The sequence below is a fragment of the Amyelois transitella genome, chromosome 27, assembly GCF_032362555.1.
Source record: "Amyelois transitella isolate CPQ chromosome 27, ilAmyTran1.1, whole genome shotgun sequence".
Classification (NCBI taxonomy): domain Eukaryota; kingdom Metazoa; phylum Arthropoda; class Insecta; order Lepidoptera; family Pyralidae; genus Amyelois; species Amyelois transitella.
In genome coordinates this window covers 3,219,720-3,280,667 of record NC_083530.1, presented here as the reverse complement: position 1 = coordinate 3,280,667, position 60,948 = coordinate 3,219,720, and the positions used below count along the sequence as shown (strand labels likewise).

The 60,948-nt window shown below is 35.5% G+C and overlaps 1 protein-coding gene and 1 long non-coding RNA gene across 2 annotated transcripts; both read right to left on the bottom strand.

The window, feature by feature from the left end:
* Positions 1-271: 271 nt before the first annotated feature.
* Positions 272-9,612, bottom strand: LOC106140621 (uncharacterized). Its single transcript, XM_013342234.1, has 7 exons — positions 9,556-9,612; positions 4,195-4,257; positions 3,769-3,891; positions 2,848-2,925; positions 1,644-1,730; positions 1,225-1,308; positions 272-324 (listed from the first exon to the last, which is right to left on the bottom strand). Exons 1-6 carry the CDS (start codon positions 9,609-9,611, stop codon positions 1,278-1,280), a joined length of 438 nt encoding a protein of 145 aa, XP_013197688.1. The 5' UTR covers position 9,612; the 3' UTR covers positions 272-324; positions 1,225-1,277.
* A 48,253-nt stretch (positions 9,613-57,865) lies between these two features.
* Positions 57,866-59,565, bottom strand: LOC106140629 (uncharacterized). The gene is made up of 5 exons (XR_001228794.1): positions 59,520-59,565; positions 58,808-58,872; positions 58,597-58,642; positions 58,253-58,339; positions 57,866-57,932 (listed from the first exon to the last, which is right to left on the bottom strand). It is a non-coding gene; the product is annotated as an uncharacterized LOC106140629 (long non-coding RNA).
* Between the last annotated feature and the right edge of the window lie 1,383 nt (positions 59,566-60,948).

Sequence of the window (60,948 nt, the reverse complement as noted above, 5' to 3'; positions counted from 1 at the left end):
GAGGTTTTTAGCACAACGGGTGAGAGAACCGCTGATTTATGTTGCCTACCCAAAAGAAATATTGTTTGGAAAAACGGGAACATAGAGTTAGTATTGTTTTCTACTGTTTGTCTGTGAAAAATCCAATCCTAAAAAAAAAATTAATAGATTCTTGTTAATTAAGAGTAAAATGTAAAGATTTTGATAAAAATAAAAATAAGAGAAAAAAGAAAACAATTTTTTTTTTATTATATTTTATTTCAAGTATCTACATAGTTTGTTTCATGTGATACTAATACATATTTCAACAAAGTGACCAGGCATTATAAGCACAATAAAATTAATCTGAAACAAAAAAAAAACAATTTATAATACTATTATATGATGTTTGTTCGTAAACTCTACTTGCATATAAAAGAAAATGCAAGAAAATTAAAAAATTATCAGACAATCATGGGATTTTAAAGAATATGTAAAATGACGGACTAATCGTGATCGGGATTTCTTCCAGTCAATTATTATCTATAAGTATTTATTATACATGATATCTGATGTATCACGTTGTATATTGAAAGGGGGTACTCAGTGTCTGATTTCATTACTAATAATTAAAAAATAGGGGTTAATACTTTATTGTATTTGTTTTAAGACCATTCTGAGATTTATTTTAATTTATTGATTATTATTTTGGTTTTATATTATAAAAAGTAAAGCGTGTTCGCGATTTACTATATCCATAAATACGAAACTCGCATTACCATTCACCCCGTATAGTATCGTTGAGTTAGTATCTCGTAACACGAGTCTAGAAGTCTTACTTCGAGGTAACTCTGTATAACTTATCTCGCATCGTCAAATGGTCCCTGCTACCATTTCCACGCGTAAGAGTTGTAACCACCTAATCCAATGCAACACCTTTTAGAAAAAACCTTAAGAATCGTTATTCTTACCATATTACTATAAATATAAATAAATAAATAAATATATACGGGACAAATTACACAGATTGAGTTAGCCTCGAAGTAAGTTCGAAACTTGTGTTACGAGATACTAACTCAACGATACTATATTTATAATAAATACTTATATAGATAAACATCCAAGACCCAGGACAATCAAAGAAAGTTCGTTTCTCATCATGCCCTGGCCGAGATTCGAACCCGGGACCTCCGATGTCACAGACAAGCGCACTACCGCTGCGCCACAGAGGCCGTCAATATATGTATATAATAAATGTTCACTTACAATTAGGTTTATTATTCGACACAGTTGTGAAATGTACTTAACGAAGATGAGACTCATAAGGGACTGAATGGAGCTCTTCTTACTCTGAAACAAGAATAAAAATCACCTTTTCTAATAGTAAATATTGAAAGTTTACAAAGTCAACGTGCTATAGTAGATATATATTGGAGGCGGTTCCCTTTGTACGAAATGTATTAATTTATTATATCGGTAAAGGATTTATTGAAAAATTACAATACTATTGAAGCGGAAGGAGTATGCAGAGATCGTGGAAAGTGGAAAGATGTAGTCTCTGCCTACCCCCCGGTTACCCTACGATTTTATGTATATAATATGTACAATGCTTTTCTAGTTTCAAGATTCTTTCGCAAAGAAGATATTTTCAAAGAAACTTAGTTATAAGAATTTTCTTCAAATACCTGAAGTAAGGCGTGTTATATTTAATTTTATCCACTCTCCAAGCGAGGAATTTCTTTTGTCGTATAACTTTGACAGGGGTGCGCGGACTAAAACAAAATAAAATCACAACTTACACCACAGAATTACTAATAGCACTACATATAGAATGGGCTGACTTTCGACCTTTTCACCTAAGAGTATATCCACGAAGTTTGACCAAGGCATAGTCTTGTCTATTCTCTTTATATCTCTTTGATAAAACTTAATGATTGAATGAGTAGGATGATAAGATAGCTACAGCTACTGTATGCCTTGTCAACGTTCGTGATAAGATGTTCATACTTCTCTTAAATCTCTGTTTGATATTACGAGAATAAACAAGCGTACACAAAATTAATTGTACCTACTCGATAGAACTAGAACAGCTAATATTAAGATGGCAGATACATCAGCACCAGAGCTTGAAAGACCACCTCCCAAATTATTTTCAAGAAAATGGCAATCAGATTAATATTTAATTTTTACAATTTTGTTATTCGTTGTGTTAAATACTAGCTAGGTACCAAAGCAAAGTCCACAAAATGCTTAAATATGATTCAACAAAAAGTGACAAAAGCTGAATTTCGATAAAACGCCACCTAGTGTTAGAAATTATGACAAAAATAATCAAACAATTAATTGAATTAATAGTCACCCTGTATTTATAAAATTTACCAAAACTTTTTCTACCATTTGACCAATAATTTTGTGTATAGAAAAGAAGTTGACTAACTAACTTACCTCATCCAAACATAAACGGCATGAACATTGCCTGGCTGAAACGTTTCGTTGCTTTTCTTTTGAACGGAGCTTTAATCTTTTTAATACCGGCAATGCCGTTTTGGAATTTTTCCAAATAAAAACTAAAAATGGCGGTCACAAAGTTACGTTAGCAAACGTGAAACGGAATGAAAAATGTCTTCTGGAAAATTATCAGCTATTTTGTTTCTACTTTTGTGAGATAACGTATTGTATAAGAATATAAGTAACATAGTGAAATGTATATTATACATAATAGTGTAGTGAACATTACATTAGTAGTATTTCACAATAGTGAAATGTGTTTCATTTTGTAAAGGATAAAGCCGTTGCATTCTAGATTTCCAGTTAACTGGTATTATCAGTATGTTGTCAATATTTCTGTGCAGATACGAATAACGTTAAAAAGACAAAGTAACAACTTACGCGGGGCTGACATATTTTTTATCAACTTTTGACGGCTTATATCGATTGTATGCCAATGCTGGGAATGCCTTTTTCTTTCTGAAATGTAATCAAATATTTAAACAAAAATGCAGGTGTATCTGTTACCGAAAAATGTATTAAATATAACGAACAAGAATTTATTAGTAGATTGACGCTTTAAACTTAGCGGAGTTATGAATTTGAACACGAAAAGTAATTTATTCGACGTCAACCAATGTAGTGATACCAAAAGATGTGACAATTTTTAGGGGACTTTCAAATATCCCAATGCGTTAGTTGCTGGTATGGTCGTGAACTAAAAATACAATGTGTGCAAGCTGCTTCTTAACCCATTAACATTGTAGAAGTCAATCAAAGAAACTTAAAAAAAGGAAAAGGGCACTAAAGATGTTTTGTAGAGAGCAAAGATATGGTCCACTGTTAGAAATAGTAAATGCTGGAAAGTGCACTGCTCCTATGATTCGGCAAGGATAACCGAAAAATGATGATGGATGATATGGAAATGTTGGGACATTCTACTCAGGTATAAAAGCTAGCTTAATTTATTTCATTTGCCCTAATATGTGATCTCTTCTCATTCATTCATTCATATAATCACGTCTATGGTTCTTGCAAGGTAGACAGAGCCAGCAGCCTTGAAGTTCAGCTGTTAGGCTTAGTGATAGAATTGAGATTCAAAAAGTGACAGGTTGCTAGCCCATCGCCTAAAAGAATCCCAAGCTTATAAGCCTACCCTACCTTAGTTAGCCCCTTATTACGGGGAAAATCGACGCGAATCAATGAAATTTGATGTTTTTATCCACTAAATTTATCTTAAATACCTACTGATTAGCATATCTGCGAAAACTTTTAAAAGTTCCTTCGAATTATTCTTCAGGTGTAGGTATATGAGGATCTTACTTTTGCGGATAATGTATAGTAACTCCTCTTGGCGTGACTTTCTGCTTGCAAGGTCCATCGTTACCACACGGACACCCCCTCAACGGTTTCAGTGCTGTGTTATAAGCCGGAATAGGTGCAAACCTGAGAAATAAATTGATTACTTATGAGAATGTAATGATCATCGGATTTAATACGTTAATACCTTAAGCCTTTTTTTATCCAGGGCTTTGCTTCAAAAGTAATTTCTAGAAGATTCACGGATAACTTAAACATTATAACTAGCAGCAGCAATTTCTATCAGGGGTTTAAAAAGGATTGCACCATTCTCATCGGTTTTATTCTAATAACGTTCTGTATTGAAAAGAAGCGTGTGTCTTACTATGGACTTAGTTCTTATGCATATTGTGCTGAAGAAGGTCTATCAAAAAATTTAAGCATACTAACTCTTTCTTCCTAAACACATTCCATTTTGACTTCTCTGTAGTTATATATCTCAAATTTGATAAACTGAAACAAAAAAATTGATCGCTGTTAAAATGTCACGTTTTAGTCTTTCCAAGACTGGACAAGACCCGCAGGGGATATAGACGTGACTAAATGAATGTATGCAAAAAAAAAAGTCATTAATAAATCTTGGCAGTATTCTGATTTAGGCAGGTATCCCTTTTGAAAATTTAAGGTCAAGTAAAGACGCGACTTTTTTATCCATAAAAGCGACTCGCGTCTAACCTCCTTACCAAAGGAAGGCTAAAATTTAATGGATTTGACCACAATCTAAATGTAAATAGATAATCAGAGGGCAGATCTACCCGCGCCCCGCAACTGATCTAGTCGCAAACTGTGTCACTCATCATTAAAAATTTATAAATAATACTTTAAAGTCGAAATATTAGTCCAAAACAACATAATGAGTTTTGTTAGATATTGATCCTATAAAATATACATTAAGCAAGATAAAGTGATTGTGATTTGTGTGGTAATCAACAAAAGAAATCAACAAACGAAATCATCTTGGATAACAGTGAGTCAGAAATATCACTATAATATCTAGCAAGTCGAAATATTAGTCCAAAACAACATAATGAGTTTTGTTAGATATTGATCCTATAAAATATACATAAAGCAAGATAAAGTGATTGTGATTTGTGTGGTAATCAACAAAAGAAATCAACAAACGAAATCATCTTGGATAAACAGTGAGTCAGAAATATCACTATAATATCTAACTTACCCTCACGATACGCATAAACACTGACATCTTTATCAAAGGACACAATAACAATTACTACACATATTTCGTCAGAAATGACCAGATAGTTGTAGCTCAGTTGGTAACGCGGCCGATCTGTAACACAGAGGGTCCTGGTTCAAATCACGCCGAGGGCAAATCGAGTTTTGTTCTACACATTTTATCAATCACAATGAATTTTTTTCAAAATGTTACGATGAGACGTCCACGTTCTCAATCAACTTCGGAAATAAATACAGAAGACAGTAGTTCGTCAAATAATACGCTAGATGGCACTGCTAGTAGCTTACCAAATACTTCCGTTGAAGAAAACAACGAGATTTGTGAATTAATAATTAAAATTGACAAACTAACAGCAGAGTTAGAAACAACTAATAAAATAGTAAGCAATTTATCACAAGAAAATAATACACTTAAAACACAAGTACAGGAACTAAAACAACAACTTCAAAGTACAATTGACAGCAACAGCAAATCTAATAGTAATAAAATTGACGAGTCAAGTTCAACGAAAACAAAAAAGAAAGATAGTAAAGTTAAAAGAAATAATAACACAGTACATTCATCGCTCAATGAACCGAATACTTCACAAACAAAAGCACATCTGTCAAGCAAACCAAAGACAAAAGACACACGCAGAAAAAAAATGTGCCTTATTAGTGGTAACAAAACATATAAAATGTTGAATTATATGCAACATTTTTTCTCTAATGAATATGAGACATTACACTATTTAAAACCAAAATGCGACATTATAGCGATGTTAGACGGTATTGACGATAAATTAAAAAACTATACAATGGATGACTTTTGTGTAATATTCGTTGGACCAAATGACTTTCTACTTACGAAGAACTACTTTGATCTGGTTGAACGAATTAGAGGAATACTGCAGACACAAAATCACACAAACATAATCATATGCCTCCCAACATTTAAGTGTAATACTCATTCAGATATGTTTAACTGGAGGATTGAAAATTTTAATAATCTGTTGTACATGGATGTCAAAACTTTTGAATATGCATATATACTTGACTCTAATCTACCATTAACTTATGATTTCGACATGTTCGACAGCAAACATGGTATTCTAAATAATTGGGGCATGAAGAATATATTTATGTTTCTGAATGATACTTTATCTGAAATAACACAAACGAATGCATCAAACATACAAGAAAGTGGAAACTCTTCTACATCAACGCAGTTTTTTCGATTATAAGCATGCTAGTGACATTAAAAACCAAAACATAAACATATTACATCAGAATATTGCAGGATTAATCAGCAAGTCAAATCAACTTACAATACACTTAGATAATTTAATGCAAACTGAAAATACTCCAATAGACGTGATTTGTATAACGGAACACTTCATCCTGTCCGGAGAGGAAGATCTTCTTGATCTCCCAAACTACCGATTGGCGGCTTATTTCTCCAGGAAAAGCAACAAAAGAGGCGGAGCGTGTATATTGACAAGAATTGGTATCCCTTTTCGTGAATTAGGGGATATACCTAAACACTCTGTTCCAGGAGTAATAGAATGCTGTGGAATTGAACTAGTTTCTCGTGAATGTGTTGTTATATGTGTATACAGGTCCTCAGTTTCAAAAAACTATTCTCTATTTTATGAAAAACTGGAACTAATATTGATTTCTGTTTGTAAAAAAGCTTCTAAAAACATTATCTTGTGTGGTGATTTTAATATAGATATTCTTAAAAAAACTAGTTTAGCAATTGAATTTGAGAATTTTTTATTAAGTTTCAATTTAAAACTACAACTCAGACAAGTAACTAGAACTGTTAGCAAAACCTGCATTGACAACTTCGCTCATAATTTTAAACGTGGTTGTAAATCAAAAGTTATTGAACTTGCTCTTTCTGACCACACAGCTCAAATTATAACACTTCCAATAAAAAATAAACAATTTGTAGACTCTTGGAAAACTAAACAACGTGTTTTATCAATTGAAAATATGACGAAGTTTAAATTACATTTGCAAAGTTTATCCTTTTCTGAAATATATAATACTGAAGATCCAAATAGAGCATATAATTATTTTTTTGAATATTTTTCCCTTTTATACGATTTATGTTTCCCATACAAAATTATAAGAAATAAATCTAATAAAAAAATAAACTGGATATCTAAGGGAATAAAGCTGTGTAGCAAAAAAACAACGTACACTCTTGTGGAAAAGTCGCCATTCACCAACTAAACGCAACAAGAACCACTTTAAAGAGTACAGTAAAAAATATAAGCAAATAATAAAACTAACCCAAAGAGCACAGAATGCTCATTATATTAAATCATCTGAAAATAAAATGAAAGCTACATGGCAAGTTATAAATGGATCTAAAAAAACATCTAGAGACCATATTTCCAAAATATTAGATAATAGTAATGAAATAACTGATCCAAAAGAAATAGCGGAAACTTTCAATAACTACTTCACTGATATTGTAAAGACACATCCAAAGACGAACACCTTAGCTAATATTAACTTCAATCCAAACACCCTCTTCATGCCACCAGTATTGACGCAAGATGTCATTACTATAATTAAATCTTTAAAAAATACTAATAGTGTTGGCCATGATGGAATATCTACAAAAGTAGTTAAATATGTAGCAGATGTACTAGCTCCACATTTCGCTCATATTATGAACCTTAGCATATCTAGTGGTGTATACCCTGATCAATTAAAAATAAACATAATTAAACCTTTATTTAAAAAAGGAAACAAAGAAGACGTCTCATGTTTTAGACCTTTAGCTTTACCCTCTGTTTTTAGCAAGATAATTGAGAAATATCTACATGAACATATATATAACTTCCTGGAAAAGTATAAAATTTTATGTGAAGAGCAGAAAGGATTTAGAAAAAATAAAAACATAAACATGGCAATATATGATTTTCTCAATAAAATACTAAATAGTATAAATGACAGAGCACCTATCTCGACCCTATTTACTGACATGACAAAAGCGTTTGATCATGTAAATCATGAAAAGCTTCTTAATAAACTTGACGCATATGGCATAAGAGGAAATGTTTTAAATTTATTAAAATCATATCTTACTAACAGAATACAATTTACAGAAATAACAAACATAGACCCTAAAACTAATAATGAATTAAAATATCGATCTACAAATAGAGTAGTTAAACATGGCGTGCCTCAGGGAAGTGTGCTGGGTCCATTACTGTTTATCATATATATAAACGACCTCCCAAAAGTGACCAAACAATCTATGATTTTATTTGCAGATGATAGCACAATAGTAATAAAACCTGACATTCTAAGTAATTATGAAAATGAAATAAATTTGACATTAAAAAATATAATTAATTGGTTTGAGAATAATAATCTAACAATAAATTTGACAAAAACAAATATAATGCATTTTTATAATAAAAAGTTACCAAATATAGATATTCACTATCAAGATAGTGATATAGATACTGTAGACCAAACCAAATTTTTAGGATTACAAATTGACAACAAACTCTTATGGAAACCTCATTCAGAAGAGTTATGCAAGAAATTAAACAAATCTGCTTTTTCTTTATACAATTTACGTAAAATTGTAAATTGCAACACAGTAATGACGGCCTATCACGGTATTGTAGCGCCTATATTACGTTACGGTATAATATTCTGGGGAAATACTACTGAAAGAGAGGTCATATTTAAGGCTCAAAAAAAATGCGTACGTGCCATATGTGGACTTAAAACTAGAGAAAGCTGTGTTGAACACTTTAAAACCTTAAAAATACTTACATTACCTTCTATATATATCTATGAAATGGCCATTTTTGTAAAAAGTAACCCAAAATTGTTTCCGAGGTTGTCAGATACAAGCAGGCGGAATAGATTGCGAAAACAATATTTCTACAATGTTTTGACAATTAAATGTAATTTAGCACAGGTTCGCAAAAGTGTAGTTGGAATAGCTGCTAAAATCTATAATAAATTGCCAAATTATTATAAAATGTTAGATTTAAAAATGTTTAAACAAAAATTGTATACATTCCTTGCTGACAAATGTTACTATTGTATTAATGACTTTTTAAATGATACATTTTAATAGAATTGACATGTGTAAAAATATATTTTAGTTTGACTTTTTTAAAATTTTGATTAATGTAATGAATTATTATATTATATTTGTATGCTGTATTGCAACGGCAAAACATGGTGTTTCAAATTTTATTTAACATCAATTTTATGTACCCATGTTTTACAAATAAACGATTTCTTTTCTTTTTTCTTTTCTTTTCTAATCCACCTAACAAGAAATCAGGTGTGTTCTGGCGAAAGGTCACGTCAACAGTATTTTTAACCGACGAGCTTGCATGAAGAAAGGGGATGAAGTGAAAGAAGTATGCAGCGTTCTTGGCAAATGGTACGACGTGGCCTGGAGACCTATTTTCCGAAGTGAAGGTTCACCTTGGCTTGATTTATGAATGTATGTATGTAACGTCAATAAGTGATACCTTGTATCCGATTTTGAAAAATAATCTTTTCTATTCTATTCTAACAAAATACCTGCTGTTACTAGTTGCTTCGTCAATTTTTCGATCTTTACTATTTACGACTCCCATTTTCCACTGGTATTCGATTCTCTGAAGATAATAATAATTTAGATCAGATAATCATCTGATCTGAACGTATTTTGAAATGTTACATTTTTATGAAATTTCTCCGTGAAATATTTGACTATTTCATTGCGGTGGTATTTATTTTATGGATTTAATCTAAACAATCATTTTTTTTTAGTTTTTTGATCCTCATGATAGATTTGACGGTCAGTCACAGTGACACGGGCTTTTTATTTTTTATCTTAAATGAAAACTCAAGAGGATTTACACGTTTTATGGACAAAGCGCTTTCAGTCTTGTAGTTACAAAAATGCAGACATATGTGTGTTATAACACACTACATTCAGTGCCGTGTGGTTCCCGACACCAATAGAAGAAGAATGAATAGATATAATATATATGATAGAATCATTGATCCAATAAGCTGAATGTGGCCTGTTGGTCTTTTCGAGACTGTTGGCTCTATCTACCCCGCGAGGGAGAGACTTATATTTATGTATATGTGTATTGAGGTAGTGACTGGTTACTAGCCTATCGCTCTTTTTTTATCAGTACCAGACAAGCATTTGTGCCAAATTATAGCTTTATTTGCTTAGCGGCTTTGTCAAGAGTCAAATAAACCTAAAAAAGTAAAAGTATAATACACTCAACTTACTTATAAAACTTTTACTTACAATAATCCTACTCATAACTATTACCCAGTGCTTGCATGGGAATTCCCATGGACAAATTATGCTTCTAATTATTTTAACAAAAGCGAAAACTTTAGCTTCCGTGGGATTTGCGACAAACTTATATTCTCTGTAGGTGGTGGCGTTTAATTCGTTGCTTTTTTGGCGCTTTTTTGTTTTTTTTTAAATGCCATCTGGTCGTTAAAATATAAATTCGTCGCTTTTTGTAGATGGCGCTTAATTCACTTTGCGAAGCTGCGGGTAAACGCAAGTTACTTATAATATTTTCGTTGTATTGTTTTGTAAATAGTTTTCAACATACATACATATGGTCACGTCTATATCCCTTGCGAGGTAGACAGAGCCAATAGTCTTGAAAAGTTTTTCAATAATAAAATTATTTAAATTTCAGTCTGCTCCATACACACGTCAGCTATTAATCATACTTACGAGTTAAACAATTTAACCCGAAACTTGCTGACTTTGTCGAACTTTCCATTCGTGCTTCAGTTAAAGTTTCGTTTACTTCAGAATCACTCTTTGCGTGAACGAACTTTTCAAGACTATTTGACATTAAAGACATTTCTGTAGAAATTCGTCAATTTCATTATTCATTTGGAGTTTAGTTCCTTCCGGCTTGAGTATCGGTTTTACATTTTTACCTTTCTGGAGAGGAGCCTGGAATGGGCCTTTGACCGTGATTCTTAATCGTTAAGTCGAGATTTTACATGAACCAACTGTTATTTCACTTCCGCAAATTTGGAAGACAATCTTTTTGACGGCTTCTTTGGTGCAGCGGTAGTGCGCTTGTCTGTGACACCGGAGGTCCCGGGTTCGAATCCTGACCAGGGCATGATTAGAAACGAACTTTTTTATTTTGACCTGGGTCTTGGATGTTGAAGGCTCTGTGTAATTAGTCAAAAAAAAATAACCTTTTCAGTTTGGCAAATGGTTGCATTAAATTGTCTGAATGTGTTGACTTTATTACTATTATACTTATATTACGCGCGCGATTCGTAATGTCAATCGGATTTCCGAAAATATTGACCTGTTTGCATGTTCTCTGAGCGAATTCATAGCAACAGCGTTATATATTGTATGCTACAATATTAATAATAATTGAAATGTATTGCTTCTCTATCGCATTGGTGCAAACTGTAAAGATAGATTTAAGCTTCTGAAATAAATAAATAAATATGTATTAACCTCTGTCACCATGACCACATCGGTTAGCAATCAAATTAAATGAACATAACAGCAGTAAGATTTTAACTTGTGCTTCACGCTTTTGTAGTACCTACCTGAACCTTTGTATTAGATATTTTTGTCATTTTTATACATATAATCTACTAGCTGTGCTTTCGCGACTTCGTCCGCGTGGAATAGTTATTTTGGGCATCATTGAAGCCCTTTTTTTTCTCATTTTCCATTACTTCTTCGCTCCTAAGAGTTGCAGCTTGATGATCAGAGATCGGAATAGGTAGATTGATTTTATGTACTTCCATCATGAATTACCATAGAAAGCATAACATGGATAAGCTTCTTTTCCGGGATTCCATTTCAGTACTTACACTTACAGTAAACTACATTGTCCGCGGGTAACATAGGACTACAATTTACGTGAACGAAGTCTGGGGAAAACAGCTACCACTAATATATTCTTCATCCCACTTGTAAAAATTCCGGAAAAATCTTAAGAATTTACAAATCCCGCAATCCCGGACGGAGGCATGTCCATATTAATATATACGTTTCAGTTCATTGACCCCAATTCAAACTACCTATTCCGATCTTTAGTGATGATATATATTGCCTGAAGCCTGCCTCGATAAATGGTCTATTCAACGCAAAAATATTTTTTCAATTCGAACCAGTAGTTCCTGAGATTAGCGGGTTCAAATACACCAACAAACAAACTCTTCAGCTTTATAACATTAGTATAGATAACATAACATACATATACTCACGTCTTTAACGTTTGCCGAATAGACAGTGACAACAGTCTTGCAAGACTAAAATGCCACGTTCAGCCGTATGGCTCAATGCTGACTCAAAATAACCGATATAATATACGGAGCAACTTTCCGTTGCCTGACTGGCAACTTTTGATCGCCCCTCCTTAATGTCCCCAATATTTTACGCTCAGCAATATCAACGATTGACAATTTCATGTAGGCGCTATTGATTCCTCAATGTCGTGTATGATTGATTACTTACCTTCTTGGCACCTGCGGCTTGTGCGTAGCGTCTAAGTTATAAGCGGCAGCGGTTAATACAGTAACGTTATCAGTATAAACTCGCAAACTACTGAAGCGATTTTCATTAAATTTGCACAGAGATATACTAATAGAAAAGCCTTTCTGTGGTGTTTACAGGCTTTTTTTAAGGATATCTACACGGAAACCAAGCCTTACGCAAAAGCTAGTACACACGTACATATTATCACGTCTATATCTCTACGTGGTCCTGTTTGTTTGTTTGTTTGTAAACTCTTTATTGCACAAAAAAAAATAATTTATAACAAATTATAAAATTGTTATTGGGTTTAGAAGAATATGTAGGTACAATGTTCGTTCAGCTATTCGGCTTGAAATAGAAAAACAAGTACACGTAAAAAAGTAATTGGTCTTAGGTTAATGTGCATAGCTGTGCACGATGATTTCCTTCATTGATTATCGATGATCTTCCAATGAAGGAAATCATCGTGAGGAAACCTGCAAATTTTAGACAACGAATTGATAACTATAAACCTTTCTGGCTTTAGGATATTTCTTTTATGCCTTATCCCGAAACCGTCTTAGTTTGTCAAAGAACAAATTGATCAGAAGGTACAATGCGTACAACACAGAATTCAACATCTTTAAACTGTACCTATTCTATCTTTTTAAAGCGAACTCCGGGCCCCGAAGCTTTGCCATGAAGTGTGTAATTGGCATATGCTAGATTGTATTGTGCCGTGTGGTTTCCGGAACCATTAGAAAAGAAAGAATAGGACCACTCCATCTCCTTCCCATGGATGTCGTAAAAAGCGACTAAGGTATAGGCTTATAAACTTGGAATACTTCTTTTAGGCGACAGACAGGCAACCTGTCACTATCTGAATCTCAATTCTATTATTATGCCAAACAGCTTAACGTGGTCTTTTTAAGACTGTTGGCTCTGTCTACCCCGCAAGGGATGTGGACATGATTATATGTATGTATGTAGAGTGTATTGGAGGGTGTATTGTGCTCATAATCAAGATAAATAAAACAAAAGTGAAAAAAAACTATCGCTGTCCCGTTTCACGTCATAGTAAAGAGCGAAACAGCGATAGTTATTCGCGCGATATAAACGGCGTCGCGCGTGTGTCTCCATGCTACGAGGGTAAGAGGAAGAAGAAGATGACTGTAGACTGCTACAAATAATGTTTCCTTTCTATACTAACGCTAATTTGGTGCCAATACTTATAATATGGAGTATGCCTACTCTCATTTGGACGCGACGTGATCCATCAAACGCACGTTAAATTTTCTACAAACATTTTCCGGTATACACTTGCCTTCGTAGATTAAAAAAAGTCATTATTATGATCGACAATCTAATAATAAAATAATGATTTTAAGCCACAGTTTCATGGAATAGTGTTTTGAAGAGGTGCATGTATATTATGTATCTTGTATGTATTTAAACATTTATTTTTGTAATACATATATATATTTTTCAGTACCTATGCATGTGCACTTTATCGCACCACCAACTTAAAGTTTTTTCTGTTTGGTCAGCTGGTTGACTGGTAGAGAATGCCAAACGGCATTAAGTCCGCCTTTGTACATTTTTGTTTTTGTGCAATAAAGTTTTAAATAAATAATCCGCCATCTTGTCCAGAAATTCCCGGCACCCTCCATAGTGCTTCGGGGCCCGAGGTCCGCCTTCCGACTTTTCTCTCTCCACTTGCTCCAGTATCCGGCGCGTCTTTTGATTTCAGTTCATCGACTCGCATATCATCTTTTGCGACGTCCAGCCATGATCTCTTCGGCTTGCCCGTTCTACCTCGGCCCGGCAGTAGCGGCATGGACAGACATCTGTACGTACCAGCGTAGGCGCCTCTCCTGCATTTTGTCTGCTATGTATCAGAGCCATGAAGGCTGCTGCGGATATGATCGGTAAGAAAATGCTGCAGTGCAGTTTGTTACCGCTTCTTCTGCACTGACGCCTTGGAAGCGGCAGTAAACTTAGTTTTAAGTAATTTATTTGACGTCAACCAATGTTGTTAAACCATACGTTTTGACAATTATTAAGCGATATGAAGTATCCTATAATAATGAATAAAAATTTTGAATTTGAATTTTGAATTTGTTCCTGGAACTGGAACTGGAACGCGGAACTGATTTTATAACTGTGAGTTCGATTATTGACAAAATCGAGGAAGAGATGAAAGCTCTCTCTCTCAATTCAAAGCTTTTTATAAGTAGACAGCTAAATAAACTTGTTTATAAAAAAAAGTGTGCTACAGAATCGTACTTTAAAATTCAGGTATTGATATCCATCGAAATGATTGATATCCATATTAATTTGGGTTATTAATTTGCGTAACTATGTAATTTGGCAATTTCTTGGCAGTGAGTAACAATGATAGCGTCTACCCCGCAAGGTATAAAGACGTGTTAATATGTTCTTTTTCCTTCAGCTAATCCTGGCACATTCCATCTTTGAAGAGGAACCCGGGGTGCGCCTTTGACCATGACCCTGGATTGTGAAGGTTACATTCAGCCTCAATAGCATGACACGCGCGACGCCATTTTTATCGCCCAAAAACTATCGCTGTTTCGCTTTTTATTACGTCGTGAAACGGGAGCACCGTGTGGTTCCCGGCACCAATACAAAAAAGAATAGGACCACTCCATCTCTTTCCCATGAATGTCGTAAAAGGCGACTGAGGGATAGGCTTACAAGCTTGGTATTCTTTTTTTACGCGATGGGCGAGCAACTTATCACCATTTGAATCACAATTCTATCATTAAGCCAAATAGCTGAACGTGGCCATTCAGTCTTTTCAAAACTGTTGGCTCTGTCTACCCCGCAAGGGATATAGACGTGACCATATGTATGTGAAACGGGACGGCGATAGTTTTTCGCGGTGTCGCGCCGTGCCGTTACCTCTGTATTCGAACAAGGGACCTCCGGTGTCACAGGCAAGGGTACCACCGCTACGCCACAGAGGCCGTCATATGTAATGAAATATAGAATTCTTTTCTGCTTATTCCCTTCTTATTTTACCGATCTAAGTATTTCGAAGTCGGTTTAAAATCTTAAAAGCTAGATGCTTCAAACAGCTCTATCGTACAAGTGACTTTAAGTGACGTCGCTTTGTGGCTATTGTCTTTTGTCTTGTGAATAAAAGAAAGGTATCTTTTCAAAGTCTAGAATAGACTTTGAAATAAAAATACTTTATTCCTTACGAGGTAGACAGAGCCAACAGTCACGCAATGTCTGAAAGGTCGCTGTATATGATGGAATTGAGATTAAATTAGTGAGAGGTTGCTAATTAGCTTATTCCTTGATTGGCTTTTACAATCTGCACGGAAAGAGAAACAGCTAGCACAGACTTTGTTTTTTTTTTCGCTACCAGACCATTCTCTACATTACACTTGGTTTTTTTTATCATGAGTAATTAAGTTAGTTTGAAGCAAAGTTTGAAAATTGTTTGAAATTACAACTTGTGATTTCTCATATTTGTTATCGACCTAAACCTTCCACAATCATACAATATGTACAGTGGGCCACATAGAGAAGCATACCCCTTATCACATGTCAATGATACAAAGATGATTAACTTTTCTAAGTAGCCCACAAATATAGTATTGCTTTGTTAAATTGAAACGTTCTACCCTAATTAAAGAGGCGTTAATACCAAAAAGTATCAATTTACATACCTGTGGATATAATTAATTAATAATTGCAAGTTGAACCAAAATGTAATATAAACTTAAATTGAGTGATCAATCCGTCTATTACACCATTGCATAATTTAAGTATATTTATTTATCAAATTTTTAATCAATATGAAATTAGGATTTAGGGCTAACCTAACCTAACTCTTAGAGTAGCAGAGACAGTACTTAGTATTCGAATGTATGTCCTTAGTCTCCTAGGATTTTTCCTTTTTTTCTCCCTCTCTAGAACCTGGGGGCGATTTGTGACCGTTATCCTGGATTGGGTAAGTCAGGTTTTAACACAAAGCGAATGCAGTCTGACCTCCGAAACCAAAGGGGATGTTACTCATTTGTATTAATTTTTCAACGTCTTGGATGTAAAGGTTTCCTAATGTAAATTTAAGAAGAATATGACTTGTTTGGTAGTTTTCCTGAAAGCTTTTTTGTTTTACTACTTTTAATGGTTTTTCTGACGTCCACCGAGCACAGCTCTGTAACCTAGGTACTATTAGCATAATGTGCTGAAGAAATACAAAAATCGTGAAAAGATTAAACCAGTTTAAAAATAAAATAAAATTACTAAGAAAATCACAAAGAAAACTAAGTATAAAAACATTTCTTCGTTCAACCATCTAAATTGTCTTCTCTCATTAAAAATTCCCGAAGAGTTCGAGTTTTGGACTTTTTCCAAGTGACCAGGGATTGTTATGATAGTAGACTTGGAAGTTAAGTGATTGGTTAAGTTGGACTTCAAAGTAAATCGTGGGATGCTTTTAGAATAAAAGATGCTTAGGAAAATATTTTTTTAGGGAAAATGAACCGACCAATGGTAATTGATTTAAATACATATATACATATGTATAGTCACTTCTATATCCCTTGCGGAGTAGGCAGAGCCAAGAATCTTGAAAAGACTAAAAAGCTACGTTCAGCTCTATGCCGTTATGATGGAATTGTGGTTGAAATAGTGACAGGTTGCTAGCCCGTTGCCTAAAAGTAGAATCCCAAGTGTATCAATCTATGTTTTAGTCGCCTTTTACGACATCCGTAAGGAAGATATGGAATGGTCTTATTCTTTTTTATGTTGATGCCGGGAACTACACTGCACTGATTTTATTTGTGTATATAATCAAAAAAGATGGCAGTAACTAGGTCATACTGAAACTAATTAATTAAACAATTTAATTTCGTCAAATAAAACCGTACAGCCTCTGCAAATCAACAAAGGCACGTTGAAATTATTTAATTTATTCATCAGCGGGTATTAATAAACGTCGCTTCACCGGTCGCATTAATATTGTGAGGTTTACGGCGGCCATTTTAAGCAGTCTGCGCCTTGATATTTTTTACCTATCCGATTTAATATCTATTGAAAAATAAGCGAATAAATATATGTAACGAACTTATATATTTTATAGTAAAAACATAACAGAGCTGGCAACTCCACTTAAGTAGTAATGCATAGAGAGAAACTCAAAATGGCGGAGGAAATACAAGTGACAGTTAAATGGCAGTAATGCCAACAACAAAATATACTAAAAGTGTGACCACTAATTATTTATTGTTTATTATACTGCATCCTCAATGCTTTTTATGTGCGCTGCCTTTTTTAATTAAGGATTTTGCTTTATATTTTGGTTGACTAGAAGAAATCCCATTGGGGATAAGTCCGCTATTGTACATATTATTATTATTATAGGCTTATAAACTTGGTATTCTTCTTTTAGCTAGCAAGCTAGCAACATGTCACTATTTGAATATCAATTCTATCATTAAGCCAAACAGTTGAACATGTCCTATCAGTCTTTTCAAGACTGTCGTCCCTGTCTTGCCCCGCAAGGGATATAGACGTAATTATACCTCTGTATGTATTTTGCCTCACGAAATTCGCCATTAACGACAAAACAGTCTACAAAAACCACTCTACCCATATCGCTAACAGTATCATGCATGTGTCGCTTCCTTGTTTATTAAATGTCCAAAAACGGGTATAAACTCGTAAAATAAACACAAAAATCCCTTTGCCTGTGCCGCGATGACATATCTGACATCTTTCACCGCTCGTCCAATGCCGATTCGCTATTTTTTACGCTGGCAACTCCGATTATGACGCCGCGACACATACGTCAAAAAGGGTTTATTGTTGCCGTGTGGTTCTTGGCACTTTAGAATAGGAATACTCGGTCTCTTTCTCATTCCTAAATACCTTAAGATTGAGTTTCTTTTCTCATTTCTTACTTTTAAGATAAACTTAAAATTGTGAAGGGTTTTTTTTTAAATTTTTAATTTATGTAATAAATAATAATCTATACATATAATAAATCTGTAGAAAGGTCAATTCTGTACATTGAAAATATTGAAAAAATAAATAGCAGGGGGTGTTACTGGATCGATACCAAATACAAAAATGTGATTTAAAAAATTTTTGTCTGTCTGTCTGTATGTTCAGGCATCACGTGAAAACTAACGGTTCGATTTTGATGAAACTTGGTATAATTATACCTTATTATCCTGGGCGTAAAATAGGATACTTTTTATCCCGAAAAAATACGAAGAAAATAAAATCTTAATTTTTCAGTTTATCCATAGACGTTGTTCTGTAGAACCGCGAACACACATTGCGTTACCCGCAGTGGATTTAGCGCCGTAACCTGTAGCGCCTAAAGTCGGCTTTGGCTTGAACCGTTTGCTGCACAAGCGGGCCGCTACTAATTACTATGAAAAAAATACTACATAGCTACATTAATTCCCATCAAGCTGAAAATGAGTATAATTATTTAAAACACAATCAAAAGCATTATTTCAAAATTACCCATGATTCCGGTTTAAGGAAAAAAAAATACTCACGGTCAAAGGTAAAAAATGGGTGTATCGCAATTTTCTTTAAAACGGTAAGTTTTTCAAATCGGAAAATTACCTCAGACATAAATTGTAGATCATAAAGTTATCTATAAAAAAGGTATCAATATTTTTTTTCAACAAAGCTACCGTTTCTGTGATATAACGATGCAAAAAGTTGCAAGCGTCATAATATGCATCCGTTTCCTTGCCACCTCTGAGGTAGTGTACTATTAGCGCGTTTTTTTTTTACATTTGTATTATTAAACTTGAAAAAGTCTGAAATAGGTTAGAATAAACACGTGTTTTCACTACGCAGTGGCACTCAAGACTAACTTTCGCATTTATAATTAAAAAAAAAATAGAATAACCCTAAGTGAAGAAAATCATCTTAGGACAATAATAGAGATTACAATTATCAAATTCAATGCAATAATCAAATTAAAACTAAAACTACTTATAAAAAGAAAGAAAAAAGATGACGACAAACTAAAATTTAATTTATAAATTGTACAGTCCTTGCATAGCATCAACATGCCGGAATGTGCCCAGAAGGCTGGCATCATTGCCAAATTCGAATGGCAATGCTGATTCTCTGAGCCAGATAATTTCCAGCCCTCCGGTCAAGAGATACCTCAATTAGCTTTTTCGACAATTGTCGGAAAAGCTGATGGGCAGATAGGCCCCCCGGTCCCAGAGTTTCTACCCCAAAAGGTTCAAAAGTATAGATATTACCGATAACTACATATTTGCGCCTTTTGAGGTTTTTGACCTCATTTGAAGCAGAACGGCCTTAGATTTAGTAACCTGAAGATGAGACGGCGCAAGTGTGTCGACACAAGTAGCATCCCACACCAAAGGCCGCCCCAATCTCCAGGGTACCAAAGTCATAACATCCGGTCTCTTGGCATCATCCCGAGCCAGACCGTTTGGTTCTAGAACGGCTGGAACATGGATGGTGGCAAGAGCACGGAGGATTATATCATTTAGGGCGGCATGGCGCCCTAAACCGCCGGCACTCCTAGGGCATGAGAGGCCGTGGTGTCCATAGCCGACAACGGTATCCCCGCAAGGACAACTATTATTATAGACTAACGGTATTTCATGTGTTGAGCATTCTGAGATAAAGCAGGTATACGACCCTAGCCACGTACACAATTAAACAGAGAGACAGATGTTGTCTCAAGGTTTCACTACAGTATAAATGAAGGGACTGGGTTTCATTATACTTATGTATATTTTATATTTTGAATTCAAGTTCAAATTACCGACAGAACAATATTTTTACTTATATTACTGCTACATAGAGTATATACGAGACGTGCTTATGCATATTAAGACGCTTGCAACTTTTTGCATCGTAATCATCATCATCTTCATTTTCATCTCAGAAACGGTAGCTTTATTGAAAAAAAATATTGATTCCTTTTTATAGATATCTTTATGATCTATGTCTGAGGTAATTTTCCTATAAAACTTACCGTTTTGAAGAAAATCGTGAAAATCCCATTTTCTTACCTTTGACCTTGGGTAATTTTTTTCCTTAAACCGGAATCATGGGGAATTTTGAAATAATGCTTTTGATTGTGTTTTAAACAATTATACTCATTTTCAGCTTGATGGGAATTAATGTAGCTTCATTCCTATTTTTTGGTATAAATTGACCGGACTGAAAATAAAATGGAGAAATAAACCATCTACGCGAAGACCGACATCCGCGCGGACGGAGTCGCGGGGGAAAGCTAGTAAAAAATAAAAATCCAAGATCCTGGCCAATCAGAGAGAGTTCGTTTCTCGTGTTGCCCTGGCCGGAATTCGAACCCGGGAACTACTATGACTCAAACAAGCGCCAGGTTAAATTTTACGGCTAAAAACGAGAATTCCAAGTATAAAAGCCTTTCTCTTGATGATTTTAACAAATGTCGCTACACGGAAATTAAAACATCATACACCTTTATCTTCGCCTTTAAAACAAGAGTTTAAGCTTGATAATTATACTCGTATTAATACTAACCTTCACTCGCATCTTGGCCCGCGCAAATTAAGCGCTACCTACACGTCCGAATTAAGCGCCACCTACGAAAGGAATCACAGTTTTAACCGACAAAAATGAAAAGGGATGAAAGGGATGAAAAGTATCTTTGTCCTTCTCCAAACTCTTAATTATATACATAAGTACATACTCGTAAAATCACGCCTTTTTCCCGGAGGGGTAGGCAGAGACTTAATTTTATTTACACAAAAGTTCAAGAAAAATGGTTCAGTAGATAACACGTGAAGAGACAAGAAACAAACATACATACATACATAAAATCACGCCTCTTTCCCGGAGGGGTAGGCAGAGACTACATCTTTCCACTTGCCACGATCTCTGCATACTTCCTTCGCTTCATCCACATACATAACTCTCTTCATGCAAGCTCGGCGGTTTCGGGTACTCTTGACCTGACCCAAGAGACAAAAAACAAACAAATAAACTTACTTTCGCATTTATAATGTTACTATTTAATTTTTAAAGAAATATTATAAAGTCCTCTAAAATCTTGTAGATTGCTTCATACCGCCTCAGAGAGCGTAGGATTCAAAGTTCAAAGTTGAAAGGAACATTTTAACTTTGAAGATATTTTGCAATGTTATATCAAATTAAAACATATTTTTACGAATCTAAGCATCTTCTTTTTGATAAGTTTTTTGTTAAATCAACTTGGAAACATAACCCTCCGCTGTCACCTTCGGGTAAGCCCGAAGGGTCGTGCCATTATTAAGTCACCTACTTACTTTGTCACAAATCATATACATATATATAAAGTAAATACTTTAATAATAAATATTCCTTACGAGGTAGACAGAGCCTTGAAAAAAATTAAATGCCACGTTCAGCTGTACGGCTTAATGAAATGAATTGAGATTCTTTAGTGACAGGTTATCAGCCCATCGCTTGAAAGAATTGTAAGTTAATTAGTTATAGTTATATATAGTATATAGTTTTTGAAGTGAACTGAGACTATTAAAATTCATATTAAAATCACGTCTTTGTCCTTCACGGGATAGACAGAGAGCCAAACGACGCATGACTGAACGCCACGTTTATTTGTATGGTTTAATGATAGAATTGAGATTCAGATAGTCACAGGTTGGTAGCCCATCGCCTAAACTAATCTTACGTATTATTATAGCTCTTCTCTTGATTGGCTTTTATAAATGTATTTACAATCTTAAACATTATACTTTCAACTTCTAAGAAGAGATATTTTCTTATACTAGTCTGATGAAAAAACATAATATACACTGGCTGATTCTATTCCTGCACTATTTGACGGCTTTGCTTAAATAATTTGGCCAAAAATGGAATGAATGATAATGAAATGTGAAAAATTAATCAAATGAAAAAAAGCAATTAAAAATGAATCAAAACTATAGGTACTTCAATTTTGTAATCATGTCAATTTACATATTTACAAAGAAATTCCATTTTATATTACAGTATGTACTGAAAATAAATTTTGAAAGGTTTAATACAAAATGGATTTAAAATGCAAGTTCTAAAACGTAAATTTTGTCTGAATTTTGTTCAATTCCTCTTTCGCTACTTTCTCAATTCGTCTCAATTTTAATTTTTCTTTCGGAGATTGGTATTAATTTCTTTGTAAAAATAATGCTCATCGTAATAAAAGATACTGGTCCCGAAATTATGTCATACTTATAACGAAGACAGTCCACCTTTAATATTAAAAAGAGATAGAATAATAAAATGTAGAATATTTAGTAAAATTAAATTAAACCCTACGGTTGCAAGTCATCTTTCCAAGACTGTTGACTCTGTCTACCTCGCAAGGGATATAGACTTATATTATATATATAAATATATATTGGTATGTTTATACGTGTATATGTTTAAAGATGTGCAAGAACTTGTGCGATTAAAGAAGAAAGCATGGCTGGATTTGTTAGCAGCAAAAGCTAACTTAAGAATGCAAGAGGTTATAGATGAGGATGTGAATGAAGCACGTAAGGAATATAAAAAAATGAAAGATTTGGTTAAGAAAGCTGTGATTAGAAAGAAAGAAGAGTATAAAGAGGATTTTGATAAAAGGCTATCAGAAGACTTTCAGTCAAATCTGAAAGTATTCTGGAAATCCGTAAGGTCAGCCCGAGGAAAAACTATAACCAGAGAGCTGACTAGGATCAGATGCCAGGATGGTAGCGTTGTGAAAGGAGAAGAATGTGTGCTAAAGATATGGAAGGACTATTTTGAGAGTTTAGGAGGATTCGAGTGCTTGTGTCAGGATAAACGGAGCGCACACTGAGTGGTTTAAGATTGAGAAAGGTGTTAGGCAGGGATGTGTTGCGTCACCGTGGCTGTTCAACCTATTTATGGATAGTTGTTTGACAGATTTGAAAGAGTCTGAAAGTGGATTAAGGATGAATGAATTACTCGTCAAATGTCTGCTCTATGCCGACGATCAGGTTATACTGGCGTCATCAGCGGAGGAGTTACAGGAGATGGTAAACTGTATGCATGAAGCTTTAAAAGAGAAAGGAATGAAAGTGAACGTAAGTAAAACTAAAACACTGGTTTTTGAAATGGAGAAAGAAATGACAGCATGTAATATTTTGATTGGAGGAGAAAAAGTTGAGCAAGTGAAAGAGTTTGTATATCTAGGATCAAAGTTTACATCAGATGGCAAGTGTGATAGTGATATTGAAAGGAGAGTGAACGCGGGGAACATGGTGAATGGAGCTTTGCATGCCTTTATGAGCAGTCAGAAACTATCCAAAAAGGCTCGACTGGCTGTGCACAGGGGCGTGTTGGTCCCGACATTAATGTACGGAAGTGAAAGTTGGGTATGGCAAAAGAAGCACGAAAGCAGAATAAATGCAGTGGAAATGAGAGCGTTAAGGAGTATGTTGGGTGTGAAATTGAGTGACCGGATAAGGAACAGCGTGATAAGGGAATGTTGTGATGTGAAAGAAGATGTAGTTACAGGAATAGAAAAGGGTATGTTGAGATGGTTCGGTCATGTGGAGAGGATGAATGAAAACAGGTTGACTAAGCAGATATACAAGGAGAGTGTGGAGGGAAAGGTCGGGGTGGGAAGACCTAGACGAACATATCTTGATCAAATTAAGGACGTCCTGGTGAAGGGTCAGGTCAAAAGTGCCCGAAACCGCCGAGCTTGCATGAAGAGAGTTATGAATGTGGATGAAGCAAAGGAAGTATGCAGGGATCGTGGCAAGTGGAAAGAGGTAGTCTCTGCCTACCCCTCCGGGAAAGAGGCGTGAGTTTATGTATGGTATGTTTATGTAGTTTATTACTGTCATTTATTTAATTGTTCCATGTTTAATTATGTAAGTATTAGCATGTATGTTTTGTTAAATATGTTCAACGTTATTTATGCACACGCCTTACCGCTCCAAAATTAATCTCTCCTCTCATGGGTCTACTGGAAGAGATTTCTTTTGAAATAAGTAGCACCTTTGTACTAGAATTACTGTAATAAATGCTTCTGTATATAATTTTGTGTACATAAATAAATAAATAAACATGATTATAACTGTGTGTATGTATTGTAGTATGAAAATTGGATTGTCGTTGGAAGTATGTCGACACGCCAAGATATGGAATGTGGTGAATGAAAACCGTAGTGAGAACGGACCGAGCCGTGAATTTCCATGTGTCGTGAAACTTTTTGACGCGAATCCCAACTACTCCGTTAAATTAGCGGCTTTTCCAACTTCGCCGGGCACCGACACGTCAGTGACGGTTACTTTGCGATAGTTATTTCGGTTTTTCGCTTTGATGTAAACATAGGTGTGGCATTTGTATAAAAGTTATATTTATTTCGCATTTAGTTTTTATTACGACAAAGAAATTTGACTGACTGATGCTTGAAATGTTAGAGTAAGTACTTTGACTCAACCTAAAGTATCCATACATACATTCATGAATACATAAAATCACACTTATTTACTAGAGACTACATATTTTGATTGACCACGATCTCTGTATACTTCTTTCGCTGCATCCATATCTAAAGTAATATTATAAATGCGAAAATTAGTTTGTTTGTTCTAATAAAATATCTTTCGTAATCTTCTTTTAGGCGATGGGCTAGCAACCTGTCACTATTTGAATCTCAATCATTAAGTAAACACCCGAACGTGGCCTTTCAGTCTTTTGAAGACTGTTGGCTCTGTTTACCCAGCAAGGGATATATACGTGATTATAATTACCCCCGTATGTATTTCGTTGTACATAAACTTGCGTTATTGCAATTCCTGTGAACTTCCTAAGTAACATTAAGTCCACATGGAGCAACTATACAATTATATCTCTTTGGACGTCCGCAGCGGTTTTGTTGCTTAAGCTAACTTATGGCTTCGTGTTCTTTGGTTTGTTAAGTCAGTTTGGTGTGTTATTCACCTATTAATAACACACTTAATAGGTGAATAACACACCAAACTGTATTTAAACATATTTTTGTATATTTTATGTGCCGTGTGGTAGGTAAAAAGACTAGGACCACTCTATCTCTTTCCCACGGATGTCTTTAAAAGGCAACTGAATAATACATATGCTTGTAAACTTGGGATACTTGTTTTAGGTGATGAGCTAGCTACTTGGCACTATTTAAATCTCAATTCTATCGTTAAGCCAAGTAACAGTACGTGACCTATCAGTGTTATTATATAAATGAATGAATGTAAATGAAACTAATCAGTTAATGAATGACTGACGGACAACACACAGCCGAAACCACGGAGTGGAGAAAGTTGAAATTTAGTATGAAGGTTCCTCAGGGAGTTTTCTTATTGTTATTTTATAAAGAGTCAGTCAGTCAGGTACATGACCACGAAAGGTTTGTTTGTTTGTACCGGAATGCTTTACCGATCTTATTCTGCTTGAAACCACACATCTTATTAATAACCTCTATTTGCACGATGGGTTTGGGGGTGGGTAAGCCGTCTGTGTGATTTAAAGTAGCGAAATCTTCCATTTTAGGCAGATATTCAGAGAATCCCCGACTAGCGCTCAGTGGGCAATCGTTTACGCGAAGTTGAAAATCACTTAAACTTTCCACATTTGAACCACATAAAGGACTAGAAAGAAAATGGGCTGTCTACAGCTTGCGGAAACATACATACATATAGTCACGTCTTTATTGCTTGCGAGGTAGATATACCGAACAGTCTAGACTGAAAGGTCACGTTCAGCGGTATGCCTTTTCGATGGAATTGAGATTCAAATTGTGACAGGTTGCTAGCCCATCGTCTACAAGAGGAATCCCATGTTTATACGTGTAAGCCTATTTCTAGTGTCCGACCGAAGGTCTATTTTTGGCCGAAGCCGAAGCCGAAGCCGATTAATCGGCTATCGCCACAACCTTCGGCCGAAGCCGAAGCCGAAGCCGAAGGTTTATATTCTCTCAGCACTCAGTAATTAATTTTGTTCAATATTGTCTACAAGCTACAATTAATATTAAAATCATTTCAAAACCTCAATATTGAAGGTTTATATATTGACTGTCTCATATACAAGTTGATGATATATCATAGAGGTGGTTGGTTTAGAGATAAACTAGCTGTTGCCCGCGACTTCGTCCGCGTAAATTTCGAGTTGAATTTTAATCATACAGTCAGATACAGACAGACAAAAAATGTAAAAAAAAAATTCTCTATCCGTTTCAGTCAAAATATTAAATGTACAGAAAAAATATTTTTACCGTTTTATTATTATATGTAGTATTTTGATTTTCAGTTTTTTTACATAAAATACTCAAACAATACAAAAAAAATATATTTTTAATAATAAAAAATATCTTGTAATTGTTGGGATTCGAACTTGGACCGCCAACTTCACAGTCTCACGGGCTAACAACTGGACCATCGAAGCCGTTGCGTTGGTGTCGAAATTAAAGTAGACTACATATTTATGGTCACGTCTTTATCCCTTGCGGGGTAGACAGAGCCAACAGACTTGAAAAGACTGAATGGCCACGTTCAGCTATTTGACTTAATGATAGAATTGAGATTCAAAAAGTGATAGGTTGCTCGCCCATCGCCTAAAAAAGAATCCCAAGTTTGTAAGCCCATCCCTTAGTCGCCTTTCACTTATATTTATATGATATAGGTATAATGCCGTCGTATAATGATAAATGACTTTGAATTTTTAATTTCGTAACTTATTTGCAGGCATACTGATGCCTTGAGTTCATTCAAATGTCGATAACTTTTTTTTTGTGAACCGATTTTGATGAAACAAACTTTAAATGTTATTCTGAGTTAAAACAAAGCAATTGGTGAAAGTTTGAAGTAAATCGGTTTAGTACTTTCGGAGATAATCGTGATCATACATACAGACAGACAGACAAGAAATTAAAAAAAAATATTTTTGCTTTCTATTATTCATTCTAAGTGTCCCTCTATCCATTTCAGTCGAAAATACTAAATGTACAGACAAAATATTTTTACTGTTTTATTATATGTATAGACAAGTTTGTGATTTACCTACTGGTAAAAAATAATGATTTGATTTCTTACAAAAACACTCGTTTAAATACACGTACGGACTTGTTTTGATGCATGCAATCAGCAATGTGATATTTTGACAGTGACTCCCCGCCGCCTCATGACTTTCGCAACAGTTCGTTCAATCTCGACGGTCGCTCGGACCTTCGGCGAAACCTTCGGCTTCGGCCGGATTTTGGGCCGAAGCCGAATGTTTCGCCGAAGGTGGATTTTTTGGCCGAAGGTGGCCGAAGCCGAAGCCGAAGCCGAAGCTTCGGTCGGACACTACCTATTTCTTAGTCGCCTCTTGGAATGATATAGCGTAGTTCTATTCTAAACTGTCGTTTTTTTTCTCCTTGCTTCGACATTTCTTTCGGTAAACAGAATGTATAATTAATCGTTATTTAACCAGTTTCCATAGGAGACTATTAACATCTATCTCTCTAAGTATACCCTATGGCACATAAGGAGCCTATACGCTAATTTAGAAATCCAGTACCCAAAGGTTTACTCTGAGTCAGTCACCCAGTCCAAGACCTCTTTTATATCTTCTTCTTCCTGGCGTTAGTTCATGTTATTAGGACTCACCTATCTGGCGATGACCCCATTGTTTACCGTACTCTGAATCTTTAAATATATCTATCGGTACATAAATTAAACTAATCCCCAAACTCTTCAGCCAAACTAAATTCGGTAGCTGACGGGGTCGTCGAGTGAAATTTATTTGGTACGAACTTTCTGTAGGGTTAATGGCTAAGGCAGAGTTGGATATCGGCCAGGAATCTATAGTAATAGATTACTGCAATTTACTGCCCGTAGCTCGGTATTCATTGCCGTGAAAATTTCGGAATAAAAGTACTCTCTCTCTCTCTCTTCCTGCGTGTTTTCAGTTGCACCGTCCAGAGAAAAATTTCGGGACCCTGGGTCCGCCTTCCAACTTTTCTCTCTCCACTTGGTCCGATTTTTGGCGTCCTCAGCTCTCAGTCCATTGACTTGCATATCATCTATTGTGACATACAGCCTGGATCTCTTTGGCCTGCCCCTTCTACCTGGTCCCGTTGATATGATTCGGAATAAAAGTACATATGTATGTATTAAATGTGATACCCCTCTTTTCCGGAGCAGTAGGTTACACAGACTACATATTTTCACTGACCTACCACGATTTAACATAAACGATCATATTTATTAGGTTCATCTATGTTCAATACGAGTATTTCTTCATGCAAGCTCGTTGGTTTAAGGTAATTTTGACCTGAATATTTTTAAAGAACGTCCCCGATAGGATCAAGATAAGTCTTCTTCCAAAAACACTTAATTGTACTTAAAATACATTTTGCATCGATTTCAACTCGCTGAATGAGGAGATTTACACCGAAAAACTGTGTGGTATTTAATTTAAAAGAGAAAGACTTTGCTTATTCACCAAATAAGTATTAAACCCTCAGCACTAATCCTTTAAAGTCTTATTCACTTGACACTTTGATTAGAATTAGATTACTTTAGCAGATTACTTTGGTATATACCTTGTGGTATAAAGGCACAGAGGTGACATTATTGTCGCGTAGAGTGCGAAGTTCCGTCAACAAAATACTCTGTCTAACTGTTTGACTGGCGATTTCAATGCATAGCCTAAACCGCTGGGTCTAGACATTTTATATTCGGCATAAAGGTTCCATTATGTAGTCTAGGAGTTTATATTAGTCAAAAAGAAAGTCAAAACATTCCATTTTAATGGAGAGTTTTCATTTGCCACATCGCTGCAATTTACTTAATTCTCATTCTTCTATCACTCACTTCGTGCATAACTCAACGGTTATTGGGCGAAGCCCTAGACACAAGTCTAATTGGGCTTTGAAACCGAAACTTTCTTTTTGCGATTACTAAGTAAGGTGCAAAATCTCTTATAAATCCCAAAATAATAATATTATAGATGTGAAAGTTTGTCTGTCTGTTTCGCTTTTACAGGTAAACTGTTGGACCGATTCGAATTAAATTTGGTCTGCATATTGTTAAAGATCCGCGATCATAACATAAGAAAATTAATCCACTAAATATTATAATGGGGGGTGAAAGTTTGTATGAAATTAATCATAAACGCTACTCGAAGCCAAGTCGGGTCAATAGTACAAACATACACACTATGACACCTTTCTCTCACTATGGTAGGCAGAGAATATGGATTTCTACTTGCTACGATGCTTACAGACTTCTTCTCTCGCTTCCTCAACACTCACAACAAGATCACTTGGTTGTACAAGTTTTTTCCGCAGTATTTATCGTGTTACATTATAGAAATGATAACATAATTTGGTTGGTTAAGCATTTATTTATTACGTACATAGTCTGCTTTGTGCCGTGTGGTTCCCGGCACTAATACAAAAACGAATAGGACCACTCCATCTCTTTCCCGTGGATATCGTAAAAGGCGACTAAGGGATAAGGCTTACAGACTTGAAATTCTTTTTTTAGGCGATGGGCTAGCAACCTGTCACTATTTGAATCTCAATTCTATCATCAAGCCAAATAGCTGAACGTGGCCTATCAGTCTTTTCAAGACTGTTGGCTCTGTCTACCCCGCAAGGGATATAGACGTGATTATATGTATGTATGTATGTATACTCTGCTTACGTTTCACACAAACTTGACAATGTTGTACCTCTTCACGTGTCAAACTTAGCAGTGCGCACTTTTTGGAGCAATACACGTCCGATACTTACTCTATGTGTCTAGGTAACTTAATTACTGAGGCGTCAAAGACCTTAAACATTGATATTAGGATAAGTTGGTTTACAAAGGACAGTAGCAGGCTTATCCCATTATTTAACTTGCAATATGTAACCCTTTCCATATATTTAGGCTTTGTTTGTCAATTTAGATAATTTAAGTAGGAGTCTTCTATTTATTCTTATAAATACACATATAATCATGTCTCTTGAGGGGTAGACAGAGCCAACAATCTTGAAAGGACTGATAAGCGACGTTCAGCTGTTTGCTTTAATTGAAGAATTGGGATTCTAATAGTGACAGGTTGTTACCCCATCGTTTATGAGAAGAATCTCAACATTATAATTCTATTCCTTAGTCGCCTTGAACGACATCAATAGGTAAGAGATAGTCCTATTCTTTATTAGTACCGGTAATAAATCTATTCTATTAGCCTTTCCTTTGACTGGCTTTTACATTTATTTGCATGGGAATATAAGCAGCCGGCATAATTAATTTTTCTTTGTTACCAGTCCAGTATGGAAGCTTTCACTAGATGATGGTGGTTATATCTTTAACTAGCTTTCGCCCGCGACTCTTCCCGTCTGTTCTTTTCCTCACTCCACACTCTCTCTCTCTCTCTCTCTTTCTCAGCTCTGCGTGTTCCCGGTCACACCCTCCACAGAAGTGTTTCGGGGCCCGGGGTCCGCCTTTCGACTGATCTCTCTCCACTTGGTCCGGATTTTGGCGTCCTCAGACTTCAGTTCCGCACTCCACATTACATGTATGCAAAATATCATCGAGATCGGTTTAAAGGTTTTAACGTACCGTGCTGTGCCGTGTGGTTCCCGGCACCAATACAAGGAAGAATGGGACCACTCCATCTCTTTCCCATGGATGTCGTAAAAGACGACTAAGGGGTAGGCTTACAAACTTGGGATTCTTTTTTAGGCGATGGGCTGGCAACCTGTCACTATTTGAATCTCAATTCTATCATTAAGCCAAAAAGCTGAACGTGGCCATTCAGTCTTTTCAAGACTGTTGGCTCTGTCTACCCCGCAAGGGACATAGACGTGATCATATTTATGTATGTATGTATGTTTTAACGTAAAATAAGGACACACAAACACACTTTCACATTTATATAAGTATGGATCGTGCCACTATGACCAATTTTACTCGCCCAATCTAAACCACGTCGAAGAGGCTAATTTCCTCTTCATCATATATTCTAACTGAACTTTTTTAATTATGTAAGTCTGTTTGAATTATTTCACTTTGACGATGTAAATATTCACTTTAATCTGTTAAAATTGTAAAGTTACTTTTGTTTCAAAATACTTCGTAATTTGAGTTTAGAAGCAGAGTAAAACAAATAAATCAACACCCATCCTTTTGCATGTGGGTGTCAGATTAGCAGATACCTCTGACAGGGGTTTAATTCAAATTAAAGCGGTACTCTTTAATTAGATACTTCAGGTATGTGATACTTAGTCAGAGATACTATATTTTTGAAAAAAGTACGTTTTTAAATGAACATCTTGAATGTACGAGTATGTCTGTTAAAAATCATTTATCAATTTGGTTCTTGAACGAGATTCGAACTCAGGACCATTTTCCTTAAAGGCACGACAAGCACATTGTAGTAACTTTTTACTAGTGGGATATATAAAAGTACTTAAACGTTTAGGGTTAATAATATTTGATAGGCAGATTATTCAAAGAAAATGTTCAATATTTTTGCTTTATTTTAAAAGTATTTCTGATATCGATCAAGTTGTTTATGACTTTGTAAAGTCCAAAGATTTTGTAAATGTACGGAACCCTATTCAAGCTTGGCTGATTTATTAACTACATTAAAATTATCACTTAGACAGCCTTTTCCAAGTAATTAGGATTGAACGATTAAAAAGCTCTCAGCAGGCATTTAGAATATAACTATGACAATTAATAAAAAAAAGCGGAAAAAGAACGACGTACATGATTTAACCCACAGTCTACATGATTGTTTTACATGCAACTGAATTATTTGCAGGCGCCTGTGACGTGATTGCGTGTTCCCTAAATGCAAATTCGGCGTAACCATGGTAACGCGGCAAATCTCGCGAATTAAGGCTTCCATCACGTTTGTGCAACACGATGATTACGTACACACATACCTACACATATACACACACATACTATCACATCCAAAATCAAGTCGTACGCCGCGAACTTAGACCTCACGATCACTTAAAATTTTTACAATATTGTGAATATCTCAAAAAAGCTTAACCGATTTAATACTCCATCATCGAAATTCTACTGAATGATTTAATATACTTTTAAATTTCATTTAAATCAGACCAACAATTCGCAAGTATTTCCGGCTCAAGTCGATTTGTGGAACATGCTCGCGCTCGCTCGGTAAATTCCACGTCATTCCTAAATTTGATTCCATATAAATATAAAAAAAACCTGTTGTTGAATATCTTTGCAAAAAAGAAACATCAATACTTTTTGAAAGCCAATATATGTTTTCTATAATTAAATTAATAAATAAAATTTTTAAAATTCTTTTAGAAACCAGATCCAAACCGAGTTAGAAGTGGGCACGGCTCGCCTCATTACCTTCACAAAAATTTAATTTCGAGAAACAATAGTATACAGTATTCTTTATTACTAGTAGAATATTACTGCAGTATTTATAAATAGTAGTCTTATTCTAAGGTACAAGGAACCCCACGCGACTTTACGACAAAAGAGACTCATATTTGGATAAATTACTGTTAAAATAGTTTTATTAGCGCCAGTATCGTTTAAGAATTATCTGCGAAGGCCCCGTGTTCAGACATAACGTATGAAATGTAATGGCCGAGAGAAATTAAGGCAGACGTTGTTTACTTTTATTACGTGGCTGGAACGACAGTCGTGGGACTGGAAGTGTGGAATGTTAGTGTCCCTTTATGTCAGGATAGAAACGTCAGAATATTATGTGCCTTGTGGTTTCAGGCACTGCATAGGTACTAGAAAATTCTCTTAGAAGAAGCATGTTTGAATGAATAGAATGCCCAAGAAGGGTTGACGTCAGACGGCTGGTTATAAAAAACCCTGAACGTCGACGACCAAAAAAAGAATTTATACAGCGATAGACTGGTAAGTTTTTAATTTACAGCTATACATACATATATACGTACAATCACGTTTTTATATCTTATGGGATAGACAATGACAGCCGTCTCGAAAAGACTAATAGGTCACGTTCAATGATACAATTAAGATTCAAATAGTGACAAGTTGCTAGCCCATTGCCTAAAATTTGAACTGAATTTCAACTTTATTAACATTTTTCTTGATTTATGAGCTGGCATACATGTTTTAAAGAAGAATTTCGAAACAATAAAAGCGCAAGTGAATTACCGCAAAATTATTAATAGTACAAACATAGTTCTACACGTGCTTGAAAATTCCATCTCCGGTCGTTTTGTGCTGGCGTGTGCGATGATGTGAAAATATATACACGTGTGCACAAATAATTTATATTTATGACTAGCCTTTACCTGCAGCGTTGCCCGCGTGAATTTAGTCTCACCTTTAACACCGAATTAAACGCCAACTACAAAAAAACTACTAATTTAGCGCCACCTACAAGATAATACAGGTTTTTCGCGAATCTTACGTCAATAATAGTTTTTACCGGGATGAAAGGTACCCTCTATGTCTTTCTCCAGACTCTAAATAATAAAAGTGTGATGTATCTAATATTTCAAGAAGATTAATTTTCGAAAATTAAGGCTTCATTCAAGTATAAATTTATTAAGATACAAAGATATAATATTTGGATGTGACCTAAATATACTGAAATGATAGCGCTGAACAGATTTAACATTATGATTTATAAGTTGTAAAATCCGATCATAGGAAAATCGTTTTCATTCTTTTAGACGCTGATTCTCTTAATCTCATGGTATACAACTGGAAGTGGCTTGTGAGCTTAATGAATTTTGACCCTGTCTACCCCACAAGTAATATAAGACTCAGCCATAAGAATAAAGAAAATGTGTGAGCGGGAGCAACTGAACGTGGTTTTTGACTTCTGCCTCTGTGCATCCCGCAACAGAGAAAGACATGAAATGTGTGCGAAAGAGAGAGAAAACCATGGCGCACAATGCACACGGTACAGGGTGTTTGAGTACACAGTCGTTGTATATGCAACTGTTGATGCAAACATACACGGAATGTGTGATGATACACTCGTGAACAGAAGTGGTTACAATTTGATTTTTTAAATTTTTAGATCGGAGTGGGAAGGCCTAGACGAACGTTTCTTGATCAAATCAAGAACGTCCTGGCAAAGGGTCAGGTCAAGAGTACCCGAAACCGCCGAGCTTGCATAAAGAGAGTTATGAATGTGGATGAAGCGAAGGAAGTATGCAGAGATCGTGGCAAGTGGAAAGATGTAGTCTCTGCCTACCCCTCCGGGAAAGAGGCGTGATTTTATGTATGTATTTTTATCAACATACATACATACATATAATCACAACTATGTCCCTTGCGGGGTAGACAGAGCCAACAGTCTTGAAGAGACTGATAGGCCACATTGAGCTATTTGGCTTAATGATAGAATTTATTTTTATCAACCTTCTTTTAATAATCTTCTTATGTTTCATCGTCACCTTTCTGCCCGAGATTCTGGATTTGGGTAAGGTCAGGTCAACCTTCTTCTGCACCTGCTGCTTCAATAATAAGAGCCGATCAGGAAACGGCCACGGTTTGAAGGCGTGCTTGCGCCATGCTGAAAGGTGTCAAACGGCCAGTAAGATTTTTTTTTATAATTATTATTTTTTTTAATTTTTTAGAAATACATAACGCATCCGCTGGCTGGCGAAACCACCCTGGGTTGAAGGTGCCCTTGTAAAAGCCAGGCTGAAAGATATAATTTTTTTTCATTACCATTTTATTTTTATTTTTTTCAAACGTAACGCATTTTGTGCTTGACATTCCGCCATGAACGCGTTGTTTGCAGTCAGCTCGGTCTCAGATTGAGCCGCACAATGCCAGTCGTGGGCGTCGCTAAAAACGTTTCTATGACACACAGACAGTTTGCCTTGTGAAATGAGGTGGAGCTCTTAAAAATATTATTTAAACGACAATTCTAGAGCTGAAGTAGTGAGTGGTAGCGGTGGTAGATGATGGAGATTGAAAACTAACAAAAAAGGGAAACAACTGTCTTGCTTCTTCTTAGTACTACATAGAATCACTTTTTAATCCCTTACGGGATTGACAGAGTCAACAGTCTCAGAAAGACTGAAACGTCACGTTTAGTTGTATTAGAATTAGGATTCTAATAGTAACAGATTGCTAGTTCATCTCCTAAAAGCAGTATACTAAGTTAAAGTTTAAATAATGATAAAAATATGTGATGATACCTGCTTCTCCTCAATACCAATCGTCAGTATTTAGCGTATGGCTTTGTACTCTAATATTATAGTTTGAATCTCAAACCCCGCAACAAATCCCTTGTAACACCATTCTCGCTCGTTTTTTACATACAAAAACCTCATTCCGCTGTTTCCACAAAAGCGATTCTATTGGTTCATCATAAACACATCCCTACGCATCCCCGTACATCTCTGGTGGAAACTCACCCTAAATGTCCATGCCAGTGCCGGCGCGTGCCAATCAGTAACGTATCTACCAGTGTCAGTGAAAAATGTTATAGTAGCATAGATTTTGTAAGACTGTATTCGTACTCATCAGAAACATTGATGTCGGGTGCGCACTGTACTGAGGCACTGTCCGTACTTCTTAGAAAATTAATGCTATTGTAATACACTGACGGATTCTTCGTATGTGTCTTTTCGATGTAGATATGTTTTTTCATATTAGTTAAATGTAACAATATCTTTTGATATTTTATTATAATTACCACACATACGATGAAACGGAAAGATGTCGTATCCTGTCGTAGCCTACCCCACCGGGAAAGAGGCGTGATTTATGTATCTATGTATGTAAGATTCACAGAGGAATGCTTACGATAATGCTATGAGCGAATTGGCCTTAAAAGTGAGCTATGCATCATCAGCATCATACGCATACACAACCCACGATACAATTCTTATCATGTCTCTGAAAACACATTGTTTTCTTGTAAGCAATTTAAAATGTACAATCCAGCAAGATGGCATGTTCCAACCTGTTGCTATTAAAACGAGACGCATAATACTTGTAAATTATCCCAAATTTTGTATTAAACCTACACACATGAACTTATTCCCTTTTGTTCCTAATGATAATTGAATAAACGATTTTTTTTCTTTCAAATCATTTTCTAGCGTGGTATTAATCCGAGCTCTCATTATATCCCAGAGGTGAACACAGGTTAACAATGCGTTAGTATTATATTTAATCTTCACTCCGTAGTCTTAAAATTTTGAGATTCGTCGCAAGGTCGCTTGTCTATCAGTGTCTTATATGATCCATTTTGGAGAGTATGCAAAGGCACTCTTTGAGCTAATAGAACCTTCACCATTCATCCATGGGACAAAAGTTTAACTTAGTCACAACTAAACGCTTCAATAGTTCCTTTTTGGTTCAAGTAGCTAAAGTGTGAAATCGATTGCCTGCGTCTATATTCCCGGACAAGTACTGTCCGTGAACATTCAAAAGTTGAGAAAATGGGATTCTCTTGATAGGCATGTAACATCTTCTTCTTCATCTTCACTTACGTCAGGTTAAAGGAAATAAAAGTGGTCAATTCAATATTAAACAAAAAAAAGATTGTTTTCAAAAAACTTAAATAAAATCGCCCACATTTATCGGATACAATTCATTTTGGCACCGAGAAGGCCTTGATAATACCACGATAGACTCTTCCACGTGAAGGAAGTCACGGGCAAAAGCTATTACAAAATAAATAACTAAGGATTGGGTGCAGGTGAAAAGCGATAAGGGGAATAAATCCGTACGCGTAGCGCGGAATTGCCGCGGCACGATAAACGGAATTTGCATAGAAATAAGCGCCAAATAATTTCCACAGGCTTTGTACCTTTTTTGCGTTAATTCAAACGGATTTAAGTTATCTTTTTTTATTGTAATCTTTCCTTGAAGGTACAAGAGATAGCTTTGGAATTTATTCTATTTGGTACATACATGTCATACAGGACTTTAAATGCGTCATTATCTTTTATATTTAGACTGTGCCCATGATTCTATGTATTTCAGGCATCATGTGGTTTTTACATAACCATGTCACACGCTTATTTAAAAGAAGAAGTCTATTTTAATTTTATACTGCATAGTTACAAAGTAAGAGGGCAGGCAAAGAGTGTTAATTTCTTTTTAAAGAAACAAAATCAGATTAATTACAAATGATATACTTACTTCTAAATTTTGTATGTACAATAAAGTATTTACAAAAAAAAAAAACAAAACAATATTTTAATGGTTCCGTTGCTCTAATACCAAACCAAACGGTTCCATGTCATCGAGTTACCTCAGTAGCGGCCCTGTCGCCTGTCCATCTTGACAAATGGCCGAAGGTTCGATGGATTGGACTCGAATTCTGGAAAATCTGTTTTTGTATAGGAAGCTGTTGAGATAGTGTATCTCCAGTTAGTAGATAAGAGGAGATTTATATAGTTCCGTTTGTAATAGATTTTAAAGAGATAGGTACACGAGCTTGCACGAAGAGAGTTATGAATGTGGATGAAGGGAAAGAAGTATGCAGAGATCGTGGCAAGTGGAATGATGTAGAAGGAGAGGTAGGCAGGGAACGTCTCCGTGATGTTATTGTGGATGATATTAAGTATATATAACTATCTGATACAAGTGAAATATCTGAACGTGTCATGTGGTTCCCGACACTTAAATTTAGGATCTCTCTACCTCTTTTCCATGGATGTCGTAAAAAATAACAAAGGGAATAGGGTTAGGTTCTGCTGCAAAGTGTGCAGAGATCAGACGAGAGTCGCTTCGTATAAAAACCTACATACATACATATAGCCACGTCTATATTCCTCGCGGGGTAGACAGAGCCATCTGTCTAAAAAAGACTGGTAGGTCACGTTCAGCTTTTTATCTTGATGATACGAGTAGAATTATGTAAAAACCTGACTTGCCCAATCCGTGATTATAGTCTAAAAGCACTCCTCGCGTACTATTTTAGAGAAGTTAGGATAAACTTGGTAAAACTTTAAACATTGCAAAACATAAACAAACTATATCTTTTAAAGTAATGAAAAAATAAATGTCCTACATAGATATAATGGTCGAAACGAGGTCGGAACACGGGGCGCGCTGGCAGACATTGACAAATGCCAATAATGTGTGGCACTACATGTCAATAAGTTACATATCTCAGACCTTTTTGAAGGGGACACTCCCGTTTAGTTTGATGCGTAAGACTCTGTAGATAAAAAGACATGATTAACAGTTTTAAAATTCTGTCGCTGTCAAATACTGGCACCCGGCACCAATACGAAAAAGAATTGGATCACTCCATCTCTTTCCCATGGATGTCGTAAAACGCGACTAAAGGTAAGGTAGGTAAGGTAGTAAACCTATGTTTACAAACTTTGATTTTTTTTAGGCGATGGGCTGTCACTATTTGAACCTCAATTCTATCATTAAGCCAAAAAGCTGAACGTGGCCATTCAGTATCTAAGACAACAAGGTAACAAACAAACAAAAAAAAACTAAACTGACTTATATAATCGCTCGCATTTATAATTTTAGTTGGGATACTATAACATAATATTCGATTTTCGGTCGAATGTATTCACGTTAACAGGAGTCACCCTTCCTTTGGCCCTAACCCCCGGGGTGCTCTCAATATTATCATTGTTTCAGTGCTCTGAGGTTCGACATCTTCGGGAGTCACGAGCCATCCATTTCGGATATTTTTCATCTTGGCCCGAAAATCTTGTTGAGTTCTATTCACTTTGTTGACAACTGGATATCATGTTTTTTGTATGTATTGGATATAGGTTTTAAGACTGTTCTATTTTAATTTTTTTAATAATTTATTTGTTTTTAGGTTTCGCCAGGTGATTTTAGTAGCTGATGCACACACACACATAATCATCTTCTCCCCCCTGGCTTTAGTCCCGGTTGCATCCTCACCACTCTGGAGAGGAGCCCGGGGTATGCCATTGATCATGGATCCTCATTTGGTCGTAACCTTTGTAGGGTAACCTAATCCGTATTGGATCGATCATGGTTACACATCCAGTTGTCTATATGTGCAGGTTTCCTCACGATGTTTTTCCTCACCATAAGAGCATCGGTTCGGCACATATAGCATCATGTCTTATAAATATGTGGCAGATAGAGCCAATAGTTACAAGTTTAATAGGATTGAGATTATGGGCAGTTAGACTGGTCGTGAAAAGTATTTTTAACGAAACCCTTTTCCAAACTGCCATATGCTCGAAGAGCTATTTGACTGAAGAGCCTATTATTATTGAAACTATGGTTAGTTGCTTCAACTTTTAATTTATTTTTATTTTATGCAATGCCTGACCATTGCATTAAAGAAAAATTTCAAGTTGGTATGTTTTACCCTTAAAAACTACACTCTTCGTTGACAGAATTCGTAGACCAGACTGCAAACATTACGAGTATTTTCTCTGTACAATCAATTACGTACGTCATTAAATTAAATATTATTTCATTTATTTTTAATTTTTATTTAGATAAAGTTAGTGATGAAAACAGAACGACTAGTCAAAAAATGAATTAATTTTAACTTGAAACGTTTTGTGTGTTTTCAATTTTAGGCCAGAATATAAATAATTCGCAATGATATTCGAGATATTTGTATTTTGATAATGTCCAAGGGAATTCCTGTGGTTCTATCTATGCAGATTGGATTGGTTTGCTGGGCCCTACCTACGTCATACGGTTTATTTCCAGGGTCTTATTTCTACCACTGATGAAAGTGAAAAATACATTTTATAAATTGAAAAGAGAATATGTGTATTGGGGGCAAGTAATAGTCTATCTGCTTTAAAACTCATATCTTTGGAATAAATGGATAGTAAATTGATTATTTGTTAGCTATAATACTCATACGTACATACATATAATCACGTCTATATCCCTTGCGGGGTTGACAGAGCCAGTCTTGAAAAGACTGATCTCAATTTTATCATTATACCAAACAACTAAACGTGGCCTACGTTCAGTTGTTTGGTATAATGATAAAATTGAGATTCAAATAGTGACAGGTTGCTAGCACATTGCCCAAAGAATTATCTCAAATTTATTAGCCTATCCTATATATGGGAATGAGATGAAGTCGTATATTTTTTTATTACTGTTTCATTATAATATTCAATGGGCAATATACCATCCTGAAATTTGAATACATACATACATTACTTAGTCTTATTTCTCCTGGCTTTGGTCCGGTTGCATCCTCACCACTCTGGAGACGAGCCCGGGGTATGCCTTCGACCATGGATCCTGGATTGGGTGAGTCAAGTTTTTACATGAAGCGAATCCCAACAAACCAACGCAACCTTTATGGGTTCCTCACGATATTTTCCTACACCGTAAACACATACATAAACATACATACATACAATCAAAGATTACATAAACGGGAAGGGAACTCCCATATTCTCCAGGAGAAGACCCTGAGGGTCGACCGTAAGAAGAATTTCCCCTTCGACAACAAAAAATTAAAAAAAGGCTAGCTTTGGTAAATTTTGTAACATTCCAAAGATTCAAGTTCGAGATTCGTTGAAATCAATAGATTATCAGAACCGAAGAAGCTCCCTAACGACCAGGTAACTAAAAACAACAACGAGATCCGCAAATTGGCGGAGTTCGACGGCAATTAATGGCTGGAACTTTACCCGGAGATAGAAGGGGACACACATTGACTGTAGATTCAATAGACGAAACACAAAGATGTGCCTCTTTTCTGCACTGTAGCATGGTAATGCTGCAGTGCAATTTGTACGCCGCTTCTTCTGCAAAAAAGTTAACTGTTTAAACTAAGTTTACTCCCGCCTCCAAAGAGTCAGTCTTTGGAGGCGGCGGTAAACTTAGTTATAAGTAATTTATTTGACGTCAACCAATGTTGTGAAACCAAAAGATATGGCAATTATTAAGTGATATAAAGTGTATAGTAAAAAATTTGAATTTGGTACACGCGACGCCGTTTTTATCGCGCAAAAATCTATTGTTGTTCCGTTTCACGTTACAATAAAAAAAGAAACGGCGATAGTTGTTCGCGCGATAAAAAAGGCACGTGACATGCTACGGGGGCTTGAGGGGTAGACAGAGACTGCATTATTAGGGGTTTTCTCACAGCCTATTATTTTTCTATCTACAGGCGTACAAATATTTTATGAATTAATTCACAGTTATTTTTTTATAAGTATATTCAACGTCTATTAATGATTAGACGTCAATGGTGTCACACAGATGAGAGATGTTCATTTTTCTTTTGGAATATCTCATAGTTTCGTGAATACGTTTCTACATTTTCAGCTTGTATATTAAAACTCACAAAATATTGGTTATCATTCGTAAGGTTATAATATAACCTACGATTCTCTCTTTTTCTTTTTTGGTTATATGCGACAAGGCTATGAAAGTCACATTTGATCTAAGCTAGAAGTTAAATTTTTAGAAGGAGATTGAGAGACATGAATCATTATAATCAACAAATCATTAGAGTCCTGGTCCTAGACCCGAAGACCTTGGTTCGGCCTCGGATACATTTTTTATTTGAACTGCTGTCTCAATGCCTATAAATTTTTCATAATTTGAGTAGAATCCAACACTGAAAATGCCGAGAAGCCATTGGTACAATGACATCTCGCGGAAGTCTGTGGCTTTCTAGGGAACAAAATGTCTGGCCATGTCGCTGCCAAATCCGCCAATTAGAAGGGCCAGTTGAAGCCTTTAATAACCTTTTCTAACATCGTCTGAAGGTGCAGCTGGGAACGAGGAAAGAATATAGAGGACTGGGCATAAAAGAGGGCAGACTTTACCAATGCTTAAAAACACCTAAAATACTAGAACCAAAATGTCAAAGCCAATCCAAAGCTGGGGTTAGCTCAGACAAATCCAAGCCCCGTCTTCCACTCGCCGGGACACTTGTCACTAGTTATCTTTTTCTTTTCAACTCCGGGATTTAGCCATATGACATCACCACTACTATGGATTCGATAGTCGTTTATTAAAAGTGACAATCGTACTGGCCAAGTCTCTTTTCTGAAATCCAGTGTATTATTCTTCTTCTTCGTTGTCATTACCTTTTACCAATTTTTACGTCGGGAATAACCGGTAATATATCCTTTATACTTCAATGCTGGTTTAAAAATGAAATAAAACATAGTTTGTACCGGCTACTTCTCTTCACGTGCAAATTGTAAAAATCAAACAAGGGAAAGGAAAACAGAAAACTTTAATATCGCGATTTAGCGTACGTGCTACGAATAGCTGGCGTGTAACGTTTGAGATGTCGTCACAGACTCTTTATTGCTATTGGGCTGAGAGTGTTGTATTCTTTGCTGTGATTGGTTGATGGTATGTGACGTAAGTGATGACTTACCAATATGACACTTTATTCTCAGACCTTGTATGCAATATATTTATGTATGCTCGCTATTTTTAATAGTTTCAAAACTTTCGTAGTAAGGGCCGCCATGAAATCCTTTCAAAAGAGACCAGTTATTTCTGTGCTGACAGAAGCTGACAGTAGAACTTACATTATCAGTTCTTCAGTTTTTCAGGTACGTTTGATTATAATCTTCATAAACTTACGTCGTGTGGTTCCCGGCAATTTAGAATAGGACCAATAATATTTCTTCTTCTTCCACGGATGTCGTAAAAGGCGACTAAGAGATAGGCTAATAAACTTGGGATTCTCTTATTAGACCAGGGCTTGCAATCTGGCACTATTTGAATCTATATCCTATCATTACGCAATACAGCTGAACATGGTCTTTCACTCTTAGCGAGACTGTAGGTCTACCCCGTAAGAGCTAAAGACGTGGGTATATTAATAAATTTTAGTTTGTTAACAAAGTTTATTTTTGACCCATTTCTCTTGGCAGGTAGAGGCAGAAGTCCAAGACTCGAAGACCACATTTGTAAAGGGATGCAATTAAGATATAGTGTAGTGGTAGTGACAGGTTGCTAGCCCATAGCATAAAAGAGGGATCTCATAATTTATTAGCCTTTCCTTTGATTGACTTTTACAATCTGTGCGAGAAGAGAAGCACCTGGTACTGGCTACTATTTGAGCATCGTTGCTACTAGACCAGCAGGGTAGATACTATCACTCATCTATACATAAATTCGGGTATTTTACAAAAATACCCAAAAAAAATCGGGAAATTCGCCACCGTATGCATAAATCTTTCTTGTGATAGAAATCCCAAACAAACCTATAAAATACAGGAATACAAAACAAATCACTACTCCCGATATCGGCATAACGATCTTTATTACTAAAGCAATATGCTATACATTTCGTTGGCATAACAGTAATCATAAATTTGTCAAAGTACGTTAATAAATATGATCCTACAAAAATATTTGTACAGTCGAATTCAATCTTATTTCTGATAACATAAGGACGATTTTGTATTTATTTGCTGGTAAATTATGCTTGTCACGATCCTACAGGACCTATAGGCTTTGTTTCGCACGTTTTTGTTGCTCGTAATGGGATTCGATGGATGAATGCAAAATGTCAAGTAAATGGTGTCATAATAAAAGACTGGCCCCACGTTGGGCGCCACTGTGACTAAAGTAAAACGTCGCAATTAGAGAGGTGAGAGATAATTTAAAGATCCATAGAAAAAGTATAACCTCTTATAGGAAAGTTTAACAATATTTAAGACGGCGTGGGTTTTATCTACCGTAGAAATCCAAAGAAGAAGGCCCCGGGGGGTGCGCGCGCGCTTCTTTAGGGCCCCTGAGCTTCGTAGAGGGACGCAGAGGAAACCACAGCGGCACAACGTCACTGGTATTTTCTCTCATTCATGCTTTTACTCTCTTCATCGAAAGTTTGATTTGAATCGGAAAGGACCAATCAAAAGAGGAAAACAAAAATAAAATATAAAAATTCTTATGCAATGATCATGACACGTGGAAATGTGTATTCACTGCCTTACCCTCTACCCCTTGTATGCCTAAATAACTTATTATTATCTTAGTTTTAAAAAGAACTATGTTTAGGCACAAATGATATATTATTCTGATTTTTTTTTGCTGATAGGTATGATTGTTTGTTTATTATATCTTTATTGCATAGAAATTACACAGTAACAAGAAAATAGTAAGAACATAGTTATAAAAGAGACAAATCACTACAAGTACTTCTTCCCTTCAGTGACTGAGACAGATTAAATTCAATTTATGCATGTTTACCGTCTTAAAGGCAACTGATAAATGTAATAAAAATGTTGTCGACTTCCCAAAATTGGATTGCCCTAAAAATGGAGCCCAAATTTATTTTTTCATCCACTCAATATGTACCAAATCTTCGAGGCCCAAGTTTTAATTCGATAACGCAAACAAAAATAATATAAGACACAATAGATCGATACTAAAAGCAAAGTTACATAGTCAATGTTGAAAACTTCGGAAGTGCCTGCTAATGTGGTCTAAGTTAAAAGCGAAGGAACTTGTAATCACTAGATCTACTCTCCTAATAAGGAGTGAATTTGTATATACTAGATATAGAAATACTATACAATAAACCTACAAGTCTTTTCCAAGACACAGAGACTGCACTTTCATTTGCTTTGATCTTTACAATCTTATTTTGCTTCATCCACTTTCAGCAATATTTTCATGAACGTCACAAAGATGGTACAGTTTGTCAATCAGTAATAATAATAAGGCATAAATGTAATGAGTCCCCTTCTTTAAGATTTTATTTGAAAATAAAGTGGACTGCGAATTGGATTACATTTTTGGTTACCGAGTGAGAATATTTGCTCACAATATCATTAAGGTGTGCTATTTTGATAATGAATCGAAGGACCCTCCTCGAAGGACCATATTGTTCAACTCGTATTGAATATTATTAGTTAATTTGTTATTGACTATAACAACTCCTCTACGTCTTAAAGAAAATTTTGTACATGCGTTACGGGTTACCTATGTAAGTATTTACTTCAAGAATCTACTTCTGTAGGTATTGACCTTTATCCTGGATGATTAAAGTCAGGTTTTTACACGAAGCGACTTCCATCTGACCTTCGTAACTTTTGGTCATGGTAACATATCCAGTTATCTGAAAGCGCAAGTTACGGTGTTTCCTAAACTGTAATATCTTATCACTTACACCATACACTAAAAAGTGGGTCAAGTTGCTTGAAAGGTTTAAGCGTAGATTTAGCCTTCAAGACTGGAAATGGAGGTTGAGGGTTCGAAAGAATATTTCAACTTTAAGTGACGGTACATTAGGTTTGGAATTGCGAATTCTTGAATTCCAACTAAGCGTAAGTGTTGGAAAAAGTGAGAAAAATATTCCTGTTTGGAGATTGCGAAAGGAAAACAGTTTCTAATGAAAGCGAAGTTTAAATGAGAAAATGCGTAGGCGCTGCATAACTAATACGTTTTGTTTCGTTACAATAACTTGTATATTGGAAAGAACATATGTTTACGGTTTTGTAACTGACTCAAAATTATGCAGCGCATATAATATTGCAGTGGGGCGATGATTCGGCTCGACCGCCACCAAAGGGAAGATCTTCCGCCAGGCTAGGTGTTATGCCTGGCGGCTGCAACGATTTTGTGTCGGAGGTTGTATATATAGCTCCAATCCGTGAAATCTTTGCTTGCGCGATTTAGGATTTTCGCTGTTTTTGATTTATAGCGTCGCGTAATTTTATTTTTTACTAGAGGCCGCCCGCGACTTTATCCGCATGGAAACCCTATCAATCCCGCGGGAACTCTGGGATAAAAAGTAGCCTATGTGTTATTCTGGGTCTTCAGCTACCTACATACCAAATTTCATGGTAATCGGTTCAGTAGTTCTTGCGTGAAAGAGTAACAAACATCCATACAAACTTTCGCCTTTATAATAGTAGTAGGAAGTAGTAGGATTCTTGTGACTTGTGGCGTATAGATTTCGCCACAATATTATGAATAAAAAGGATTTTATAAAGATTATAGTTGGAACGTTGGAACGGAACATTGGCAACGTAAAAGCATCGTAAAGCAGTTTGAAAAATATGTTTGTTTGTTTTTTTACTACGCTTTTATTAGCTTGGGTTGTATGTATGTATGTATGTATGTATGTATGTATGTAACGGAATCTTTGAGCTTAATTTTCACTGATTTCTAAACGTCTGATCAACTTGAAACTTTGCACACGTATCAAGGACCGATGACAATGCAATATTTTGATAAGAGTTTCTCATTATCCTTATTAAAACTGCCAGGATTAATAAATTCATTTTTAGATCCTTCGTATGAGAGTAAGAGAGACAGAGATAGCACAAGTGCCAGTAATCTCCATACAAGAAACCAAGAAGTTCTGACGTATAAGGAGTCCAAAAAGAGATGTAATATATTTCCATATAATGTTACTATTAACCTGAGGATTTTTTATTTCATCGCATCGCTCCATTTAGAATTACCATTAGAAACAATAGTAGAATTAGTAGAATATTTTAAAACAATAAAAAATATATAAGTAATAAAACAAAAGTAATAAATGAAAATTGAACAACTAAATTTACAACAATACAAGAATAAAGTTACTACCTACAGAACTTTGCGATATTTAATACGTATTTAACATATTAATGCGATTCTTGAATTAACATTATGTAACTTTTGCATATTTATAATAGCAACACTGTAATACTCGCTTGGAAAATGAGTGACAGTTTGTTTATTTATGTAAAATAAGTTTTGCAGTAAGTTTTGAATTCGATTCTAACACCTGTAAACTTTCTTTCTGTTTTTTTACCGGTGCCTGTGTATTTACCTATTTGCATTTTGTTTTGTGCTGATAACTTGTCGTTATTTGGAGTTTGGAATCTTCCGTTGAGTCGAGCTTTGTTCTTCCGGATATTCGTGTGATTTTATCATCTGAGATTGGACTCTGACTGTGTTCACTGTGTTGTGCAGATATTTTGAGATAGGACTCCTGTAAAAAGTACCTGATTATTTGAGATAGGAGTCCCAAGTTTGTGTTTGTTTTTGTGAAAGACAGATTTTACTACAAAAGTGCCACGATGTCTTCAGATAAACATTGTTGCGTTCCTGGTTGTAAAGGCAGTGGAGGTATGTTTGAAATATTTTTGTTCCTGTATCAATCTGCCTCTTAATCTTGTGGTTTGATTCCTGGCAAGGCCACAATCGAAAATTGTTATGTTTGCTGGATAGTCAAAAATATTATTAACAGTGATTTATCACTATAAAATTCTTTTCAACTGGGTTTAACAATCATCATACATACATGCATACATATAATCACGTCTATATCCCTTGCGGGGTAGACAGAGCCAACAGTCTTGTAAAGACTGATAGGCCACCTTCAGCTATTGGGCTTTAAGATAGAATTGAGATTCAAATAGTGACAGGTTGCTAGCCCATCGCCTAAAAAAGAATCATGATGATGAGAATATTATGAGATTTAATCCAATCAGGCCACATATAACTTTAAGAAAGTTAGTTGTGAAAACCTCCGGCGATGGGCGCATGGTTGCGAAAGTCATTTCTAGTAAGATAGTTATACAGCGTAGTAGAAGTAGTAGGAAGTTAACACTTCTACCAAAAAATAATTGTATAAAAAAACTAAAAAACTAGGCGTTTTATTGCTAATCAAACTAAAAAATAGAAAATAAATAATAGTTTAAAAAAAACTAAAAAACTACGCTTTATTGCTAATCAAACTAAAAAATAGAAAATAAAATTTAAAGACAAAGGAATTATAAAACAGTAGTAGCAAGTCGAACAATCGGTTATAGTCAATTACCTCCGATTAAAATTATAACAAAATTAAATTTATAAACAAAACAATTTAAATCAGAGTAAAAAGCGTGGGGTGCATTTTACTTCATTTTCATAACTCTCTTGTCATAAATATATGCTAATAGAATGATTTTAATATTTACTACATCAGGCACCCCACGCTTTTTACTCTGATTTAAATTGTTTTGTTTATAAATTTAATTTTGTTATAATTTTAATCGGAGGTAATTGACTATAACCGATTGTTCGACTTGCTACTACTGTTTTATAATTCCTTTGTCTTTAAATTTTATTTTCTATTTTTTAGTTTCAAAGCAGAAAAATGCTATTTCTCAATTGACTTAGTAAGTCAATGTTGCGTGTTCGTATTACATTGTAGGTAACGTTGAACAATTCTTTTACAAACTAAAACATAACTTAAGTTCTATCTATATTATTATTTAATAATAATAAATATATTTAATATAATAATAATAAATTATTTAATAATAACAAAGGCTAGGCTTACAAACTTGGGGTGATCTTTTAGGCGATGGGCTAGCAACCTGTCACTATTTGAATCTCAATTCTATCATTAAGCCAAATAGCTGAACGTGGCCATTCTGTCTTTTCAAAACTATTGGCTCTGTTGTAATATATATGTGATAATAACAAAAAAAAACTATTCTAAATTATAGACCAAAAGTATTATTTAAATTATGACCACAATTAACAATTAATTAATTTAATTCTTTTAGTTGGACATCTACTAAGTACTCTTTAAACAGAATTTAGGCCCCTTTAATAATGAAATCTAACATACCTGCTATTGTAATAAAATACCTCACCAAACAAAAAGCCTCCAAAACGCAAACAAAAACTTGAAACAAACATCATTCAAGAAGTTTGGAAAAATTGAGTTCACAAGGTCATTTCAAATTCCGACAGTCCATTGTTTGTCTTAACCAACTTTTCGCAGAGGGAGAGTATTATGGTGTCCTTTACCAGAAATCAATGAGGAAAGTCGTTCAGTCTACATCAATACAATTTTTGTCATCTACTTAAAAATATGAAATGGATATTAAATTTAATATAGGTAGTTAGGTTATTTAATTTTATAGTATTGTCATGCCTTTTTCCCGAAGGAGTAGGCAAAGACTAAAATATCTTTCCACTTGCCACGATCTCTGCATATTTCCTTCGCTTCATCCACATTCATAACTCTCTTCATGCAAGCTCGGCGGTTTCGGGTACTTTTGACCTGACCCTCTACCAGGACGTCCTTATGCATCAATACAATTTTTGTCGTCTACTTAAATATATGAAATGGATATTAAATTTAATAGAGGTAGTTAGCTTATTTAATTTTATAGTATTGTCATGCCTTTTTCCCGGAGGAGTAGGCAAAGACTATATCTTTCCACTTGCCACGATCCCTGCATACTTCTTTCGCTTCATTCAAATTCATAACTCTCTTCATGCAAGCTCGGCGGTTTTGGGTATTGCTGACCTGACCTTTTATCTTTTTACTTCTTCTTCTGCAATTAAAGAGATAACTTTTTTCGGTGGAGTTAAGTGGAGCGTCCTACATTTTTTTATATTGATTTTGATGCGTTTACTTATTCCTTTATTTTATTAAAATATTTTTTTCTTATGAAACTAAAAGAACTCATAAGTCTATCACTACCTTTTCAACGTTAAATTTTTAAAATGAAATATAAACATTTTTCCGGGAAGCTATTTTATTGGCTCTTACTCCGAACCTCCGCCGCCTTTCGTAGGTAACTGTTTTTTTTTACGAGTGTAAAGAAAATTGGAATTTAACGATTACGATTTTCTGAAATATTCGATTATTTACTTTCTTCTTCACAATCATGTTGTTTTTGTTGAGTAATACAGAGTTTTAGGGACAAAACAGAGAGATTTTTGGACTCGTATATTGAGAGGTAGAGCCACGATTGGTAGTGAGACCATAGGCCTGGCCTTGTTCATATGAAAAACGTTACTTACCAGAAATAAATAATAAATAAATATACATGGGACAAATCCCAATTCTATCACTAAACCAAACAGCTGAACGTGTACGTCGAAGTTAGTTCGAGACTAATGTTATAAGATACTTACTCAACAATACTTTATTTTGTAAGGGCATGATTAGAATTGAACTTTCTCTGATTGGTCTGGGTCTTGGATATTTATCTGTATAAGTATTTATTATAGAATATAGTATCATTGAGTTAGTATCTGGTAACACAAGTTTCGAACTTACTTCGAGGCTAACTCAATCTGTGTAATTTGTCCCGTATATATTTATTTATTTATTTATATAAATGAACATCACAGACCCAGGCCAGTCAGAAAAATCATCAATAGAAAAATAAATTCGATTGGAAGGTGATATGACAGTTTTTGGTAGTCGATTGACACGCAACTTCGTACGAAAGTCGTTGCAGTTTCATAGTAATGTCATTGTCATTGTTCGTGATAAATCCCCCCAGTGGCTATCACGTTAATACCTATTTTGTTTTAATTATAGTTTGTTACGGAAGCCTGGATCTGTATTTTATCGACGTGATTTCAGTATTAACTTATATTAATGAATGGCGATAAATGTTTTTATCGTTTTTAAAACCAATAAAGGTATTCCTTCTTTTAGAGCTCTGTTTCTCAAATAAGGGAAAAGAGAGATGTCAATAAAATGAAATCTTTTTTAAAAAACAGTTTTAAAAATGTGAATAAAATTTCCTTGAAATAGTTTTTTTTTTTGACAAAGCACACAGCTTGAGTTAGCCTCAATGTAAGTTCGAGACTTGTGTTACGAGATACTAACGCAACGATATTACATTTTATAATAAATACTTATATTAATTAACATCCAAGACCCAGACCAATCAGAAAAAGTTCATTTCTCATCATGGCCCGAGACCTCCGGTGTCACAGACAAGCGTACCACCGCTGCGTCACAGAGGCCGTTTTTTTATACTTTTATTGTTAAGAAATATCAGCTCCCTATAAAAATTATACCATAATAATGTTAACCTAATATCTAATTAACTGTTTTTATCATTAAAATGGCCTTTATGTACTAACGTCATGTAATGTTAATAACCAGCGACCCGCCTCGGTTTTGGGAAACATCTATAGATATAAACCTTTCTCAAATCAGAACTCTATCCAACAACTCTATGAAACAGGAACAAATTCCGTGCACAACTTTCAGAGATTACCGCTTACATACAGACAGAGAAAATATGGTGACTTTATAATATGTAGTAATATACCGACTCACTTCATAGTAATAAGATATCTAACATCTTATTTTGATGTTACCAGACTTTCTCAGTCACATCAATTCCCAAGTGTGGTGTCTCTGAAATTAAGACGAGGATCTTCAAGCCCTATAGTAGAACTCGACGCGTCTTCCCTAGGGAGGGAAGGAAACGTGAGTGTTCCTGTTCAAGGTGAAACAATTATTACAGCGAGTTACCACGGTACAGTCAACCGCGTATCACGTTACCCTGCTCGGTACTCTATAGCGACGTATTAGAGGCGAATTTGCTGTGAATTTGGAATGTTGCTTTTGTAAACTACTTTGACTTGTTTGCCCGTTATTATCTTGCGTTTCGCTGAACCGATTTTAATGCGGTTTTTAGGAGGGTTTTTTTATATTTAGTAGAAGGTTTAAGTTATTTAACCATTGCATTATTATCCGCAAAATCATGAACAACAACATACATACATACATAAATATGGTAAGTGATGTCAAATATGTCTTTAGAAGAATATAAGTCTATAAACCTAAACCTAACCGACTTCAAAAAAGGAGGATATCGATTGGAGGTGGTTCTCTAAACACACTAAAGTTATTGTATATAAGATCCACTTAAAAGTAATCTTTTCAAGACCGTTGGCTCTGTTTAGCTCGCAAGGGATAAAGTCGTGATTATATGTATTATTATTTTTAACAATAAAGCTTGTGTGGACAATACTTCAAGCTTCTGGCTCATGTAGACTATCAGAAATGCTTCGGCAGCGTCGTTCACAAAGTGAAACGGTAACTCAATTTGTAGTTGCACAAAGCAAGATACGCATGTCTCTTTGACACAGAGCGGGCTTCGTGGCTCAACATATAAATTGACTTGAATTGTTGGCCTCTGAGTCACAGTATCCCGGGATGTCGCCCCAAGTTTTTCCCATGAATGTCCTAAAAGGCGACTGAGGGAAAGGCAGATAAACTTGAGATTCCTTTTGTAGGCGATGGGCTAGGAACTTGTCTCTATTTGGATCCTTCCTTTATTATATTTATATTTCCTTTAACTTACGTTTGCGTGGCAATTTTGGAAAAAATTCTCTAAGTACACACCTTTAGACACAAAGAAATTACCTACTACAATGTCAAATTTCAAACTTCTAGATCTAGGCATTTTGGGGCGTATGTAGTCTGTCAGTGACTCACACAATAACGGTGAGTTTTATATAAATAGAAACACATGTAATGGAATAACAAAAGCATTTATTTATTGTTGTTATACTTATCCCAGAGAACGTAACATTTGGTAGGTTTATAAAATTATGAGCATCTCCTAGTTCCTTTGAAACATAAGATGTTTTCTTGAAGATATATGGCCGGGCTGTGGTGCAAGTTATAAGATCTTAAATAGACTAATACTTGAGTAATGATTGAGTATTGAGTAGACGAACGTAGATCTCGTGATTATTTTCAGCGCTAACAATCAATTTTAGTTATACTCTTACCCTGTGTCGTGTAGTTCCCGGTATTTAAGAATAGGAACTCTACATATTTATCCCATGGATGTCGTAAAAGGCAACTTAGGGAGGGGCTAAAAAGCTTGAGATTCTTTTTGTAGGTAATGGGCTAGCAACGTGTAACATGTTACGTTGCGTTACGTTGTGTTACGCGTCATGTTATACTAGCTGTGCCCGCGACTTCGTCCGCGTGGAATAGTTATTTTGGGCATCATTGAACCCCTCAAGGATGAATAATTTTCCCCGTTTTTTTTCATATATTCCATTATTTCTATGCTCCTAATAGTTGCAGCGTGATGTTATATAGCCTAAAGCCTTCCTCGATAAATGGTGTATTCAACGCACAAATAATTTTTCAATTCGAACCAGTAGTTCTTGAGATTAGCGCGTTCAAACAAAGAAACAAACTCTTCAGCTTTATAATATTACTAGCTGTGCCCGCGACTTCGTCCGCGTGGAAGTTTGGGCATCATATTTATTTTTGCAAACATCCTCCTCGGCTTTATCAATTATAGCTGCTAATTGTTATGCGACTTGGCGACGACTTGGCCCACATCATTACCCGTGACGGAACGGAGACCATAGTAGGATCTTACAGGCTGATACTTTACTTTAAAATAGTAATAAGGGCAATCGAAAGATGCGGGGTGAGGGGGGGCGGGGGGGCGGCGGTCAGACGGTCACGCGTATTAGAAAGAACGCTGGTTCGCCGTATTAAATGTTTCGTTGCAAATTGCTTATAACGACTATATCTCAAAACCTATTCGTCTGATTTATATACTGTAAATGGCAATTTTAGTCTACATGAAAAGCCGAAAGTAATAAACATATTTATTTGGATAAGGATTAATACTGAATTAAAGAAAATTAGTTTCAAAATAACTTATGTTTATAATGAAAAAATAATCTTAAAAAATGAACATAAAAGTGGTTATTGTAAGTAAACCTTAAGAGATAGATATATGCTCTCGCGGACTTTTTTGTGGCAAAAAATGAGTACTTCACATCTTTAGTACATTGTTTTACTATATCTTTGTTGGTTTGCGCAGCGTTCGCGTGGAAAGCTCGCAAATGGCCGACTCATTCAACTTTCACCGTCATTGTTGACGTTTCCCGTAGGAAATCCAGGATAAAATGTAGCCTATAGCCTTCCTCGATAAATAGACTATCTTACAGTGAAGGAATTATTCAAATCGGTTCAGTAGTTTCTGAGATTAGCGCGTTTAAACAAACAAACAAACAAACAAACAAAACAAACTCTTCAGCTTTATAATATTAGTATAGATTATAGCATACATACATATAATCACGTCTATATCCCTTGCGGGGTAGACAGAGCCAAAAGTCTTGCAAAGACTGATAGGCCATGTTCAGCTATTTGGCTTTAAAATAAAATTGAGATTCCAATAGTGACAGGTTGCTAGCCCATCGTCTAAAAAAGAATCCCAAGTTTGTAAGCCTATCTCTTAGTTACCTTTTACGACATCCATGGGAAAGAGATGAAGTGGCCCTATTCTTTTTTGTATTGGTGCCGGGAACCACACGACACAATATTAGTATAATAATTGTTTTTTTTTTCTTCTTAATCGCTGTAACTCATGACTTGTACCACAAACACTTTCGTCTCCAGCGGCCCGGCGTTTGTCAATGTCACCGTATCTCGATGTTCCTCTGTTATGATTTGAACAACCGAATGGAGGGTTACCTACCTTTAGTCTGAGTCACTTACCCCTACTCCTACTACTTATAAACTAAAATCTGCCAAAAGTTGCGATAGTAGTATATTAGTAAAAAAAACAAATACAAGAAGCTATTTCTAATATCTGTACCTAATTAATATGTTGATTCCTATTGTTTTATTTTCATGTTTAATTTGAGAAATTATGAGTTTTCTGTGAAAAATAAAATACTTATTTTGAATTAAATTGGTTTGAAATATTTTAAATTTGTGAGCTAATTAGTTTGAATACACTCTTTCAGAATTGAAAAAACATTGATGAATGGAGAAGTATCGCAAAAAGCTGCAACCAACCTCACAGATCATTTATCATGAACATCATTACCAGCTCGTCATGAGTGTACGACTGAGAAGTAGGCGAAGGCGCGGGTGATACGTACATATAATCACGTCTATATCCCTTGCGGGGTAGACAGAGCCAACAGTCTTGAAAAGACCGATAGGCCACGTTCAGCTGTTAGGCGCCGGTGATTTCAAAGAAAATTTCTATTCCGAAAATAAACTAGGACTAGTATAGATAAAAATCATCTGAAGTCAAACAAGAAATCGTTTCAGACGGCCATTTTCCTCTGATAGTGAGTAATCAAGCCATTTGATCGGAAGATGACTCTCATTGGAAAGGGTTCCGCAGCTCTTCGACCAGGGCCCTTACTATAGGCATGACTAATTTCATGTTTAGGTTTGAATAAATTTAGTTCCGCTACAACTAAAACATACATACCTACATACATACGTAAAACCACGCCTCTTTCCCGGAGGGGTTGGAGGTTGGAGGGGGTAGGCAGAGACTACATCTTTCCACTTGCCACGATCTCTGCATACTTCCTTCGCTTCTTCATAACTCTCTTCTTCATAATTCATAACTCTCTTCATACAAGCTCGGCGATTTTTTTACCCTTTACCAGGACGTCCTTAATTTGATCAAGATACGTTCGTCTAGGCCTTTCCACTCCGACCTTTCCCTCCACATTCTCCTTGTATATCGTCTTAGTCAACCTGCAACAACTAAAATGTTGAAATAATCGTATGAATAAACGAAAAAACTGCCTGAGATTATAACACATAGGCGTAGAAAAAAAGTCAGACGTAGTGTGGCTTGAAAAAAAGTGAAGCATCGTAATGGCCGCATTGTACACAATATGAGCGACAAAAATGAGATAGTCTACGACGCATCTACACGTAATAGCGGTCGACAATCACACTACTGCGCGTGAGGCGTTTACATATATACAGTAGTGCTTCATTTTGTCGTATAATAAAACTCCGACCGCCTTTGTTTCTTCATCTATGGTATTGTTTTACACAATTTTTGGGCAAGTCTTATACGCCTCAGACCAAATGATATTGCTTAGTTGTGACGACACAACTGAGTATTTTTTTTCGCATCATGAATATTATCTGTTTCGTAACTAAGCGTTCATGAATATGATGTTTTAATAAAAGTTTGTCTGTATTTTTAATACACTGACTAGCTGTTGCCCACGTGTATCTACCAAATATCACCAAAATCGGACCAACGGTTCCAAAGTTATCACGTCATACACATACATATAATCACGTCTATATCCCTTGTGGGGATGACATAGTCAAAAGCCTTGAAAGGACTGATTGGCCACGAACTAAATACTCATGACTAGCAAGCAATACTTAACATTTGTATAATTATTATATTATGGTATAATACCATGTTTGTGATCGTACATTATTTTTATTGCTTCGGAAATTTCCATTTTCCGATAGTAAGGGTCCGTCAATGGCAACTAGAAGGGTCAAACCGCACTCAATTTTATCGCCAGATAGATTTTCCGAACGATCGCAGAAAACAAACGCCCCGCGTTTCTAGACGGATGTGGAGATCGCTGATTTACAACTCATTTATTCGATGGAGTGACTCAATAGGAATTTCAAGGGTGGGAATAGGAATAGTTTGAAAAGTGAACTCTGTTTTTAAAGAGGTTTAAAAACACAGTTCACTCTTCTAGAGCCCTTCCGACGACTGCAAAGCAACATGACAGCCTTATCGTGCACTGAGACTCGCCCGAGGACAACCTCCTCCGCGAGACCAAATGGTGCCACTTAAGTTCCCGAGCTGCTTGACCAGCTCCACATTTATCGAAGGGCTGATGGTCGATGAGGCCAAAAAGTCCTTAAGTGGAGACGACGTACCGAAAAGCGCAGCGTAGGACGTTCTCCCGCGAGGTGGACTGATAATCTGGTGAAGTCTGCGAGAAAGAGTTAGCTGCAGGTCACCAGGTCACCTCCAGCGAGTTGGAAGTCATTGAGGGATAGGGAGGAGAACATAGGCCATGTTCAGTATTGGATGTCCTACTGCTGAAATGATGAAAAATATTACCTTCATACATACAGTTATCAACGTCTTCATCCTATACGTAGACAGATCCTACAGTCTTTTAAGAACGTTCGGATGAGTGATGTAATTGAGATTCGAATACACGTAGTGACAGGTTGTAAGCCCATAGCCCAAAAACCATAGTCCATAATGTAGGTTTATTAAAAGGGTTAGTATAGGTAACATTAGCCCATTTCACAATAAGACTCGCCATGACTCAATCCTTTGACGAAGGTAAGAGATCGATGATCAGATCACATCACTTGTGAAAGTACGTAATAATATCTGTCAATTTTAAGTTACATGGGTGCTTATTGAAGGTAAAATTTTATGACAAGTTTTTTTTTTTCAGGGTATACGTATTACTAGCCTTGAAGTACCTAAGTTCGAATCCCACAAGCGGTATCATGGACGGACAAGCGAACTGCCGCTGCACCATAGAGACTTTAAAAGGCATACAGACTACATTCATTTCTGTGGATTAGATATAGGGGATGGTGTTAGCGGATTTTCGACAATGTTGTCTTCATAGTTCCCACGGCGTCACCGCAATACATATAGCGTAATAAATATAAAAATAGAAAATCAGCGTATTGCTCTATAGCAATAAATTCGTTGAGTTGTGACCTTTTTGTATTGCTGCAACTCACACCCTAATTAATTTGTATTCCATATGAAATTGTAAATTGTGTGTAGAAAATCAAATAAATGAATTATCTATCTATCTAATACATATTCATATATCGTTGTAGATCTTTTTCCTTTATTATTAAAAAGCTGAAACATTTGCCCCGCTCTCCGACCAGAATGGAATTAGGTAAGTATAATAAAAAAAACTGTACTATAGTGTCGAATTTTATTTATTTCAATAGATCAAAGGCTTGCAACGTTCGGCGAAATCTTCTTTTGCTGCAAAAAGATAAAGATAAATATTATGCCATAATATGATAGTACGTACTAGTGTCATACATACATATAATCACGTATTCATCCCTTGACATGAATCACATCCCTCGCAAAGACTGAAGGGCCTATTCAGCTGTATGGCTTAGATGGAATTGAGATTCAAATAGTGACAGATTGCAAGTCTATCGCCTTAAAGAAGAATCTCAAGTTTATTAGCCTTTTCCTCATTCTCCTTTTACGAAATCCATGGGAAGATATGGAATCGTCCCATTCTCATGTACCGGGAACTACGCGGAAAAGATTTAAATAAATATAATACTTACATTCTCCAGGTCGCCTTATGACTCTGTACTGGGTAAAGTCAATCTTGGCAAGCTCCTCTGGAGTATTAGGACAGAAGTTAGCGGTAGCTGGAATTGTAAATCACAGATTAAATATTTCAGATGGTATCTAGCTAGGGAATTAACAGTTTGATTCACAGTCCCTTAAAAAAAGTACCACTCCATTTCATTCCCTAGGATGTCGTTAAAGGCGACAAAGGAAATAGGAATATTCATTTGGTGGAGCTTTCACCATGATCCAATATGGATTTTCCACGATGTTTTTCCTCACCGTAAGAGCAACGGTTAGTATTTAAACTAATGTAGGTACATAACGTGTTACTTACCATCGTTTCCGAAACCGGCTGCGTAGCACATATAAAGTAATGTTGCCTGAAAATAATAATTAATTAAATGTGAAAAAAGAAAAATAAATTCGATAAATGGCCAGCATTAATTTATTTTTTCAATTAACTAACTGTTGTTTTGGTAGAATAGAACTATTGATAAATAAACTAAATTCATGCAACATAAAAAATCTGTATAGTAGATACTTACCAACAAAAATACTAAAGCAAGAAATTTCATGTTGACGATGTTTTATTTTAACCTCTTTTGGAAATCTGGGAACAAAAATAAACAATAAAAAAATAACGTTATTACATTAAATAATATCGTAAAAAAATAATAAGTTTCATAACGACAGGATTTTGATGTTATTCCTCCAAAGTAGGAAATACAATACTTGAACATATTCCTACTTGCCACGCTTCCTGCATACTTATTTGCTACATCCACATTCGTCAATCCCTTCAAACAAACTTTCTCTAGAATTTCCTGATTTTTATCAAGGTACGTTCATCTCATTCCTCTTTTATCATTGCTATTTTCACTCGCCTTTTATATTTGCTTATTAAACAAAAATAAATGTCACAAAATACAGGCGGTTATATTTTTCACAACTAAAAATGAATGCAGTGGAATCTCACTCTTCCTCTTGACCAAAATTCCGGTTACTTCCTCACCTCTTGGAGAGGAGCCCAGGGTGCACCTTTTAACCACGATCCTGGGGTGGGGATCCTCTGATCTTTGGGGTTTGACACAAAGCGACTCCCATCAGACCTCCGTAAATTTTACAACCTGAGCTAACCTAACTTGATAATTGTTGTACCAGATGCTTATTCTTTAAGTCGTTTCTTTTACGGGTATCACTTCAAAATAAAAATAATCAATTCTACTTAACCACGAATTTAATATAAAAAAAACTTACTTAGCGTGCTTACGGCACTATAACCGAATGAAAAATAGTATTTCGTATAAAATTTTCAATCATAAAATTTAAATAAACATCGTTTACCTACTTATATATATTTGAACAGTTGGTCAAATATCCGAAATATTAAGGCAGAGTTTATAACCACAGGTTTTTGTAAGAGTAAAATTATATTTTATTTTTCTATCAAAATCGCCGATTTTGTTTATCGTAAGGATTTTAATGAATTAATGGCTTAGTAATGGAATTGAGATTCAGATAGTGACGGGTAACTAGCCCATCGCCTAAATGAAGAAAGCCCAGTTTGTAAGCCTTTCCCTTGATTGACTTTAACAGACCACTCGGGAAGAGAAGCAGTTGCCACACACTATGTTTTTCTTTGCAACCAAACGAGTAAAGAAGCTTGCACTAGATGAAGTACGTATTCTCTTAGTCGCCATTAACGTTATCCGTGGATAGGCTATGATGATATTGATATAATAATACACTTAATTTTATTCCAAAGCTAAGTTATTCTACTCACACTACTGTTATATACTTATTCTGAAAGTGTATAACACTTATTCTGTAAGTGTATAAAAATAGCTTATTTAAGAAATATTTGACATAAAATTTTATCATTTAATTTAATGCTAATTTAACATCTGTCTTATCCCCTCCATAGTCCATTATATAAATTGTAAGTACTTTAGTGATATGTCAATATACTTAAAGGGTGACTATAGACTTTGTCAACATTAAGGCGAAAGTCATATTTATTACGTGGTTCAATTATATCACTTTGAGTTTCCTAGGCTTCTTTCCAGGTACATAATAATACATCATCGTGTCAATATAGGACAGTGTCAATATAGGACTGTATTGTAAATACTGACCTTATTACCTTTATATTGCTTCAGGGGTCATAATATACATACTTACATAAGATTACGTCTACAACCCTTGCGGATTTGACAGAGCCTTAATAAAACTGAAGGCCACGTTCAGCTGTACGGCTTAATAGCCTTACTTCTTTTAGCCCAGCGCCTAAAAGAGGAATCACAAGTTTATAAGCCTTTCTCTTGATTTTTAATACGGTAATTAAAAATCGGTACTTTCCGCATTAAAGTGGACAGGTTTTTGTTACAATGACGTGGCCCAGATGTGAATTAATTTATTTAGGTGACTATTTACTCTGGCATAGTTAATGGCTTCTGTCAAATTTGGTATTTGTTACATCATTTTAATGTCGCTGAAATGATTTAAAAGTAATGAACCTTAACGTTACGGCTGTCAAAAAGGTTTTCCTTGACTATCTTCTTGTTTGCAGTGAAAATAAATTATGCAAAATTTTAATTAGTAGCTGTTTCTATTCCAATTAAATTCATCACGTTATTTTCCATATGATTTTGATAAGGTTTTCTACAAATATAGAATGGTTCCTTTT

Coding starts and splice junctions, on each gene's coding strand:
- LOC106140621 (XM_013342234.1), bottom strand. CDS start 9,611: ATGGGAGTCGTAAATAGTAAAGATCGAAAAATTGACGAAGCAACTAGT. Junction 3,892..4,194: donor AATGTGTTTAGGAAGAAAGA/GTTAGTATGCTT, acceptor TTTATTTCTCAG/GTTTGCACCTATTCCGGCTT. Junction 1,309..1,643: donor TATAACACGCCTTACTTCAG/GTATTTGAAGAA, acceptor TTCTTGTTTCAG/AGTAAGAAGAGCTCCATTCA.